General features: G+C 40.6%; 3 protein-coding genes across 4 annotated transcripts in view; 2 read left to right on the forward strand and 1 right to left on the reverse strand.

Moving 5' to 3' along the window:
- Positions 1-866, forward strand: part of Sem1 (Suppressor of exocyst mutations 1) — a 7,041-nt gene extending 6,175 nt beyond the window's left edge. The window contains exon 3 of the mRNA XM_076194343.1: positions 671-866. Within this exon, the coding sequence (XP_076050458.1) occupies positions 671-695 (25 nt within the window). The 3' untranslated portion in view covers positions 696-866. The remainder of the gene's footprint in view (positions 1-670) is intronic.
- Positions 867-24,316: 23,450 nt separating this feature from the next.
- On the forward strand, positions 24,317-60,368 carry LOC143031007 (calpain-7-like). 2 transcript variants are annotated; one of them, XM_076194345.1, is made up of 16 exons: positions 24,317-24,430; positions 26,174-26,248; positions 29,510-29,672; positions 29,776-29,936; positions 31,078-31,171; positions 41,181-41,264; positions 41,481-41,755; positions 46,581-46,787; positions 46,974-47,084; positions 48,107-48,364; positions 49,098-49,354; positions 51,305-51,516; positions 52,182-52,387; positions 55,029-55,172; positions 57,260-57,342; positions 58,484-60,368. In XM_076194345.1, the coding sequence occupies exons 2-16, from the start codon at positions 26,198-26,200 to the stop codon at positions 58,626-58,628; spliced, it is 2,451 nt and encodes an 816-aa protein (XP_076050460.1). In that variant the 5' UTR covers positions 24,317-24,430; positions 26,174-26,197; the 3' UTR covers positions 58,629-60,368. The 2 variants fall into 2 exon arrangements, with proteins under 2 accessions (XP_076050460.1, XP_076050459.1); XM_076194344.1 differs by having other exon boundaries at positions 24,353-24,402.
- Positions 60,369-61,472: 1,104 nt separating this feature from the next.
- mRpL48 (mitochondrial ribosomal protein L48) lies at positions 61,473-70,601 on the reverse strand. The gene is made up of 6 exons (XM_076194347.1): positions 70,472-70,601; positions 69,917-70,009; positions 68,673-68,806; positions 67,854-67,956; positions 64,322-64,432; positions 61,473-63,288 (listed from the first exon to the last, which is right to left on the reverse strand). The coding sequence occupies exons 1-6, from the start codon at positions 70,562-70,564 to the stop codon at positions 63,196-63,198; spliced, it is 627 nt and encodes a 208-aa protein (XP_076050462.1). The 5' UTR covers positions 70,565-70,601; the 3' UTR covers positions 61,473-63,195.
- Positions 70,602-72,089: the final 1,488 nt, after the last annotated feature.

Raw genomic sequence — 72,089 nt, forward strand, 5'->3', positions numbered from 1 at the left:
ACAAGTCCAACACGTAATCCAAAGACCATGGTGAGTCACATACCCACTCCCTGTACTTTACTTTGATGCTAGGGATGACAGTTTGGAGAGTAGAAGGCAGAACCCAGCGGCCGTTGCTTCTTTCCTGAATACTGCAGTTAGGCAAATGAAGGTGCATGCAAAATTCCTTGCCCACCAAACCCAGAGCACCAGCTTGCAGTGTTTATTTATTTTTTATTTATTTTTATTTATTTATTTATTTATTTATTATTATTTTTTTCTCTCCCCTCTCTCCTCTCTCCCTCTCTCTCAGCCCTAGGGAGTATATTTATGTATTTGTGTTATAAAGGAAATGAGCCATGCTCGTTAGGTGCTGTCTCCTTTTTCTTCAAGTGCATGGGGGGGACAGAGATGGGGTGGTAGCTGATTTAATGAAGTGGCCTTGCTGTGGATGTGCCATGTCTTGCTGCACTGCTTCTGACCCAGGGCATTGGACAAGATGCAGGAATGACCCATCATCCAGGAGGTGCCAAGATAAGAGGGAGGGAAGGAGAGGGGTGGATGGGAGTGGATTATGTGGGGATGGAATGGGAGGGAGTGTATTCTGTGCCTCTTTTTTTATGCTTGAAATGCATTTTGATAAATATTTGAATGTCTACCTTTAAACATGTATGACCATTTCTTGTCGCAGAGCTGAGCTTCGAATGCAGCAGTGATGGTTTTGGCAGGACTTCCCGGCAGTGATGCAGTGCAGGGTCATTGATGTTCCTGGTGATCTCTGCGATCTGGCAATGTGTCTGGGCGTCCCTGGCTGCCATTGATGTTGTCCGATTTTTCTTGGTTCATGTAGTTTTGATCTTTTCTTTACAATAAAGATATTTATACATTATTTTGTCTGCTTAACCTTCATCTAAGGGCTCTTACACATTTGTGGACATGCAGAAGCAGGGTTGGAATGTCCATTCTGTCCCTAGTGTTTATTTTTAATTCATTTATTTATTTTTTATTTATTTCTTCTTCTTACAAGAGAGGTAGCCAAAGTCAAGGACATAAATCCGCCTCTACCCATTTCATCCCCAACATGCACCACCCCTCCCTCCCTCTCATCTTGGCTCCTCCTGGATGATGGGTCATCCTCTGCATCTCGGAAGCATGGCTGCTCCATTTAATTGGACCCCCTCTGTCCCATTCACACAGTAGTAGTGAAGACGGGGAGATATCCCTTCAGGCTGCGTCAAAATATCATTCACAACACTCCCTCACCTCCCTCCCATGCATCACAGTATCATCTATACACAGGCATTCTCCACTCGCTCCTATATCCTGCTTTTTCCCGTGCCCAACAGACATTCCCCTCTTTCTCAACGCCCCTTTTACCCCGTCCATTGATCTCATGTTCACGCCATCCACCTCTGCCCTCCATTTTTTAGAAAGGATCAACAGCATTGGGAAACAATTGACTACATAACAAAGAATTTAAAAGGCCTGAATTACTCAAGATAAAATTAACATTGGGCAGCCAAAAAAATAAAAATTAACTCTAAAAGTGGTGATAAGATGAATAATGAAAGGTCATAAAAGTAATATTGAAATTGATTGAATAATATTGAAAGGGAATATTTCTTGCACAAAGAGTGATTGAGGAGTGGAATAAACTGCCAGCAAAGGTAGTTTCAGCCAAAACTATAAACATGTTCAAGGTAAAGCTGATTGAATAATATTGAAAGGGAATATTTCTTGCACAAAGAGTGATTGAGGAGTGGAATAAACTGCCAGCAAAGGTAGTTTCAGCCAAAACTATAAACATGTTCAAGGTAAAGCTGGAGCCACTATTGAAGTAATTAGGGGGACCACTGAATGAGCCAAGCGAGGCTTCCTAACCCAGTAGGGTATCACTGGTAAGAGTACTAAGAGATCCCAACATAAGCAAATGCCGCAAAAAAAATTCATCACTGCCCCTTCGACCCACCATATTTAAAATTAATACTAATAAAACAATTGTCCTGTTATTAAAAATATTAATTATAAAATTTAAGATGATTGACTAATAATATGCACAGTACTTGAATATAACATCTGAAAATATGAATGCCAATTTAAGCCTACGAACTAATTCACTAATGTATTTGTAAATTTTAAACAATTGAACTATTATTTGAAATAACCATATGGAATTAGAAGTAAGTAGATCAAATCAAAACTACTGGATTCGTTCAAATTATCTCGCAAAAAACTCGTTATCAAGATATTTGAACATCAAGTTCTCTGAATATAAAATTTAAAAAGTTGAATATATAATGCTGATAGTTAAATGTGGTTTGGAATATATTTTTCTGTACTGTGGATATACTAGTTAATGAAAAGATAGGTAAATGTGTAGTGGAGTGGAAGGAGGTTTCTTCAAGGATAATGTGGATGGAGATGTGGGATTTTGTAAGTGCATATGGGCCTGGTAGTGAGAAGAGTGTAGAAGAAAGGGAGGCTTTTTGGATAGATTTGAATGAGTGCATAGAGAGATTAGGGAGGAATGTCAATGTAGTAGTATTGGGAGACCTACAAAAGATTACAAAGGCAGAACATGCCAACAGGAAACCTTTTGGCCCATATCTAGGTCAGATGTGAAAAAAATCATAATAATAATGAATTAATAAATAAAAACTATGATGTAGTTTTAGTTCGGAACAATGGCAGGACAAATGAAAATCAACACAAAATATCTAATTTCTTTTGGTAATTTAGCCACAAGGTGCGACACTAGAAGTGTCACATGAGAAATATAGGTGAAGCTCGGACTAAGGCCACAGCTTAGTGGAGCTTATGGTTGTAGCTGGTCGTGGAGTCTAACGCCAGAGAGGCGGTAGCAGAATTATGACGGCGAGGCTCGATGAGACAGCTAGAAGACTGGACGAGGAGATGTAGTTTGTGTGCTGGTCGGTACTATTCTGCCCATCTCGGCGAAACGCCGACCTTTTAAGGGAGGCTGGCGGGAACGTGAGGAGCTTTTAAAGTTCCTGATTGGCTGACCGCTGGCTGGCAGGGGCACCCTTGCGAACTACGCTTGCCAACTACAGGAACTTGGAAAGGCTAGTTCCGAAGATTTCTTTGATCAGTGTGTGACGGGTCATAGGATGCATCACGTCACTACAATGTAAATAACAAATACAATAAATAAATGCATAGGTATAGTTAAATAATAAACAAACAGGTAAATCATAAATATAAATTAGCATATAACTAATAATAAATGAAAATCAGACAGACAAATGATGACAAAACAAAAACAAATAATATAAGATAAATTATAGTCATTACAGCATTTTGCTTAGGTGTTTATCTAAATGATTCTTAAAGCTTCGAACTGAACTACATTGCACTACCTGTGCAGGAAGTTTATTCCATTCATTAACTTCACGGTTGGCAAAGTTGTTTCTACCTACTTCCAAATTGAATCTATTTCCGGACAGTTTGAGACCATTGTTTCTTGTTTGATTCTCATTCAATGTGAAAAAAATTTCACTTTTGATGTCAATTCCCTTTAAAATCTTAAAGACCTGTATCAAGTCACCTCTGAGTCTACACTTTTTTGGGAAAACAGATTCATATGTTTTAGTCGATTTTCCTATGATCTCTTTTTGATATTTGCAATCGGTCTTGTGGCTCGCCGTTGTACTTTTTCCAGTCTGTCAATGTCTTTAATGAGATTTGGTGACCATACGGAAACAGCATATCCCAAATGTGGACGAACTAACGATTTATATAGCTTGTTAATGAGTGATGGACTTTTGAAATCAAAAGATCGCGCAATCAGTCCTAGAATCTTATTTGCTTTCTCAGAGGCTGAAATACACTGCTTGGTTGATTTGAGATTGTTACTGATAATTACGCCGAGATCTTTTTCACTCTCCACTTTTGTTAACGAATTTCCAAATAACTTGTAATCGTACTTACTGTTATTTTTACCTATGTGCATTACCTTGCTTTTACTTGCGTTAAATTTCATTAGCCATTTTTCAGCCCATTGCTGTAATTTATCTAAATCTTGAATATCTAATTGGTTTAAGTGATCATTTGCCATTCCGTACAGTTTTGCATCATCAGCAAATTTGGAAACAGTAGATTTTAGTCCATGGTCTATATCATTTATATATATACTATGAATAGAAGTGGCCCAAGAACGGAACCCTGAGGAACTCCACTTGTAACATTTTTCCATCTAGAATTTTTTCCATTTAAAACAACTCTGTTTTCGAGCATTTAACCAATTACTAGTCCAACTTAATAGGCTACCACTTATTCCGTGCGAAGCTAATTTAGTAAGTAGTCTTTTGTGTGGGACGGTATCAAAAGCTTTTGCAAAGTCTAGATATATTAAATCTATATTGTTTCTTTTGTCATAATTCGAGATAACTGTGTTGTAGAATTCGAGTAAGTTAGTCACGCAAGAACGTTTCCGTCTGAAACCATGCTGGCTATCATTTATCAAACGGTTACTTTCTAAATGATGTTCGATAGCATCTCTGATGATAGTTTCCATTATTTTTCCTACGATTGAAGTCAAACTTATAAGCCTATAGTTATTTGGTTTCTTTTTGTCAACTTTTTTGAATATAGGAGTAACGTTAGCTAGCTTCCATTCTCTTGGGACATCTCCGGATATGATGGATTTCTTGAAAATAATTTCTAATGGAACAACAATCTCATTTTTCATTGCCTTCAAGATTCTTGGATGCCAACCGTCAGGCCCTGGTGTTTTATTAAATTTGAGTTTATCTCGTGATTATTTCTTTTTGACACATTTTGAGTTTCAATATCATGTCTTACTTTATCATTTTGTTTTTTATTTATACCTTGCTCTATATTATTATTAATAATATTAGGGTAGGAAATGAACCAATTAACGGAGTGGCTGGGAAATGTCGAGTTCCAGGAAAGAATCGTAGTGGAGAGTTGATGGTGGAGATGTGTCTAGGAGTTGATAGCAAATACATTGTTTTGGAAGAAAGTCAAGCATAAGTACACATGGGAGAGGGTGGTGGATGGAAGGGTGGTAGATAGAGCATTAATGGACTATGTACATGTGCTAAGGGGAGAGAGTGGGAGAATATCAGATCATTTTTTGGTGGAAGGTAAGTTGAAAGTGGAGAAAGAGGAAAAGGACAAAAGGTAGGGAGGTGCTTAGAGTGAACTCTTTAAATTAAAAGGTGAAGGAGTACAAGAAGAAAGTGGGAGGGAGTGAAGGATAGAGTAGAACTAGGAGTGGAGGAGGAATGGGGATGGTTCAAGGAGGGAGTCACAAAGTGTGTAAAGATGGTGTGTGGAACAAGAAGAAGGGGCAGTGAATGGTGGGATGAGGAAACAAAGAAGGTTGTAGAAAAGAAGAAGCAAGCTTTAACATATTGGTTACAAAATAGGACGAGGGAATCATGGGAGAAGTACAAATAAAAGAAAAGAGAAGTATAGCATAAGGTAAAGGAGGCAAAGAGGAGAGCAGATGTGAAATGGGGTAAGAGTATGTCAGAAAATTTTGAAAGTAATAAAAAGATGTTTTGGAAAGAAATTAAGAGAAGAAGAGGAGGCGAATCAAGTAGAGAAGAAATGGTAAAAGGTGCAGATGGATAGATGATAATGGAAGAGAAGGCAGTAAGGGGAAGATAAGCAGAGTATTTTAGGGAGTTGCTAAATGTGAAGGGGAATAGGGAGGCAAAGATAGTTGCAGTGGGAAGTGCTAAGAAAATTATCGTGATAAGTGGGGAAAATGGAGGAGAAATAAGGAAGGATGAAGTGAAGGCAGTTGTTGGATGATGAGAGCAGGTAAGGCACCTGGTCTGGATGGATGCCATGCGGAATGTATATAAGAAAAAAAGGAGGTACAGTGATGGTGGACTGGCTGGTGAGGTTATTTAATGTGTGCTGGAGAGAGGGTAGAGTGCCGGAGGAGAGCCTGTATACTTCCACTTTACAAGGGAAAAGGGGACAAGTGTGAGTGTAGTAGTTTCAGAGGGATCAGCTTAAGTGTAGTTGGAAAGGCTTATGGGAGGATTATGAGAGGAACAGAGGGAGGAATTGGTGAGGAACAGTGTGGATTTAGGACAGGTAGAGATTGCGTAGATCAGATTTTTGTGGTAGGCTAAAACAGGTATGTGAGAAAGCTATAGGAAAAGGAAATTATATTTTTTGGGGCTTTTATGGATTTGGAAAAGGCTTATGACAGGGTGGACAGGAGGGTACTGTGGGAGGTTTTGTAGATATACGGTATAGGAGGAAAGCTTCTAGGAGCTGTCAAGAGTTTTTACGAGAGTAGTAGAGCGTGTGTCAGGATTAGAAATGAAGAGAATGAGTGGTTCGAGGTAAAGGTGGGACTTCGTCAGGGATGTGTTATGTCGCCCTGGCTGTTCAACTTATACATGTATGGGGTGGTGCGAGAGGTAAATGCAAGGGTAGTGGGTCAGGGATTGGAGATGTTTAAAGAAAATGGAGAAAAGTGGGAGGTGAACCAACTGTTGTTTCCGGACGACACTGCGCTTGTGGCAGGATCAGAGGAGGGATTGAGGAAGTTGGTGAGAGTTTGGGAGAGTGTGTGATAGAAGAAAGTTGAAGATAAATGTAGGTAAAAGTAAGGTGATGAGATGTACAAGGGGTGGAAGTGAGCATTAAGGGAGAGCGACTGGAGGAGTGGATAGTTTTAGATACTTGGGTGCGAATGTGGCAGGAAAAAGGGGGGAGTGGAAGTGGAGGTAGAATGCAGAATGAGAGACGCGAGTAAATGCCTTGGTGGATTAAAAAGTGTAATGAGGAATAGACATTTGGGAAGGTATGCTAAGAGGAGACAGTATGAAGGAGTGATTGTGCCAACAGAACTGTATGGGGCAGAAACATGGAACATAAGAGAGGAAGAGAGAAGGAGTTTGAATGTGTTTGAGATGAGGTGTCTGAGAAGTATGATGGGGGTTACTAGGCTAGATAGAGTGAGAAATGAGGAGGTGAGGAGGAGAACAGGGGTAGTAAGGGAGTTGGGAGATAGGGTTGATGAAAGAGTATTAGGATGGTTTGGACACATGGAAAGAATGAGTGAAGAAAGACTAGTAAAAGGTGTGGAAGGCAAATGTGCGGGGAGTGAACATGAGGGGGCGACCTAAGATGAGATGGATGGATGGTGTGAAAAGGGCTTTGGGGAAGAGGGGGGGAATGTCTGTTGAGGAAGGACGGGAGAGGACAGAAGACAGGGGTGAATGGAAAATGGTTGTATATGGATGATGTTGTGATGCATGAGGTGGAATGGACGGGGGGATGGGGGGTGAGGTTAGTATGTGTGAGAAAAATTGACGCAGCCCGAAGGGATTTCTACCCGTCTTCTCCTTTTCTGCATGAGGGGACGGAGAGGGGGGGTCGCCGATTTAATGAAGCGGCCTTGCTGTGGATGTGCTGTGTCTTGCGACACTGCCTCTGACCTAGGGCAGTGGACAGGATGCAGGGATGACCCGTCATCCAGGAGGTGCCAAGATTAAAGGGATGGTAAAGGGTGGAGGAGAGTGGAGTTTATTTAGGGATGGAATGGATGTGAATGGTTTTTATGCCCTTTTTCTTTTTCGCTACCTCCCTTGTAAGGGGGGAAAAGCCTTGGTATATGTATGTATGCCTTTTTTGTAAGCTCAGCTCGGGGCATTGGTGACGTATTTGATGTAATTGTTCTAGCTTTGCTAAGTCTGTTCCTAGAGGTATTTCACCCTTTTCTACTTGATATCCGTTACAAATATCGCCATGCAGGCTGTTCGTTATATAATCGATATGAACAAAATTTAATCATTGAGGGAAGTGTACAGCTAGGCTGTTAGATGCAGCAGTGAAGCCACTTAAGGTTAGCATGTCTTTTATTGCGCTGTGGTGTCATGTCGTCATTAAAGGCCCCGTTACACTACGCAGTTCTACTGGCGTCGTGAGGACGCAATTCAATTGATAGAAGAGCGTATAAAGGATAACATGTGCCTATGGCAAAGGAAATTTCCCCCTGTACAAAGACAGAAATCCCAGCGTGCGTCCCACGCCAATGAGTCGCCGTTTGAACCACAAGACGGGCAGAAAGCACCCAGCCACCCTGACGTGTCCTTTACAGTCATATGGAACAACTTGAACACTGGCATCGTCAGTCGTCACCATGAAATCAGTCAACGACTAAAAAAATATAGGCCAACCACTCCAGACTATTTTAAATCGCTGTTTTGAGTATGTTGCTCATGTAACCAGTTTATCTACTGGACTCATCTACATTAGATTTTATGCGGTCTAGTTGCTTTGTAGGGTATTAACCGACCAATCGCAATTTTATAAGTTATATATGAACATAGGCGTTTATGGGGAGTGTGGTGACGCGCCGCTGGTCAGCCAATCAGGAACTTGGAAAGCTCCCCACGTTCCAGACTGTAGTCATCGCCGCTGCCGCCACTGCAGCCGCAGCCACCTCCGCTGTCGCCATTGCAGCCTCAGCCACCTCCGCTGTCGCCACTGCAGCCGCAGCCACCTCCGCTGTCGCCATTGCAGCCGCAGCCACCTCCGCTGTCGCCATTGCAGCCGCAGCCACCTCCGCTCTCGCCATTGCAGCCGTAGCCACCGCCGCTGTCGCCATTGCAGCCGATTCTGCCACATTACTTGCGCCTCGCCCTACCTCCGCGGCGCTCGCTCCCAAAAGGGGGGGAGGGAAATATTGTGGTGACGCGCCGTTGGTCAGCCAATCAGGAACTTGGAAAGCTCCCCTCGTTCCCGCCAGCCTCCTTTAAAAGGTCGGTGTTTCGCCGAGAATCAACACAGTCTGGGGATAAACAGACAACGCTCGCCCCACCTGTGGCTCATCAGGTTCGCCCTCGCCAGCGGTGGCGGCGGAGAGTTATCTCCTTGCCGCTCCCGTTCTGGTCACTGATCTCTCGTTGACGTCGGCAGGCAGGTGTACACCACCCGTCTGCCCCCCTCGCACCGCCCCTTGATCAGATCTAAAAGGACTTCAAACCCAAAACCTGGGGATAATCAGGGGACGCTCGCCCCACCTGTGGCTTATCAGGTTCGCCCTCTACACGCGGAAAGTGAAATCAACTCACTTCTCGCAAGATACACACATACACCTCTCACGAACAGAGCCACAAATCACGCACAAACATATACACTTACTTTTTCTTCGACTAAAATTCGCTTCCTTTCTAACTTTCTCTTCTACTACATCTTCTCATTTCAGTTTACCTCCCACTAAAGATTTTTCCGTTTTTCCACCTTTCTCTACTACTACGCCTCCTACCATTTTCCAAACTTTCGTTGGTGATCCTAACCCCGTTAGTAATCCTAACCTCCTAACCTCCGGCGTCAGGCGCTTCCCTCCAAGCTCCTGGTCAAGTCCTCCTATGCCATGACAACAATCTAGCCCCTAATTGCTCGCGATTCGCCCGGTGGCAATAGCCCTCTTTTATACACTACTATCTTTTCATTTTCTAACAGACGTTCTTCCCCTCCCACAAAACCCGATCCCGCGCAGGCGAGGTGGTCTTTTCTTGAATTCCAGAATTCCAGACACGTCGGCAGGCGGGTGTACACCGCCCGTCTGCCCCCCCTCGCACCGCCCCTTGATCAGCTCTAAAAGGACTTCAAACCCAAAACCTGGGGATAATCAGGGTACGCTCGCCCCACCTGTGGCTTATCAGGTTCGCCCTCTACACGCGGAAAGTGAAATCAACTCACTTCTCGTAAGATACACACATACACCTCTCACGAACAGAGCCACAAATCACGCACAAACATATACACTTACTTTTTCTTCGACTAAAATTCGCTTCCTTTCTAACTTTCTCTCCTACTACATCTTCTCATCTCAGTTTACCTCCCACTAAAGATTTTTCCGTTTTTCCACCTTTCTCTACTACTACGCCTCCTACCATTTTCTAAACTTTCGTTGGTGATCCTAGCCCCGTTGATAATCCCAACCCCGTTGGTAATCCTAACCTCCGGCGTCAAGCGCTGCCCTCCAAGCCCCTGGTCCAGTTCTCCTAAGCCACGACAACAAACTAGCCCCTAATCGCTCGCAATTCGCCCGGTGGCAATAGCCCTCTTTTATACACTACTATCTTTTCATTTTCTAACAGACATTCTTCCCCTCCCACAAAACCCGATCCCGCGCAAGCGAGGTGGTCTTTTCTTGGAATCCAGAATCCAGACTCGGCGCTACTAGAGGTCGGACGTCTCTCCACTCCAGCTCTCTCGACAAACGCCCACAAGATATGGAAACTTACTCGATCTTTTGATCACTAGCCGCGAAAGCATGGTAACTGATGTAAAAGTCGGTGAATCTGTTGCAAATAGCGATCACAACCCAGTTAGATTCAAACTCCTAAAACATTTTAGAATAGATACTTGTGTTTCTAAAATACCCGATTTCAGTAAAGCTCAGTTCATAGAACTACGTCAGGAGCTTCAGCTTACAGATTGGGAGGCAAAATTAAACGAAAGACCTGTAGATCAGATGTGGGAAATATTTCAAAATACGCTCACTAAGATGATTCATACTTACATTTCTTATATGAACAGACGTCCCCCCAAATCAGGCTCGCCCAAAGTGGCTCGACAAAGAAACTGAAAAAAGTATTGCTAAAAAGAGACAGGCTTATAAGAAATATAAGTGCTTGGGTGCATCTAATGACTATGAAAGTTATGTATCAATACAGAGAGATTTAAAAAAGACAATAAGAAAAAGAAAACGACAATACGAAATGAACATCGCTGATAAATCCAAAGAGAATCCCAAAGAATTCTATAGTTACATTAGAGATAAAAAGGTTGTTAGGAATCGCATTGGTCCACTATTATCTGCTGACGGTCAACTTGAATATTCAAATGAAGGAATGTGTAATATCTTAAACAATTATTTTAGCTCGGTATTCGTAAACGAAACACCTCAAAGTGAACTCCAAACTGAAACCTGTGAAAAGTCTAGGGTAAACATACTCACTACGGTAAATATAACAAAAGAAAAAATTAAAAGGTGTATAGATAAACTCAAAGTTAATAAAACACCAGGGCCTGACGGTTGGCATCCAAGAATCTTTAAGGAAATGAAAAATGAGATTGTTGTTCCATTAGAAATTATTTTCAAGAAATCCATCATATCCGGAGATGTCCCAAGAGAATGGAAGCTAGCCAACGTTACTCCCATATTCAAAAAAGGTGACAAAAAGAAACCAAATAACTATAGGCCTATAAGTTTGACTTCAATCGTAGGAAAAATAATGGAAACTATCATCAGAGATGCTATCGAACATCATTTAGAAAGTAACCGTTTGATAAATGATAGCCAGCATGGTTTCAGACGGAAACGTTCTTGCGTGACTAACTCGAATTCTACAACACAGTTATCTCGAATTATGACAAAATAAACAATATAGATTTAGTATATCTAGACTTTGCAAAAGCTTTTGATACCGTCCCACACGAAAGACTACTTACTAAATTAGCTTTGCATGGAATAAGTGGTAGCCTATTAGGTTGGACTAGTAATTGGTTGAATGGTCGAAAACAGAGTTGTTTTAAATGAAAAACTTCTAGATGGAAAATGTTACAAGTGGACTTCCTCAGGGTTCCGTTCTTGGGTCACTCCTATTCATAGTATATATAAATGATATAGACCATGGACTAAAATCTACTGTTTCCAAATTTGCTGATGATACAAAACTGTGCGGAGTGGCAAATGATCACTCAAACCAATTAGATATTCAAGAAGATTTAGATAAATTACAGCAATGGTCTGAAAAGTGGCTAATGAAATTTAATACAAGTAAATGCAAGGTAATGCACATAGGAAAAAATAACCAAGTACGATTACAAGCTATTTGGAAATTCGTTAACAAAAGTGGAGAGTGAAAAAGATCTCGGCGTAATTATCAGTAACGACCTCAAATCATCCAAGCAGTGTATCATCCAAGCAGCCTCTGAGGAAGCAAATAAGATTCTAGGACTGATTGCGCGATCTTTTGATTTCAAAAGTACATCACTCATTAACAAGCTATATAAATCGTTAGTTCGTCCACATTTGGAATATGCTGTTTCCGTATGGTCACCGAATCTCATTAAAGACATTGACAGACTGGAAAAAGTACAACGGCGAGTCACAAAACTGATTCCAAATATCAAAAATAAATCATACGAAAATCGACTAAAACATATGAATCTGTTTTCCCTAAAAAAGCGTAGACTCAGAGGTGACTTGATACAGGTCTTTAAAATTCTAAAGGGAATTGACAACATCAAAAGTGACAAAATTTTTACAATGAATGAGAATCAGACAAGAAACAATGGTCTCAAACTGTCCGGAAATAGATTCAATTTGGAAGTAGGTAGAAACAACTTTGCCATCCGTGTAGTTAATGAATGGAATAAACTTCCTGCACAGGTAGTGCAATGTAGTTCAGTTCGAAGCTTTAAGAATCATTTAGATAAATACCTAAGTAAGATGCTGTAATGATTATAATTTATCTTATATTATTTGTTTTTGTTTTTTTATCATTTGTCTGTCTGATTTTCATTTATTATTAGTTATATGTCAATTTATTATTATTTACTATTTACCTGTTTGTTTATTATTTAAGTATACCTATGCATTTATTGATGTATTTATTTATTATTTACATTATCATAGTTTTTATTTATTATTTTATTATTAATATGATTTTTTTTCGCATCCGACCTAGATATGGATCAAAAGGTCTCCTGTCGGCATGCTCCGCCTTTGTAATCCTTTGTAATCTTCGCCGGCCGGTGGTGGCGAGGAGGTATATCTCCTTTGCTGCTGCCGGTCTGGCACGGGCCGACCTCTTCGTTGACGTCGGCAGGCGGGTTTACACCAAGACAAATACACACATTTCATAATTCACGCAATTCTATGTTTTCAGAGTAGTGCTTGGAAGAAAAAAGGCACACGCACACTTGTTCACTGGCTTAGCAGAGGCCCAACCCAACTCTCACTCAGAACCCTCACCTGATCGCGGGCTGGTCGACGGAAAGGAATGGGGACGCCTCTCTGTCCAACTGGCCCGCAACCTAACGCTGGCCTCTTCGCTGACGCTGGCGAGCGAGTTTACACTTCTGACATTTACACACAATTCCCAATCACGTGATTCTCTGCTTTTAGAGTTGTGATTGGAAGGAGAGAGATAATACAACACCCGCCCGCCTGCCTCCCCCCCTCGCACCGCCACTGGATCAACTCTACAGAATCTCAAACCCAACCTGGGGAAAAGCAGGCAACTCAGGCCTTACCTGGGGCTAATCAGGAACGCGCTCTACACGCGGGAAGTGAACTCTACTCACTTCTCGTAAAATACATACACACACCTCTCACGAACATAGCCACGACCCACGCACAAACATCTACACTTACTTTTTATTCGGCTAAAATTTGCTTCCTTTCTAACTTTCTCTTCTACTACATCTTCTCATTTCAGTTTACCTCCCACTAAAGATTTTTCCGTTTTTCCACCTTTCTCTACTACTACGCCTCCTACCATTTTCTGAACTTTTGGTGATTTTTTATTCCGGCGTCGGCGCCGCCGTCCGAGATCCCTGACCATTTCTCCCGAGCCACGACCACCAGCAGCCCCTGAACGCTCGCTTAATCGCCCGGTGGCAATAGCCCGCTTTTATACACTACTATCTTTTCATTTTCTTACAGACATTCTTCCCTTTCCACAAAAACCGATCCCGCGCAAGCGAGTGGTCTTTCCTATGGATTCAGAATTCAGAATTCAGATCTCTCCCGACTTCTCTACTGAGTTCTCTACCGACTTCTCTCCCGGGCTCAACTCCAAGCAGCAGTTCTCTCCAGCATGAGGCCTCGGGACCAGTCCTCCTCTCCAGCAAGCTGCCTCGGGACCAGTTCGCTCCAGCAAGCCGCCGCCAGCAAGTCTTTTCATTCCCTCCTGTGTGTGGCTCTTCGCCCACAGCCACCTAGGTTCTTCATGAGGCCCTCGATCACTCCGGACCTTCTCCCAACGAGACTACGTCCGTTCCCTCCGAGCCTATTAATATGTTGGAATTCTAGGTTCTAATCCAGATAAGAAAAAAAAAAATAAACGAAAAACATAAAAATGCATTTGGGATTCAACGCAAAGCTAAATTTAGGAACTGCTTATGCATCATCCAGCATACTTGAACTATTGTCAAACATTTTTCTAATCAGGGCAGTTATCTCCATGGCATAGCCACGTATTGAATAAGGCTGAAACACATAAAAAAGTAAAATGTGTACCAGTATTATTATTACTAATCTATTATTATTATTATTATTATTATTATTATCATCATTATCATCATCATCATCATTATTATTAAAAGTAAAAGTGTACCAGTATTATTATTAAAAGTAAAATGTGTACCAGTATTATCATTACTATTTTATTATTATCATCATCATCATCATCATCATCGTCATCATCATTATCATTATTATTATTATTACTATTATTATTATTATTATTATTATTATCATTATTACTATTATTATTATTATCATCATCATTATTATTAAAAATAAAAGTGTACCAGTATTATTATTAAAAGTAAAATATGTACCAGTATTATCATTACTATTCTATTATTATTATTATTATTATCATCATCGTCATCATCATTATCATTATTATTATTATTATTATCATTATTACTATTATTATTATTATTATTATTATCATCATCTTTATCATTAAAAGTAAAAGTGTACCGGTATTATTATTAAAAGTAAAATGTGTACCAGTATTATCATTACTATTCTATTATTATTATCATCATCATCATCAAGAGTTTTTATGTGAGTAGTAGAGCATGTGTTAGGATTGGAAATGGAGAGAGTGAGTGGTTTGAAGTAAAGGTGGGACTTCGTCAAGGATGCGTTATGTCGCCCTGGCTGTTCAACTTATACATGGATGGGGTGGTGCGAGAGGTGAATGCTAGGGTAGTGAGTCAGGGATTGGAGATGGTTAAAGAAAATGGAGAAAAGTGGGAGGTGAGCCAGCTGTTGTTTGCGGACGACACTGCGCTTGTGGCAGGGTCAGAGGAGGGATTGAGGAAGCTGGTGGCAGAGTATGTGATAGAAGAAAGCTAAAGATAAATGTGGGTAAAAGTAAGGTGATGAGATGTACAAGGGGTGAAAGTGGCAGTAGACTGGAAGTGAACATTAAGGGAGAGCGACTGGAGGAAGTGGATAGTTTTAGATATTTGGGTGCAAGTGTAGCAGGAAAAGGTGGAGTGAAGGTGGAGGTAGAATGTAGATTGAGAGAAGCGAGTAAATGCCTTGGTGGTTTAAAGAGTGTAATGAGGAATAGACATTTGGGAATGGATGTGAAGAGGAGACTGTATGAAGGAGTGATTGTGCCAACAGCACTGTATGGGGCAGAAACGTGGAACATAAGAGAAGAAGAGAGAAGGAGTTTGAATGTGTTTGAGATGAGGTGTCTGAGAAGTATGGTGGGGGTTACTAGGCTAGATAGAGTGAGAAATGAGGAGGTGAGGAGGAGAACAGGGGTGAAAAAGGATTTGGGAGATAGGGTTGATGAAAGAATATTAGGATGGTTTGGACACATGGAAAGAATGAGTGAAGAAAGGCTAGTAAAAGAGGTATGGAAGGCAGATGTGGAAGGAGTGAACATGAGGGGACGTCCTAGGATGAGGTGGATGGATGGGGTGAAGGGGGCTTTGGGGAAGAGGGGAATGTCTGTTGAGGAAGGAAGGGAGAGGACGGAAGACAGAGGTAAGTGGAGAATGGTTGTATATGGATGATGTTGTGACTGCATGAGGAGGAATGGGCGGGGAAGTGGGGGGTGGGGTAGTATGTGTGAGTAAATTTTGACGCAGCCCGAAGGGATTTCTCCCCGTCCTCGCCTTATATGCAAAGGGGGACGGAGAGGGGGGGTCGCCGATTAAATGAAGCGGCCTCGCTGTGGATGTACTGTGTCTTGCGACACTGCTTCTGACCCAGGGCGGTGGGCAGGGTGCAGGGATGACCCGTCATCCAGGAGGTGCTCAGATGAGAGGAAGGGTGGGAGGGGTGTGGAGTGTATTTAGGGATGAAATGGGTGGGAGTGTTTTTATGCCTTTCCCTTTTTGGCTACCTCCCTTGGAAGGGGGAAAAAGCCTTGGTATATGTATGTATCATCATCATCATCATCATCATCATCATCATCATCATCATCATCATCATCATCATTATTATTATTATTATTATTATTAATATTATTATTATCATTATTATTATTATTATCGTTATTATTATTATTGTTATTATTATTATTATTTCTTTACTGTTATGTCTAAAGCCACCTGATTCTTAGAATTTTTTCAAGAGGCTAGAATCTAGATGCTTGTGATGGCGATTTCGGTAGTTTGTGTACACGATTGTTTATATCCAGCGGTCTCAGATGAGTAAAATGTTTTGGTTGGAAGTAGAGGACGTTTAAGAGGAGCGGCGCGCCCCAGAGGATGGAGGAGGTGAGCTACCAAACACATCCTCGAAGTAAGTATTGAGAACCTACTTCCTCGTATTCTATAAAAATTAATTGCTGCTAGATTTACGCAGTCCGTGTAACAAGATTTGATATCGTTTGTCATATCCCCATTTACTGAATAGTGGGTTCTGGTAATATATTTCCTGACGAAACAGGGAACACCACCCGTATGTACCGACATCGATGTAAACAAAGCTGTGCGTAGATAGGTAAGTGTTACTGGGCAAAAATAGATAAATGATTCTCTATTACTAAACTATTATCACTAGTGTAGATGAATGTATACATAGTTTACTATGCAATAATGGCAGTCCCTGGTCCCTTGGAAATTTGATAATTTTGTTCGACCTCCGTGATGATACCAGGGATTTCCCTCCCTTTAGTTTAGAGCAGTGGTTCTTAACCTTTTTTGGCAGCGACCCAAAATTTTGCACAAATCAAGCATCGCGACCCAAGCCTACATAGATATACATTGAAATTTCAAAACACTTCAAATGAATTTTCTGCTTTGGAGTTTTTATTTAATCATGGTCTGCTTAGAATCCTAAAACTAGGCATTATGTATTTTAATTATTACAGTATATAATTATAATATATTTGTAGTAGGAAAATAATTATTTTCTGCAAACCCTTAGCGACCCAATAAAATGGCTTGGCGACCCAAATTTGGGTCGCGACCCAGGGGTTAAGAACCACTGCTTTAGAGTGATGATTATTTAAGAGAAATTGTTTGATTCCTTGAAATAAATCACCAATTTTTGGGGGGTGTAAAGTTTTAATAGGACATTGACAGGTCAGGGGTACTGAAATGATTAAATTGTGTATTTATTTCTGCCGAGATAACTGCCCAAGATACAGTCATGACAGCAGATTGATTTACATTTCTTTCTTTCACACCTTGCCCTGCCATTCTTGTGTTCTCATAAGAGAGACATGGAATGAGTTATTTTGGACTGTAAAAGTAAATGTTAGATTTTGTAATATTGCATGGGGTCCCTAAGGAAATTTGATAGTTAAAAAAATTATGATGATTATGTGGAAAAGATGTTATTTTTTGGATAGGACCTAATGAAAATGCGGAGGAACCTAGCCTAAGTTAGTTTTAGCCTTGAGTCCATTGCAAAACCCTAGACTTGGCACCGTTTAATTTGCACAACGTATTTGAAAATTAACGAAATATACTGTATTATATGTGACATTGAATAAAGTATAAATTGTCTGATATATTATAATGCGTGGCATAGAACATTTTGATTTTGTATATAGTGGTACATTAGAAAATCAGCAAAGAACATTTTGTAGAGATTTTGGAGATGGGCGATTCAGTTTGTTTACATTTATTTGTAATTACGAAGGACCGCCATAAACCCCATAATAGCCTGTCAAGTCGTAATTATCTAATGTTTGGGAAGTTGTTATCAGTAGGAATTGAAATACAATACGTGCAGTTGTGGACACTAGCGGCCAAAGGGTCTAGAATAAGGATCAATGTAATCGAAACATTAGATATTTATGATGCATGAGTAGATTAAGTTGGCTGCGGATAGATCTACGCAGGATAATGAAAAGGTTCCGAATTTTCTGATGTGGAATTGCTACAATTGATGTCATTACTTTTGTTCTAGTACCTTAACTCATCATAAAGAATTATACTGAATGATAAATTTGATGTTACTGAATTTCAGACACCAAAGAAAATGGTTGCCGTTAGCGATCTGGTTCGAGTGAATTAAAAAGAAGAGGACATCCCTGCAACCTAATGGAGGACACCGTATCCACGTATCCACGAAACGGAACCCAGCAGCAAGGCTCTTGTCTTGGCAAAGATTACAGTGATCAATTTTCGTGTTTATCAAACCTGAAAAAACAAATTACGATGCATTTAAGGCCAAAAACTCACGGATGTACCTTTAGTGGGCCGGAATTTTCGTGCGCATGGAAACTGGCTGTTCACACGAGGCGAGAAGCCGTTATAAAGTGCAAATGTTGTGATTCTGCGTTTTCGCGTTCATCTAATTTAGCGGAGCACATTGGAACCCACACGGGCAAAAGGCCGTTTAACCCATTCATCTCCGGTGACAAGATTCTTGTGGTCATTTGGTCAAATAAAACAAAAAATCATAATAAAACACCAAAATGTTTGATCAAACAGCACCAGAAAAGTATGACGTCATTCCTCGCTTCGCGCGAAGCGAGGAATGACGTCATACTTTTCTGGTGCTGTTTGATCAAACATTTTGTTGTTTTATTATGATTTTTTGTTTTATTTGACCAAATGACCACAAGAATCTTGTCACCAGGGTTGAATGGGTTTAGTGTTCGTTTTGTGTTTCCGCATTTTCCAGTAAAGTTCACATTCGATCACATACGGACGAAATACCTTTCAAATGCGAATATTGTGTCTTTGCTTTTACTCAACGATGTGATCTAAACTCTCACCTGCTGACGCACACGGGCCGTTTACTTGTTCGCTCTGTGATACGTCATTTGCGAAAATGTCGGCTCTCCGAAGACACGTTAAGACACATACGGGCGAAAAAACTCATATATGCAACTTTTGTGCTCGTGTTTTCGCAACTCTGTCGAGTATGAGGAGGCACGTAGTTCAGAAAAATTGCTTTCATGCTCGTAATGTAATTCTTGATGGGCGTAACCAACAAGAAAGTGTGGAGGCACAATTGGAGCGACAAAATGTGAATGATTTCTACGATCCAACGGTTGCAGGTCAAGAAACGGAAGTAACTCGTGTAAGGTGTCCAAATGATGGATCTCGTCAAAGTATTTATGACATTTCAACCGTATCTCACGTTCGCAAACCAGAGGTCTTTGATAAACAAATGTCTCGCGGAATTTGTCTCAGATGGGAGTCGCATAATAGTGCCTTAGAGTCATGTGACTGACCCTCCCAAACAAGTTGTACGTGATGAAAAACAAACGACTCATGAGATGCGCCAACACGGAGGTTACTCGAGATAAACGTCGATCACCGCTTGAACCCTATTTTAATCAAAAGAGAAGTGGAGGTTGGAACGGAAGATGAGGAAATAGTGCATCCGTATTGCATGGTTGGATTATGGAATGGTGAGACAATGTGATCGGTGTTGTAAAAATCGATCTCTAAGAAACCTGTAATGTACCCGTCAAATTTTGTGCATTTTACCAAAGTATGCATTCTTTTCATGTTAATTTTGTGCAACCTGCATGCGTCCCTCAAAGGCTTTCATTGCGGCCCTTTCTCCTAAAAAAAAAAAAAAAAAAAAAAAAAAAAAAAAAACTATAATGCAGCCCTCAGAGAGAGGGTAGCAGCCTTTCATTTGCTAATTAATGGTCAGGAAAATGTCTGTTTAATTATTCTTATGATAATGAACCCAGTTGACCAATATTAAGTAATTATTTATGTTTGTACATTATAGTAATAAGGTACGGTAGCCCTTCATTTGCTCATTTATAGTAAGGAAAATACATTTGTTTCGGACAATTCTTATTTTTGTGATCCCAATTTAAATAACATCAGTAACAAACTACGTATCTATCTTGATCAGTATAAACTCACATAATATGTCATCGATCGTAGTAAATAACATGAAATAGTAAGGTTATGTGGCCCTACATACCAACAGAGTAGTGACTAGTGGCCCTTTGGGAAAAAAAGGTTGCACACCCCTGATCTAGACAATGGGGCCTTTAGAACGCAATGAAAATATACTACATGTCAGTTTAGTAGAATGAGTATATAATAATGAATATGATGATAGTTATCCCATTAAACTCCGATGACAAGATGTCTTGTCATTTGGTCAAATAAAACAAAAAATCATAAAACACCAAAATGTTTGATCAAACAGCACCAGAAAAATATGACGTCAGTCCTCGCTTCGCTGCGAGCGAAGCGAGGACTGAGCGTCATATTTTTCTGGTGTTTGATCAAACATTTTGGTGTTTTATGATTTTTTGTTTTATTTGACCAAATGACAAGACATCTTGTCATCGGAGTTGAATGGGTTATAGAAAGTAAGGATTGTATCAGTTTATCTATATAAACGAAATGCAGACATGGTAATATCAGAATATCAACATTTTGGAAAGCGTGATTGGAAATGAATAAATCTAGAACTTAGACAATTAATTTTGGCTCAAATTGCAAAATATATGCCAAACAGTTGACTTTTACGTGTAACATTATTGAACGAAGCTGAACTGAAAAGGTTTGAGATGTTCGGCCGAGCAGTCCTGTCTCCATGAGAAATGCCACAAATCTCCCCACAAATCCTTTATAGAGTGTCTATTGTATTGTTGGCGTGTGTGATTGTGTATAATGCAGTCTTCCGTAGTGTGTTGTATGGTATGGGGGTGAAATGTTGCATCCTGGATGGTTATTTGCGATGCTGCGGTCATCCAGTCTCTTCTGGTAACTTAGAAGGGCTGCTGGATGTTGGCCCCACCCCAGTGGCACTGGTCACGAGGAATAACAATTCGGGAATGTGGTACATGGGGATGTTGTCAGTAGAGAGAGAGAGAGCAAGGGAAGGAAGGAGTGGATCTGTTGGCTATATATGATATGTATTTATTTACTAAACTGTAGTATACGGGAAAGGGGCAGCACTCACTGTGTCCCATCTCCTGCTCTCCAATTTATCCTGCCGAGCCTCAAATTGATGTACAGTTCCAACTTGGTCTATGTCCCTCATTCCCAAAGATCTAGAAGTGTCAATTAGGACGATGAGAGTAACTTGGGAGGCATTACATGGGTTTGTCAGTGCACGAAGCCCTGGTAATGAGGAAAGTGATGAGAAAGAAAAGTTTTAGATCGAGTGGGGTACGTAAGGGGTGGAATGGGTGGGAGTGGTTTCTTTGCCTTTGTATTTTGGCTACCTCCCATGTAAGGGGGAAAAGGCCTTTGGTATATGTATGTATGTATGCAATGAATGTAGGAGGGAGTGGTTGCATGTGGATGATATTTTGACTGCCTGAAGGGTTGTCTTCCCGTCTTCTCGAACGTCTGCGTGAGGGAATGGAGAGGGAAGGGTTGCTGAGTGAAACAGCCCTACTGTGGATGTGCTGTGTCTTGCTGCATTGCTTCTGACCCGGGGCAGTGGGCAGAAGACAAGGATGACCCTTCATCCAAGGGGAGCTAAGATTAGAAGGAAACAAGGGGGTGGTGGATGGGAGTGGAACCCCTTGTAAGGGAAAGCAGCCCTTGATACGTAGATAGCAATGAATGTGTCGTGAGTTGTGGGAAGACTGTGAATGCAGCGGTGCATGAGGCTCTAAAGGTTAGAGTAGGAGATGACTCGGTGAATGTTAAAAATGAAGGCAGTATGGTGTGCCAGGAAGAAACGAAAGCCGAAAGGAAATGTCGGAGATGTGTATTGAAGGGGATAGGGTGGTAGTGAACACAGTGTTCAATGGAGATGTATGTAAGTATACATGGGTGAGGGTGGTTGATGGGAAGTGTTCAAGAAGGAAGATGTAAGTATACATGGGTGAGGGTGGTTGGTGGGAGGGTGATCAAGAAAGCATTATTGGATTATGAGGTGGTGTTGTAAAGAATGATAGGAAGATATGAGGATGTGACTATTTTAGGCAAGAGAGTGGTGGAATCTGGTGGGAGGTTTTTGAGTGGGTGTAAAGTGAAGCGAAAGAAGGGAAGGAAAGAGAAGGGCAGAGTAGGAACACAATAATGAATAGAGTTTTTTTTTTTAAGGGGAATTGATTGAAATTTGCAAAAAATATATATATATATATATGTGTGTGTTAAGGATGGGTGGGAGGAGGGAGAACTAGTGAGTAGTGGAATGAAGAGGTGAATGCAGCATTTGCAGAAAAGAGATGTTCATACGAAGAAGCCTATCAATACTCCTCGGCAGCACAAATATTCCATTTATTTTAATACAACTCAACTAATAACCCTGGCTGCAAAGGCAGAACCGACAAAGCAAATCATTAAAAAGTCATAATGCAATACGATATATAATATGCTTAGGAATACATTGAAAATCATATGCATCGAAAAGTAATACACTGAAACGTAAGATAAATTATGTATACAGTCATGCTGTCTACTGAGCATTTTACTCGACCTACAACTTAACGTGTGAATGGTTTTTGTAAAACCGTATCACACATTTCGAAAGGCCACACAACAATGCAACTTGATGTCACCCTTGAACCTCATCGTCCACCTTTACGAGCTGTGTCGCCATTTCACACGAATCGAATGATGACCAAGAAAAGAATGTTATCCTGCAATTTTGATTTCTCAAGCCAAAGCAAATAAATATTTAAAAAAGGAGCAAAAGTATTTTTATATTCCTCAGTTTAGTTGGTTGTGTTTCCTTATCAGTCTCAGGAAGTAGAAATTATAATTGGAATTTGATAAGTCAAAGGGGGGGGGTTGTCCATCAACACACTACTACCAGCTGGTGGCATGAAAACAAACCAACATGAGAAATAGCCCAATGTCTCGTTCCCAGAGATATTTATGGTAGGATCATTATACCCGTTGCACTGAGATCTGGCCGTTAGGGCGGAGCACTGGGAGTTCCCCTGTGGTGCCACATATAATTATTCTATAATTTCATTTTATTTTATCATTCTATTTTATAATTTTATAATGTTGCCTCATATGATTATATTATGATTTTTTGTCACACACCACCACTGAGGTAAAAATCAAAGCAATGTTTTCTATACGAAGGTTTCGTTTCTTTAAGTCTAGATATGGCATATGTGCATGAGAGAGCGACGTTGCCGCTACATCTAATCTCTGGCCCCGCCCCCCTCACACTGCATTCAGAAAACATTGCATCCACATGCACGTTCTCGCCATGGATGCCCACATGTGGCAACACCGGGAAATCTCCTAGCCCCGCCTTATCGGTCATTTCTCCTTGCGCTGACTATAGTTGATGATGTGAAACTGTAAGTGCCCCAGTTCAGTCAGTGAAAAGGCCGAAATAGGTCTGCACATCGTGTGCATTAAAATGAAGTCTGAAAGTCGTCGAAAAATGAATTCGTGTAGGCCCTCTTCCTCTTTTGGACACATTTCAATATCTTCAGAATTACTTTTAAAAAATATATCTGTCCCTTCTCTTGTATATGTTTGAGATCTGTCAACGAATTTTAACACCTTGGGTACAAGCATAACAAGCCTCGATGTCTTGGACAGAACACTTATGAAGACTGAAGGCATACATTCAACATTGGGCTCAGTACATTACCCATGGGGAGGTTCGAGAACGAAATCGGTATCCATCTACATCCTACTTTGTTACAAAAAGATGAACCCGTCGGGTTTGTCATACTCTATGCCTCCCCTTCCCCCTCCAGAACATCCGACACGCTTATACGCACCCTCCCCCCCAGCAAGCAGTTTTTAGGCGTCATAGCGGTGGCCCTCGCACCCGCTTCAGAAAATGAAAGTGTACCCAGATGCTGTGCAACAGAAAAAAAAAAAAAAAAAAATGACCGCTTGAGTTGTGAAAATCTCCACCGGAAATGATTGAGCCAATGCGCTTTGTACAAGTGGATGAAAAGTATAAGAGCGAGCCAATCATCCAACTTCTTTGTGAACTGTACCAAAGTGTAATTGTAGTATATAAAGAGTGTGTATATAATTGTATTTTTTCATAAAACCTCTTTTAGATTGGACCTCAACTACTGAAGGTGATATTTCCATGTATCTATCCATCAATTTAGTAAATACAAAGCATTGATATATTTATTTCCTGAAATTAAACAAATATATATATATATATCAAAATGGCTAATTTTATTTACTAAGGCTAAAGCCAGTAACACTGTGTATACGACAGTTTTCGTATTACTGCGCTCAAAGTTGCTTTTACCATGTAAACATCAGACTTGATTGCCAGCTGGTGGGATGTCAATTTCTAATACGGTACTTTAAACTACACAATTATAAATTGGTACGTGGCTTATTTCGCAATGTCGTTGTGGGTAATTTTACAGTTAACGTGTATAAAAAATTCACGTTAGTTGAAATGAATATGGCCACACTAATCTATCTCTTGTTTTTTATGCAAACAAGGTTACAAGGTAAAGGTTACAAGAAGTGCCAAAATTTACCAGGTCATCAAAATACCCTAAAGTCTAGGGCCTAAGCACATTTTGGCACAATGGGGTATTAGCAGCCTCCCACACGATCACGCAAACACATTTTTTTCATTTCTTTCCATCTTGCATTTCAAAGATTATTAATTTCTATGGAATAGTTACAATACTAGATTCAGTTAGGTTATGTGGTACGTGGCTTATTTCGCAATGTCGCTGTAGGTAATGTTGCAGTGAACGTGTATAAAAAAAAATCACGTTAGTTGAAAAGAATATGGCCACACTAATCTATCTCTTTTTTTATGCAAACAAGGTTACAAGAAGTGCCAAAATTTACCAGGTCATCAAAATACCCTAAAGTTAAAAGTCTAGGGCCTAAGCACATTTTCAATTTTGGCACAATGGGGTATTAGCAGCCTTCCACACGATCACGCAAACACATTTTTTTCATTTCTTTCCATCTTGCATTTCAAAGATTATTAATTTCTATGGAATAGTTACAATACTAGATTCAGTTAGGTTATGTCATATTGGATGTTAAATATACATGATGTTTGTTGTGTATTTACAGTCCAAGTGTCAAGGCATGTAGCAAAACTTATGGGATCCTGTCTCATGATTTCTAGCTATCATTCTTGACTTTAAATTCATGTATGATTCCTGTCTCTTGTATGCTTTTCCTGAGACAATTCCAGGACTAAATATCTGTATGGAAAAATTATTATTATATTTTATTTATTGTTATTATATATATATGTATATATATATATATATATTTGGGGGTGTTTTTCAGAAATGTTGTCTGGTTTAGTTTGTGACCTCTTGATACTTTCCTATCCTGTGTCAAGAGATCTTTGTCACCTTTGACCTTCTCCTTCAGTTCTCTTGAGTATTGCAACCATGTCCTCTCTTTCTCTTCAATACTTTAATGTTGGCATTTCGTCATGTTCTCTTGTTCTTGCATATGTCTTTCACTTTGTGTGGAGACCATGCAACTGCTACATCCTCATCTCTTTATCTGTACACCAAAAAGTAATTTTTATGTTCTGCAATATGTAAGTCTTGCCATTTACACAACATACGAGAACCACTATAAGTTGTAATCATTGAGCTGTTACTAGCTCCTGGCTAGTGCAGTGACAGCTTGGTTGCCTTGTAATTGTGGGTTTGGGACATTGAGCCTTGCCTGGGCCAGTGAACTTGAGATTTTTAGTAGGAAGGTTACTGCCATGTCTGGGCACCACAGCAGAGGGTTTCAGGCTTGCCTTGGCTGACATTATGAGGAGAGTCTTTGAGACTAATTTTGGAATGGAAACTTTTAACTTTACTGCTGTTTCAGATCATAATGTTATTGTTATAGAAATCTCGCTTGTCTTTCTGCATTTCATAATTCCATTCCTTTAGAAATCTGATTTGTCTTTCTGCATATAATAATTTTATTTCTATAGAAATAAAATTTGTCTGTTTACATAATAGTATTCCTAAAGAAAACTAATTTGTTTTTCTGCATATTATAATGTTATTCTTATATAAATATAATTTGTCTTTCTTCATATAAAATGTTAATCCTGTTGAAATCTAATTCTGTCTGTTTGCAGGACATCAGAGGAGGAGGGAGGAACATGGGGGAGGTGGAGGAGCTCATGACCCAAGCTGCGGGTGTTGCCCAGCAGGTGAGGCATGGTGGAAGGTCAAGGGGAGATCTAGCATGTTGTAGTTCATGAGAGAAGCATTTATGTATAAAATCACTGAATGAGATGATGATTGTTACCTTGAGGTTCACCAACTTGAAACCCGCCACCCCACATTAGACAATAGCCGTTCCCGGACCCTTCTATAGATCATTCTGTGAAGAAATCTTGGTATTATTCTAGTTGTGCATGCCTATACGATATAGCATTAGAAATTTAAATATTAATTTTGTAAATCAAAATACATGAACGTAATATGTGATTTTCTTGGCGGAAATAAATAACAAAAAAACTTGCTACAAGCATGTCCACTAACAAACAAAGCCACTGTCTAGTCCAGTCGCTGTCAGCTAGATGATAGCTTTCATGTTGTGGACTGGGTATTCTCGAACTACAGGTGATGTTAATAAGGACCATTACAGAGACAATAGGGCTTCCTTAGGCTTTATGAGAGAACGGGATTTTGCCGTTGTCTGTTATTTGCCCTTGGTATAATAATCAGGCCGTCAGCATCTGCGACGACGACAATGACCCAGATGATCTTTAGAATTTGAGGTACCGAATTACTAAATATAGGTTAGGTTATGTAGGTTAGGTTAGAATAGAATTTATCATCCTTTCGGTTCTTCGACCTCAGCATCTATCAAAACAAACATGGCGTATCATTCAGCCGCCATGGCTTCTTTCATTAGTAAATTGGTTTTAGCAACTTGAGGCAACAGATGAATTATTATTGTCAAAAAAGTATGATAGAACGTTGCTACAGGATGGGATTGTTATTGTTTGTTCGTTTATTATTATCTCATTGGTTTTTATTTATTAGTTATGTAATAAAAAGATGTTTTGGAAGGAAGTTAAAAGAGGAAGAGGAGGCGAATCAAGTAGAGAAGAAAAGGTAAAAGGTGCAGATGGAGAGATGATAATGGAAGAGAAGGCAGTGAGAGGAAGGTGGGCAGAGTATTTTAGGGAGTTGCTAAATGTGAAGGAGGATAGGGAGGGAAAGGTAGTTGCAGTGGGAAGCGCTAAGAAAATGAGAGTGATGAGTGAGGAAAATGGAGGAGAAATAGGGAAGGATGAAGTGAAAGCAGCTGTTAAGATGATGAGAGCAGGTAAGGCACCTGGTCTGGATGGATGCCATGCAGAATGTCTGAAGAAAGGAGGTACAGTTATGGTGGACTGGCTGGTGAGGTTATTTAATGTTTGTTTAAGAGAGGGTAGAGTGCCAGAAGACTGGAGGAGTGCCTGTATAGTTCTGCTTTACAAAGGAAAGGGGGACAAGTGTGAGTGTAGTAGTTACAGAGGGATCAGCTTGTTGAGTGTAGTTGGGAAGGCTTATGGGAGGGTCTTGATTGAGAGGATTAGGAGAGGAACAGAGGGAGTAATTGGTGAGGAACAGTGTGGTTTTAGGACAGGTAGGGGATGTGTAGATCAGATTTTTGTGGTAAGACAGATATGTGAGAAAGCTATAGGAAAAGGTAAGGATGTTTTTTTTGGCTTTTATGGATCTGGAAAAGGCTTACGACAGGGTAGACAGGAAGGCACTGTGGGAGGTACTGCAGATATATGGGATAGGAGGAAAGCTGTTAAGAGCAGTCAAGAGTTTTTATGAGAGTATTAGAGCTTGTGTTAGGATTAGAAATGGAGAGAGTGAATGGTTTGAGGTAAAGGTGGGACTTCATCAGGGGTGTGTTATGTCGCCCTGGCTGTTCAATCTTTACATGGATGGGGTGGTGCGAGAGGTGAATGCAAGAGTAGTGGGTCAGGGGTTGGAGATGATTAAAGAAAATGGAGAAAAGTGGGAGGTGAGCCAGTTGTTGTTTGCCAACGACACTGCGCTTGTAGCAGGATCAGAGGAGGGATTGAGGAAGTTAGTGACAGAGTTTGAGAAGGTGTGTGAAAGAAGGAAACTGAAGATAAATGTGGGTAAAAGTAAGGTGATGAGATGTACAAGGGGAGAGAGTGACAGTAGGCTGGAAGTGGGCATTAAGGGTGAGAAACTGGAGGAAGTGGATAGTTTCAGATACTTGGGTGCGAATGTGACAGGAAAGGGGGGAGTGGGGGTGGAGGTAGAATGTAGATTGAGAGAAGTGAGTAAATGCCTTGGTGGATTAAAAAGTGTAATGAGAAATAGACATCTGGGAATGGATGCTAAGAGGAGGTTATATGAAGGAGTGATTGTGCCAACAGCAATGTACGGGGCAGAAACATGGAACATGAGAGAGGAAGAGAGAAGGAGTTTGAATGTGTTTGAGATGAAATGTCTGAGAAGTATGATGGGGGTTACTAGGCTAGATAGAGTGAGAAATGAGGAGGTGAGGAGGAGAACAGGGGTGGAAAAGGAGCTGGGAGATAGGGTTGATGAAAGAGTATTAGGATGGTTTGGACACATGGAAAGAATGAGTGAAGAAAGATTAGTAAAAGAAGTGTGGAAGGCGGAGGTGGAAGGAGTGAATATGAGGGGGTGTCCTAGGATGAGATGGATGGATGGGGTGAAAGGGGCTTTACAAAAGAGAGGAATGTCTGTAGAGGAAGGACGGGAGAGGACAGAAGATAGGGGTGAATGGAGAAGGTTTGTGTATAGATGAGGCTGTGATGCATGAGGGGGAGTGGGTGGGGGATAGGGGGTGAGGAAGTATGTATGAGAAAAAATTTGACCCAGCCCGAAGGGATTTCTCCCCATCTTCTTTCCTACATGAGGGGTTGGAGAGGGAGGTCGCCAAATTTATGAAGCAGCCTTGCTGTGGATGTGCTGTGTCTTGCGACACTGCTTCTGACCCAGGGCAGTGGACAGGATGCAGGGATGACCCATCATCCAGGAGGTGCCAAGATAGGAGGGAGGGTGGAGGGGAGTGGAATATATGGGAAATGAAATGGGTGGGAGTGATTTCTATGCCTTTTTGTTTTTGGCTACCCCCCATGTAAGGGGGAAAAAGCCTTTGGTATATGTATATGTATGTAGTTATATGTCAATTTACTATTATTTACTATTCATATGTTTATTATTTAAACTATACCTATGCATTTATTTTCTATATTATCATAATTTTTATTTATTTTTCTTAATTTATTTATCATCATTATTTTTTTTTTTTTTTTTTTTTTTTTTTTTTCTTCTTTGCATCCGACCTAGTTATGGACCAAAAGGTCTCCTGTCGGCATGCTCCGCCTTTGCAATCCTTTGTAAAAGAATAGAATTTGTCCTCTAAAGCTTTAGTTATGTACATGATTCTCCCAAATGAGCAGGCAACGCAGCTGGACACTGCGGGGAGTACAGCCGCAGCGGCATATGCATATTACCGAGCGGTGGAGCTGTTGCAGCGAGCTCTTGAGCATGGAGCACCTTCTGCCTCTATCTTGCCCCACGTGCAGCAGTACCAGGCTCGTGCACAACAACTGGAACACGCAGGTCAGCCGCTGCTAGGTACTTTTATCCATAGACTAAAAATATATATACAAAACTAGTGTTATGAATGATTTAATGTGTGCATCTTATAATTTTATTGATTTAGGTACCAGTGGCAGAGTAGATAAAGTGGTTCTAGAAGATGGTCATGGGGCACTCTATCGTGCAAAGTTCCTCTTGAACGAGGCCCTGGAACTCGACGAGTCCGGAATGGAGGACCAAGCACTGGAAGTCTACACAGAAGCAGTCCAGTTGTGTTTAAATGCTGTGAGTACACAAAGGGACTTTGGGGAAGAGGGGAATGTCTGTGGAGGAAGGATGGGAGAGGACAGAAGACGGGTGATTGGAGGATGGTTGTATATGGATGATGTTGTGATCCATAAAGTGGAATGGGTAGGGGATGGGGGTTGAGGGAGTACGAAGCAGTGTCGCAAGACACAGCACATCCACAGCAAGGCCGCTTCATTTAATCGGCGACCCCCCCTCTCCGTCCCCCCTTGCATATAAGGAGAGGACGGGGAGAAATCCCTTCGGGCTGCGTCAAAATTTACTCACACATACTACCCCACCCCCCACCCCCCTGCCCATTCCTCCTCATGCAATCACAACATCATCCATATACAACCATTCTCCACTCACCTCTGTCTTCCGTCCTCTCCCTTCCTTCCTCAACAGACATTCCCCTCTTCCCCAAAGGCCCCTTCACCCCATCCATCCACCTCATCCTAGGACGTCCCCTCATGTTCACTCCCTCCACATCTGCCTTCCATACCTCTTTTACTAGTCTTTCTTCACTCATTCTTTCCATGTGTCCAAACCATCGTAATATTCTTTCATCAACCCTATCTCCCAGCTCCTTTTTCACCCCTGTTCTCCTCCTCACCTCCTCATTTCTCACTCTATCCAGCCTAGTAACCCCCACCATACTTCTCAGACACCTCATCTCAAACACATTCAAACTCCTTCTCTCTTCTTCTCTTATGTTCCACGTTTCTGCCCCATACAGTGCTGTTGGCACAATCACTCCTTCATTTTGGTAATTTTTTTTTTTTTTTTTTTTTTTATGGAATCAGTTTTGTGGCTTGCCGTTGTACTTTTTCATACATCTGTATGTAAAATTATGATTTTACCACAGCTCTCAGACATGTCTGATTGAGATGATGGAAATAATTTTCATTAATTACAGCTAGGCAGATGTCCATTTAAATTCTAGGATCTTTATTCAACTTAACTTTTAGATCATTGCTTCATGTTGTTTTATCATCTAACTTCAACCTAATGTAAGATAGAGCCTATACTTAAAAATCTTAAGAGTCAAGATTTGTTTCAGGATTTCTGGTTTAAAGAGAGCTGTTAGTTGTAGTAGATCATAAGGTAACCGGTTCATCATGTCGGACTCTCTTTTTAGAGTAAGGAGGTGGAAAGCGAAACCATGCAGGAACGACTGAAGATGTTGTCACTGCAGGCACTCAACAGAGCTGAGGTCATTAAAGCAGCAAAAGGTGGGTAGTGATATTTAGTTATTTATTTGTCATTATTATATATACAGTAGAAGCCCAATTTAATGAACTAATTCAGCCAAGGTCCAGTCTGCTAAATTGAATTTTCCGTTAAATTGAGCGAGTGAGCGTTGGTGTAACAGTGTTGCCAGAGCGGATTATAAAAATGATATGTACCTAAAAATTCCCTAGTGTACACACACACACATACAGTATATATATTATTGTAAGTGAATTATAGGCAGCACAATCGTGAATTGCAAACGAACAGCAACGTGCAGTAATTTGTTGCAACATGTATTTTTAAATTCATGTATTGTTTTTGCACACACCACTTTCTCATCCAACTTGTTCCAACTGTCTATTACTCTGTGAGAAAAGCTGTTCTTTTTCAGATCTCTTCTGTAGCTGTCTTTCTTGATTTTCTTTCCGTGTCCTCTTGTATTTCTATCATCCCATTTTATCAGATTCTCTCTATCAATAATTTCTATGCCTTTCATGACTCTGTAAATAGCTATCAAATCTCCTCTCTTCTTTGCTCTAGTGTCTGTAGTTCAAGATTTGCTAGTCTCTCTTTATATGATAGTTTTGAGAGTGTTGGTGCCAATTTTGTAATTGCTCTTTGTATTCTTTCAATTTTTTTTATACATTTTTTTGTACTTGGTGACCACATCGTTGCAGCATATTCCAATCTTGGTCTTATCAGAGTGATTAGAATTTTCTTCACCATTTCTTCATCCAGGTATGTAAATGCCACTTTAATTGTTCTTATTGAATTATAAGTTTATAAGTTTTAAGCTTGTAGCTTCTGAAGAAGCTACAAGCGAGAACATTCCTCTGAAGAAGCTACAAGTAAAACCGGTCAGGAATAAACTCAAAACGAGACCTGTGACTCTATTTTTCCACCTTTTTCATATATATATATATATATATATATATATATACATACATATACTAAGGCTTTTTCCCCCTTACTAGGGAGGTAGCCAAAAAGGAAAAGGCGTAAAATCATTCCCACCCATTCCATCCCTGAAAACACTCCACACCCCTCCACCCTCCCTCCCATCTTAGCACCTCCTAGATGACGGGTCACCCCTGCACCCTGTCCACTGCCCTGGGTCAGAAGCAGTGTCGCAAGACACAGCACATCCACAGCAAGGCCGCTTCATTAAATCGGCGACCCCCCCTCTCCGTCCCCCCATATAAAGGAGAGGACGGGGAGAAATCCCTTCAGGCTGCGTCAAAATTTTGCTCACACACATTACCTCACCCCCCATCCCCCCGTCCATTCCACCTCATGCATCACAACATCTTCCATATACAACCATTCTCCATTCACCCCTGTCTTCTGTCCTCTCCCGTCCTTCCTCAACCGACATTCCCCTCTTCCCCAAAGCCCCCTTCACCCCATCCATCCATCTCATCCTAGGACGTCCCCTCATGTTCACTCCCTCCACATCTGCCACTTCAACCTCCACATCTGCCTTCCATACCTCCTTTACTAGTCTTTCTTCACTCATTCTTTCCATGTGTCCAAACCATCCTAATACTCTTTCATCAACCCTATCTCCCAACTCCCTTTTCACCCCTGTTCTCCTCCTCACCTCCTCATTTCTCACTCTATCTAGCCTAGTAACCCCCATCATACTTCTCAGACACTTCATCTCAAACACATTCAAGCTCCTTCTCTCTTCCTCTCTTATGTTCCATGTTTCTGCTCCATACAGTGCTGTTGGCACAATCACTCCTTCATACAGTCTCCTCTTAGCATCCATTCCCAAATTTCTATTCCTCATTACACTTTTTAATCCACCAAGGCATTTACTCGCTTCTCTCAATCTACATTCTACCTCCACCTTTACTCCACCTTTTCCTGCCACATTTGCACCCAAGTATCTAAAACTATCCACTTCCTCCAGTTGCTCTCCCTTAATGCTCACTTCCAGATTACTGCCACTTTCACCCCTTGTACATCTCATCACCTTACTTTTACCCACATCTTCAGCTTTCTTCTATCACACACTCTCCCAAACTCTGTCACCAACTTCCTCAATCCCTCCTCCGATCCTGCCACAAGCGCAGTGTCATCCACAAACAACAGCTGGCTCACCTCCCATTTTTCTCCATTTTCTTTAACCATCTCCAATCCCTGACCCACTACCCTTGCATTGACCTCTCGCACTACCCCATCCATGTATAAGTTGAACAGCCAGGGTGACATAACGCATCCTTGACGAAGTCCCACCTTTACCTCAAACCACTCACTCTCTCCATTTCTAATCCTGACACAAGCTCTACTACTCTCATAAAAACTCTTGACAGCTCCGAAAAGCTTTCCTCCTATCCTGTATATCCGCATAACCTCCCACAGTGCCTTTCCGTCTACCCTGTCATAAGCCTTTTCCAGATCCATATATATATATATATATATTTCTCTCACTTTTTTTTATTCCCTCTCTCTCTCTCTCTCTCTCTCTCTCTCTCTCTCTCTCTCTCTCTCTCTCTCTCTCTCTCTCTCTCTCTCTCTCTCTCTCCGCTCTTTCTCTATCCTACTCACATGCTCTCTCTCTCTCTCTCTCTCTCTCCTCTCTTTCTCTATCCTACTCACATGCTCTCTCTCTCTCTCTCTCTCTCTCTCTCTCTCTTCTTCCTCTCTCTCTCTCTCTCTCTCTCTCTCTCTCTCTCTCTCTCTCTCTCTCTCTCTCTCTCTCTCTCTCTCTCTCTCTCTCTCTCTCTCTCTCTCTCTCTCTCTCTCTCTCTCTCTCTCTCCCCCTACAATCAACTGTCAAGAAATTTCAACACTTCTAGTGTACTTAGGTAAATGAGGAGAAAGTCTCACAGGCCAAGCACATGATCCAAGACATTGGTGAATCACACAAATTTCACATTTCATTTTACCTAGTTATATCTTACGAGAAGGTGAGCTACGCTCGTGGTGTCCCATCTCTGTATTTCACCATATCTAATATCCTTTGAATTTGTGTATTGTTTTTGCACACACTATTGTTTCATCTGGTATGTTCCATACATCCACCACTCTGTGTGGAAAGCTGTTTTTTTTTTTCAGGTCTCTTCTGTAACTGTCCATTTTTGAGTTTCTTTCCATGTCCTCTTGTGTTTCTCATATCCTCGTAAGCTCATGCTGTTCACAGTCCTTTTATTGTGCAAAGGGGCTCTGCTTCTTTCACAGTGGTGACATTGCTTGTATCTGTCCATCTATACACCAACAGCTTCTTCCCCCTCATAAGGGAGGTAGCCAAGTCATAGGTGCACACATACACACACACACACACGAACGACTCGGTGGTGGTTGGTAGAGTCCCAGACTGTCAGTACAGTGGTGCTGGCAGTACCTGGTTCAAATCCTGCCCAGGGCTGCAATTATTTCAGTATCGCTGCGCTTTGAGTCGTTACTCCAACTCTTGTGGGTGGGGAGTTGGGGGTGTGTGTGCGTGTAAGGTCATAGCATTACCCATAGATCAGTCATATGAGCTCTGAGCTCTCTTACGGGAGGGAAATAGCTGTCGATCACAAGTCCAACACGTGATCCAAAGACCAAGGTGAAACCAAGGTGAATCACACACACACACACACACACACACACACACACACACACACACACAGACACTAGAGCAAAGAAGAGAGAGAGGAGATTTGATAACTATTTATAGAATCATGAAAGGCATAGAAACTATTGATAGAGAGGATCTAATAAAATGGGATGATAGAAATACAAGAGGACACGGAAAGAAAATGAAGAAAGAGATCTGAAAAAAAACAGCTTTCCCTGCAGAGTAATAGACATTTGGAACAAGTTAGATGAGAAAGTGGTGTGTGCAAAAACAATACATGAATTTAAAAACAGTTTAGATAAAATGAGATATGAAGACGGGACACCACAAGCATAATTCCCCTTCCCGTAAAATACAACTAGGTAAACACACACACGGGGGTGGGGGGGGGGTGCTATTTCAAGTGGTACCGAAATGTAGAAAAGTGATTTAAGTGTAACAAGAACAGTGAAACGAAGGAAAATGAATGGTAAACACTTATGCAGAGACCACTGAAAGAAGATTGGATATGAGTAAGTACGAAACACCGTTGGGAGTAGTTAGAAAGAAATTATGTAGCATAGATAGCCCTAGATCATATAAAGACGAATCATTTCATGGTTTCAAAGCGGAAAGAGGTTTCGACCTCAAAAATATATTAACCCATTCAACTCCGATGACAAGATGTCTTGTCATTTGGTCAAATAAAACAAAAAATCATAATAAAACAACAAAATGTTTGATGATCAAACAGCACCAGAAAAATATGACGTCATCAGTCCTCCTCGAGGAGGACTGACGACGTCATATTTTTCTGGTGCTGTTTGATCATCAAACATTTTGTTGTTTTATTATGATTTTTTGTTTTATTTGACCAAATGACAAGACATCTTGTCATCGGAGTTGAATGGGTTAATAAGCCAAGAAATATTTGAAATGAAAAAGGATGTTGTAAAATGGAAAAGAGAACATAATCAATTATATAAAGAGATGAGTGAATTGAGGAAGGAAAATGCACTACTAGTTAGGGAATTGGAAGAAATAAAAAAGGAACTGACTGAAGTAAAAAACGATAATGAAAAGATGAAAAATGAAGACACAATTAAAAACGAAACTTGATGAAGGAAGTTAATGAAAAAATATTAATAGAGGCAGGTAAAGTTGGTGAAAATGTAAAAAAAAATCAAACATGATGAAAATTAAAAACCAAATGAATGAAGACAAAGAAAACCAAAAAATAGTATTTAAAGAAATAATCAAAGAACAAATGAATGAAAGTACCAAAGACACAGTAATAGAAGTACATACATACATACATATACCAAGACTTTTTCCCCCTTACAAGGGAGGTAGCCAAAAAGGAAAAGGCATAAAATCATTCCCACCCATTCCATCCCTGAATACACTCCACACCCCTCCACCCTCCCTCTTATCGTAGCACCTCCTGGATGACGGGTCATCCCTGCATCTTGTCCACTGCCCTGGGTCAGAGGCAGTGTCGCAAGAAGTAAGAAAAGAAAAAAGAGATTAGGTAAGAAACACAATAGATAAAAAAAAATGTATTGTAATCCATGGTATCAAAGAAAAGCACAGTCTAATAAGGTTCCAAAGGGAAAAAGAGGAGAATAATATAGTGACAGATATACTAAAAGAAATACAGGAGGAGGGACAAGGACACGATAAGGCAATAGAAGATATCTATAGGATGGAAATATTCTAAAGAGAAGAATAGACCTCTTAAAGTAAAACTTAATTCACAGAGAATAGCAGAAGAAATATAAACAAACGTAGGAAAACTAGCAAAAAGTAAAAACTACAAAAATCTCGTGATAAAAAAGGAATTGAGTGATGAGGAAAAAGAAAAGGAAAAAACACTTAAGGAGGAAGTTAAGGAAAAGAATGAAAAAAGAACAGAAAAAGAAAGGAAGGAGTTTCTTTTGGAGAGTCATAGACTTGAGACTGAGGAAATGGTACATAAGAGAAAAGGAAATGCAGGAGAAAGAAGAAAAGGAAAAAAATTAAGATATATACCAATATAGATGGATTGATATCAGGATTTGATGAATTGAATGACTATCTAGAACAAGGAAAACCAGATGTATAATGGGGATTGTGGAGACAAAATTGAAAGGATCATTACCACCAAATAGTGTAGGACAAGGGATATATAACTGTTGGTACAGAAACAGAGAAACAAAGCAGGGTGGAGGAGTGATGCTATTAACCAGGAAAGGCCTAAATTTGACAAAAATTACAGGAGAGAACAATGTGGAATTGATTATGATAAGAGTTGAGGATAGTGATATGAAAAATAGAAAATATGCAGTGATTTATGTACCACCCAAAACTCACGCATGGAATGAAAGTGAACACTCCAAAAGGCTGGAAGACACAAGGAATACACTAAATTAAATACTAAAGAAAGAAGGGAATCTGGTAATTATGGGTGATTTTAAATTGAAAGAAATATGTTGGGAAGAGATGACTGTGGAAGGTGAAGAAGATCACTGGGGAAACATGTTACTGGAAATGACCATTGATTACACATTGACGCAATGGGTCAAGGAATACACCAGATATAGAAATAACAATGAACCCTCAAAATTGGATTTAATATTCACTTCAGAACCCGAAATTGTTGATAAAATCGAATACAAGACCCCAATTGGAAAAAGTGATCACATTCTAATGGAACTAGAATTAAATGAAGAAATGAATATAGAAATAAACGAAAAACACAGAAAAGGAAAACTAATGTACAACAGAACAGATTTTGAGAAACTTAAAAAATTCTTTCAAGAAGCAAATTGGAATAATTTTAATAATGATGAAACAAAGGTGGAAGAGAAATGGAAAATTTGGAAGGAAATTTATAATGAGGGTGTGAATAATTATGGACGTGCTGTGAATAATTGTGGATGTGCTGTGTCTTGCGACACTGCTTCTGACCCAGGGCGGTGAGCAGGGTGCAGGGATGACCCGTCATCCAGGAGGTGCTCAGATGAGAGGGAGGGTGGGAGGGGTGTGGAGTGTATTTAGGGATGAAATGGGTGGGAGTGTTTTTATGCCTTTCCCTTTTTGGCTACCTCCCTTGGAAGGGGGAAAAAGCCTTGGTATATGTATGTATGTATGTATGTATGTGAATAATTATGTACCTAGACAAAAACATGAAAGGGTATATATAAAAATCCTGGTATAATAAAAAGTGCAGTGAGGCAAAATACAGAAGAGATAAAGTCCAGAAAAGATGGAAGAAAAAAAAAAAAAATTGAGAAATGGAAAATATATACCAAACTAAGAAATGAATATGTAAGATTACATAGAGAAGGAAAAAGAAATTATGAAAAGGATATAATAGATAAATGTAAAGATCAACCCAAACTATTTTATAGATATGTAAACAGCAAGCTAAAAAATAAACCGGAAATGCACAAATTATGTCAAGAGAATGCACAGAAGACATAGAAATGGCAGATATTATGAACAAACATTTCAAGTCTGTATTCACCAAAGAGGAAAAAAATCTACAAAACTGGGATCCAAAAATTGAAATAAGATTTCCTCCAATAAAGAAAAATAAACATTACTCAGAATGAAATAAGGAATTAGATACTAAAGCTCGACGTTAACAGTCACATGGACCAGACGGAGTTGCAAACTGGATACTGAAGGAATGTATAGACGAACTAACAGGAAAAATATTCAAAATAATAGAATGCTCTCTCAAAGAGGGAAAACTACCAGGAGACTGGAAAAATGCCAATATAGTGCCGATATATAAAGGGGGAAATAAGGAAGACCCAACAAATTATAGACCAGTGTCCCTGACAAGTACATACATACATATACCAAGGCTTCCCTCCCCCTTACCAGGGGGGTAGCCAAAAAGGACAAGGCACAAAAACATTCCCACCCATTTCATCCCAGAAAACACTCCACACCCCTCCACCCTCCCTCCCATCTTAGCACCTCCTAGATGACGGGTCATCCCTGCACCCTGTCCACTGCCCTGGGTCAGAAGCAGTGTCGCAGGACACAGCACATCCACAGCAAGGCCACTTCATTAAATCGGCGACCCCCCCTCTCCGTCCCCCCATATAAAGGAGAGGAAGGGAAGAAATCCCCTCGGGCTGCGTCAAAAATTTTTGCTCACACACACTACCTCACCCCCATTCCCCCATCCAATCCACCTCATGCATCACAACATAGATGGACAAAATATCTGGAGGAAAATAATATACTAACCCGAGGCAATTTGGATTCAGACAAGGAAGATCATGTACCACCAATTTAATTTGTTTCTATTCAAGATTGATAGATATATTGCAGGAAAGAGATGGCTGGGCAGACTGTGCATTCCTAGACCTACAAAAGGCATTTGACAAGGTACCACACAGAAAATTACTATATAAACTGGAAACAATAGGAGGCATCCATGGAAAACTATTGAATTGGATGGAGGACTTCCTACATGGAAGAAAAATGAGAATGGTGCTCAGAGACAAATATTCAAAATGGGAAGAAATGAGTAGTGGCATCCCATAGGGGTCAGTAGCTCTGATAACATTTGCTATATATGTAAATCACATGGATGAGGGCATTGATAGTTACATGAACTGCTTTGCAGATGATGCAAAATTATTAAAGAGAATAAACGCTGAAATAGACTGTGATTCATTGCAGAAGGATCTGAACAAAGTCTCAGAGTGGAGCAAGAGATGGGAAGTAGAATTCAACATCAAGAAGTGCAGTATAATTGAATTTGGAAAAGGCAAGAAGAGAATAACAGGACAGTATAAAATTGATGGAAAAGAAGTAAAGAAAGTGAATTCTGAAAGGGACCTAGGAGTAATCATCACCAAAGACATGTCGCCGGATAAACATATAAATAAAATAGTCGGAGAAACATACAATTTGTTGAGATCAATAAAGGTGGCCTTTAAATACCTGGATAAGGAAATGATCAAGAAAATATTACAAACACTGATAAGGCCAAAACTGGAATATGCAGCGCTGATATGGTCACCCAGTACAAAAAAGAATATAAGAAAATTAGAAAGAATACAAAGAGCAACGACAAAGTTGGTCCCAACATTTGCAAACCTAACATACGAACAAAGACTGGCCGAACTGGAATTACCAACCCTGGAACAAAGAAGAGAACGAGGGGACCTAATAACCATCTACAAAATTATGAAAGGAAAAGAATGCCTTGATAGAGAGGATCTATATTAAAATGGGACAGAGGAAAAACAAGAGGACATGCAGTGAAACTCAAAAAGGATAACTACAGAAGAGACCTGAAAAAGAACAGCTTCCCACATAGAGTGATAGATGTATGGAACAATTTGGATGAAATAGTGTGTGCAAACACCACACAACAATTTAAGAACAAACTTGATCTTGTGAGATACAAAAATGGGTCACCAAGAGCATAGCTTCCCTTCACATATAATACAACTAGGTAAATACACACACACACGCCACCCTTGTTTCCTTCTTGTCTTAGCTCCTTGTGGATGATGAATTCAAGACATCACTTCTCCAAAATAAAATTCTCAACCTCTTCAATATGAGTCAAATATTTGTACATACATCAGGTTGCCTGATGTCGATGATGCATCACAATATGCGCATTACAAAATATAAAGTTACTGCTGTTATACTTGTTCTCTTTCATACATATACCAAAGGCCTTTTTTCCCCCTTACACAGGAGGTAGCCAAAAGAAAGAGGCATAAAAACCACTCCCACACATTCCATCCCGTACATACTCCACTCCCCTCTACCCTCTTCCCTCCTTCTTATCATGGCACCTCCTGGATGACGGGTCATCAAAGCATCTCGCCCACTGCCCAGGGTCTCTTTCAGCCTGAATAGATATAACATCACAGAAAATGTTATCAAGCCTGTTCACAGAATATGGGAGTCACTCAGCTACAACTACAAAATAGATTAAATCAGGATCGCATACCCCACTCACAGCTCATGACGCATATGCAGGCATCATCTTATTAACCCCTTCCATATGGTGACGCCTATGTAGGCGTCATGAGGAGCAAGTGGGTACGCGAGGACGCTGACATTGGCGTCTTGATTATATTTATTGTAGTCACACCTGCGTAACCCCCATACTCTGTAAACTGGCTTCATCATATTTTCTATGGTTATCAAAATTCACAGGTGAAAGAGAACGAGCGATAGAGTAGTGACTTTATTTTTTATAATGCGAGTATTATGACACAACATCGCACGTTTGGCAGCTAATGCTGCCAGACGTGCGATGTGGCCCGTATTGAAGGGGTTAAAGAGATTAAAGTATGATATAATGCTAAAAAGTCTCGGCAACACTTTTACCGAATCAAATATCTTGGCATTCGTCAGAGTTCTTCAGAGTACATCAACTTGTCATGGGATTAATTTAATGTGCGTTATTTTTTCGCTTGCCATTTCATTTACAGATGCAGGCTCGTCAAAAGCTGTTCCAGCCACAAAGCCCTCTGGCCCAGCCACCTATCGCGTACCACCACTCGGACTCAGTTTAGGTATGATACTGTGCCCTCGCATTCTAAATTTCTTTCAGTGTGCATCGCAATTTAAAACAATCTGTTGAATCAATTGGTAGCTTTGCAAAAGTAAAATATTAGTTCAGTAACCAAAAAAAAAATCTTAGTGGGTAAATGTCCTTATCTGAATGTTACGCTTGATGTTTTGTTGATTTTATTAATGCAGCCAGTTTACGTAAGGCAGTTCATACTCAGGTGTAGATGCAGAGGAGGGTGCTTCAAGCAGCAAGGAGTCCCAATCGGGGAGCAGCACCTACACCAAGGAGGAGCTGGCAGTGTTACGGGCTACTTCCACCATTAACGGTCGTCAGTACGTGCCTTTCATGGCGGTGGATCTGCGTGAGAAATTCTCCTGTTCCCTGCCCTTCCAGGACCGTGATGGTGAACTAGCTCTTTCACCCAAGCAGCGCAAGAACTTTGTGCGATGGGTCAGACCGGAGGAAATTTCCAGCGAGCCGACGATGATCCAGGTACGTCAGTGTGTAAGGTGACCCCCTCCCAGTGCTTCCTGAAGGGCAAGATGAAAGAAGAATATTGTAGAACTAACCAAATTACCCGCGCGTTGCTGCGAGCTTGTGAATAATCCCTAACCTGACCATACCCCACCTAACTTTAACCCTAACCAATTTCTTTTTTATGGAATATAGTTATCCAAGTACTTGGAGTGGTAGGGTATCAGAATATATATGGTATATATGGTTATGGGGGTCTACCTCCAAAACCCTAGTTCATGAACAAACAATCAGACAGACAAATGAAAGATAGTTATCCAAGTACCTTGGGTTATAAGGTTTCAGCATATATATGGTTATAAGGGTCTATCTGCAAAAACCTAGGAGTAATTCATGAATAATCACTGTCCTAACCATACCCCACCTAACTTTAACCCTTCACCCTATCCACAATATTTTTTTTTTTTTTTAATGAAATATAGTTATCCAAATACCTGGAGGGATAGGGTATCAGAATATATATGGTTATGGGGGTCTATCTCCAAAACCCTAGGAGGAGTTCATGAACAACCAAACAGACAGACAGACAGAGGCTACTACTTTATTATAGTAGAATGTGTGATCTCTACATTGGAATTGGTGGTGAAGAAAACTCAGGCCGAGTTCTTGGTTTTAATTGGTTCTGTTCTGTTTACATTCAATTGTCATTCTTGTTTTAATCTACTACATACACTGCAAGCCCTCAGGAAAACTCGGAGGGTTACCAGAAACATATACAAAATATTTACAAGGGTTGCCAATTTGTGAAAAGGATGTTGTTTCCGTATGAGGCATACCGAGAAGTTGGGTCACTTTGGTTGGTAGCATCGGATGATCGGTTGTAGGTGGCTGATACGAGGACAACGCTGGGCTATTGTTCACGATAGAGGCTTGACCTGAGATGCCAAGAATCCTTTGTTGTTGAAAGGGTGTGGTCAAGAAGGGACGGTTAGCCTGGTCCAGAAGTCCGTAGGGAGAGTCGTAGCTTTCGTCGAAACCACATCTTGTAGTATATGTGTGCGTGCATGTGCACACCAGTCATCAAAGGTGTTGCATACGTTCAATATAACAGCATCAATGGAGAGGAACATCCTCATCCTTATCACTCTTTCCGGCTTAACCCATTCAACTCCGATGACAAGATGTCTTGTCATTTGGTCAAATAAAACAAAAAATCATAATAAAACAACAAAATGTTTGATGATCAAACAGCACCAGAAAAATATGACGTCATCAGTCCTCCTCCTCCTCGAGGAGGAGGAGGACTGACGACGTCATATTTTTCTGGTGCTGTTTGATCATCAAACATTTTGTTGTTTTATTATGATTTTTTGTTTTATTTGACCAAATGACAAGACATCTTGTCATCGGAGTTTAATGGGTTAAGAGAAGGTTAGATAATTTTATGGATAGGGATAATAGTTGATAATGGTCATGGAGCTTCCTAGTGTAGGCCTCATGGTCTCTTGCAGTTTCCCTCATTCTTATGATCTTGTTTTTACCCGTGGTGGCTGTGTCGTAGATAATTGGTGTCCATTGCCAGACTGAGTCTGTGTTGATACGGTTTCAGTGTCGGATGGCGACCTAAACATTGGCACAAAATCAGCCTGACGACAGACACAAAGTGCTCCAGCAGTAATTGCCACATGGAAGACACAGGACGCATTATCCTACACTAACTCGCATCACAAAACTCCACCAGATCCGTTCCTCAGGTGACCCGTTGGTTATCTTAACTGTGGTTTTATTCCTTAGGGTCACAGGTCTCCTGACAAGAGATTCTTTGCTATGGGTTAACCCATATTTACCTAGTTGTAATATACAGGAAGGGAGCTATGCTCGTGGTGACCCGTCTTTGTATCTCTCCGCATCAAGTTTTATCTTAAAATCTTGTATAGTGTTTGCACATACTGTTTTGTTGTCTAATTTGTTCCATGTATTTATCGCTCTGTGTGGGAAACTGTTCCTTTTCAAGTTTTTTCTATAACTGTCCTTTTTTCAGTTTTTTTCCGTGTCTCGTTTTACCGTTGTCCCACACTAACAAGTCGTTCCTGTCTAAAACTTCCATTCCTTTCATTATTCTGTAGATAGTCAGCAAATCTCCTCTTTCTCTTCTTTGTTCCAAAGTTGGTAGATTCAATTTGGACAGTCTTTGCTCATATGTTAGTTCGGCGAGAGTCGGTGCTAGTTTGGTTGTCACTCTTTGTATTCTTTCTAGTTTCTTAATATTCTTTTTGGTACTGGGTGTCCAAAGTGATGCTGTGTACTCAAGTTTTGGTCTTATTAGTGTAGTTAGTATTTTCTTTATCATTTCTTCATCCAAATAAGCAAATGCCACTTTGATTGACCTCAATAAGTTGTAGGTTTCTCCGAATATTTTATTTATATGCTTATCTGGTTTCATGTCCTTTCCAATCATCACTCCAAGATCTTTTTCCGAGTTTGCTTTTTTTTTATTTTTCTTCCCCAATTCTGTAATCTTTTGATATTCTGTTTTTACTCTTTCCAAATTCCATTATACTGCATTTCTTTATATTAAATTTTACTTCCCACTTTTGAGTCCAATTCCAGATCTTGTTGCAATGAGTTGCAGTCCTCTTCCGTTTTTACCTTCTTTAGTAATTTTGCATCATCTGCAAAGAAATTCATATAGCACTCCACACCTTCATTCATGTCATTAATGTATACGGCGAACATGATCGGGGCCAGTACTGATCCTTGCGGGACACCGCTTTTTACTTCTTCCCAGTTGGAGAATTTTTCTCTAATTACAACTCTCATTTTCCTCCCAATCAGGAAGTCTTTCATCCATTCCAATAATTTTCCTCTGATGCCACCTTTTGACTCTATCTTCTTTATTAGTTTCCTATGTGGTACCTTATCGAATGCCTTTTGCAGGTCCAGAAAAGCACAGTCCGCCCACCCATCTCTTTCTTGTATTATGTCTATTAATCTTGAGTAAAAGCAGATCAAATTTGTTGTACATGATCTCCCTTGTCTGAATCCAAATTGATTTGGGTTCAGTATAGATTTTTCTTCCAGGTATTTAACCCATCTGTTTTTGACAACTCTTTCACAAATTTTTGCTATTGTGCTTGTTAGTGAGACCGGTCTGTAGTTAGATGGATCTTCCTTATCACCTCCCTTATAAATTGGTACAATGTTTGCCTTCTTCCAGTCCAATGGCACTTTTCCTTCTTTAAGTGAGAATTTAATTATATATTTTGTCAGTTAATTCTTCCATACATTCTTTCAGTATCCAGTTTGCAATTCCGTCTGGGCCATGTGATTTTCTGACATCAAGGGTTTTAATTTGGTCACTGATTTCTTTTTGTGTTACGATTATTTCTTTCATTGCTGGGGATAATTTTTCCTCTTTTTCTACACAGGCGAGTTTTCTATTGTGAATACTGATCTGAAGTGGTTATTCATAATTTCAGCCATTTCCAGTTCTTCTGTATACAGTAGAAGCCCAATTTAACGAACTAATTCAGCCAAGGTCCAGTCCGCTAAAGTGAATTTTCCGTTAAATTGAACGAGTGAGCGTTGGTGTAACAGTGTTGCCAGAGCGGATTGTAAAAATGATACGTACCTAAAAATTCCCTAGTGTACACACACACACATACAGTATATATATTATTGTAAGTGAATTATAGGCAGCACAATCGTGAATTGCAAACGAACAGCAACGTGCAGTAATTTGTTGCAACGTGTGTGTGTGTGTGTCGTGTAACAATGATATGAGCTGTCTGTGAATTTCGGGGAATATTAGTCATAGCTTCGTGTTTGGTTCGATGTACATAATTCTAGCGATTAATAGGACTGGGCAGTTGGTTTTTGGATAGTGAGCGTTATTGTTGTGTTGTTGCAGAAAACGTAGTTCGTTGTTATAGAAGTGTTTTTCGTGGTGATTACTCTCGCGTACTGATTTTGAATTTTCCCATCAACTTACTGTTTCATTATTTTGTTTTCCTATTATACCATCTATTTCTACTTGAATATATTTCTGCTACAATTATACTTTATACATATACTGAATTATATATTGTATATATATTATAGTACGTATATATATATATATATTTATATACCTCCAAAATACTAAATTATAAATTTTTCCTTGACTCCACCACCACAATCTGGTAACATTGGACTCTGAGACACGCATGTGGCCAGTTGACGGAAAATGCTCAACTAAGCGGATCATTTCCGCTAAGTTGAGCATTTTCGTTATTGCTATTTGCAGTTCGCTAATTTGAGCTTCCTCTAAATTGATATCCATTAAATCGGGCTTCTACTGTATTCCTTTTTTGTCTTGGCGCACTTTTTCTATTTCTTGTTTGTTTTTCAGTTTTCCATTTACATACTTGTAAAATAGTTTGGGTTCTTCCTTACATTTATCTATTATCTTTTTTTTTGTAGTTTCTCTTTTCATCTCTGCGTATTTTTACATATTTGTTTCCTAGTTTGATGTACATTTGCCATTTGCTTGGTTTCTTATCTCTTTTCCATTTTTTCCATTGCTTCTGATCCAGCCTCAAGCGACACTGCATCTGACCCAGGGTAGGGGGACAAGGTCCAGGGATGACCCATCATCCAGGAGGAACCAAGATAAGAGAGAAGGAAGAGGGTGGAGGGGAGTGGAGTGTAATAAGGATGGAATGGGTGGGAGTGGTTTCTATGCCTTTGTTTTTTGGCTACCCCCCATGTAGGGGGAAAAAGCCTTTGGTATATGTATGTATTATTTATTTTGTTTAATGGATACTAATCATGATTTACTAGATTGATTCTTTCATCCTTGCAGGAAATTGATTGTTTCAGCATCAAGCAGACATGCGTTTCAGACTGTTCCTTTGTGGCCTCGCTAGCAGTGAGCGCTTTGTATGAGAAGCGATTCAAGAAACGTCTTATAACAGATATCATCTACCCCAAGACCAGAAGTGGCCAACCAGTGTACAACCCATGCGGCAAGTACATGATCAAGCTCCACATCAACGGTATTCCACGAAAGGTCAGTAGAGAGTGTGATTTTTTTTTTTTTTTTTTAATGTAAATTAGAATAAACTGGTGAAAGCTTACAAGATTATCATCCAAGTCTTTTGGTATATGTATATCTTTAATGTGAGCTGTAACAAAAGATGATCGGCTACTCAGAATTGTGGTAGATTGATCGCCCATGGTTGTGGTGTTCCTGCAGGTTCTGATTGATGACTGTCTACCCCAAGGAGAACACGGACAGCTCCTGTGCTCATACTCCACCAACAAAAGCGAGTTTTGGATTTCCCTCATCGAAAAGGCATATATGAAGGTGAGATAGTGTAATACTCGAGTTAAAGAAAACTAAAATACAACTTAATGAACTTGAAATGTGACTGACAAGAAGAAAAACTGTCTGCATCTATGCAGAAGTTCTCAGTAACATTCTTTACTCCTGACATCCATGAATCTAAGACAACTCGCACACACACACACACACAACCAGTTGCTTATTGCCACAACCAGTTGCATTGTGGCTGACACATCAGTTTCTTTAGAGCCTCTCGCATAAGGCGAGTGATACTGCGGTTGCCTCAGTGTGAGAGGTTCTTAAGAAATCAATGAATCAGTTGCAATGCAACTGGTTGCAGTGTCACAGGCAACTGGTTGCAACATCATAAGCAACTGGTTGTGTTGGTGTGGCAGCATACTAAGAAACACCTGACCAAAATTAAATAAGATTAATAGAATACGCTTTTGATACATGCGTGACCTTCATCCCACAGATGAAAGAGCTGGTGATGTGGGAAAACGATGGTACATTAATTCAGCAGAAACAACAATCCAGTTATTTTTCCTAGAGAAATCTATGGGAGGAACTCCCCCAAAACTAGCCACCATGGGGGTGCAGATTTCTAGTCTGTGAAACTTGAGACAATGATTGTTTTCGTTCTTTACATTTTTCTTTATTGTTGTTATTAATATGTACTTCTGTATGAGGGAACGGAGAGGGGGGGGGTCGGCAATTTAATGAAGTGGCCTTGCTGTGGATGTGCTGTGTTTTGCGACACTGCTTTTGACCCAGGGCATTGGGCGAGATGCAAGGATGACTCGTCATCCAGGAGGAACCAAGATAGGTGGGAGTGGATTTTATGCCTTTGTTTTTTGGCTACCTCCCTTGTAAGGGGGAAAAAGCTGTTGGTATATGTATGTACTACTACTATATAACAATTTTTTTTCCAATTAAGATTTGAATCTAACGTTTCATTTCAGTAGAGATCCTAGGGGTCTTTGGATCCAGTGCTTATTTATTTATTTCTATTTGTTTATTTATTTATTTTCTTTATGACACAGGTAATGGGTGGCTATGACTTTCCTGGCTCAAACAGCAATATTGATCTCTTTGCACTGACGGGCTGGATCCCAGAACGCGTTTCCATCAGCGAGAAGGAATTTAACAAAGAGAAAGTCTTCAACAAGATCCTGGACCGTATGAACAAAGGGGATGTATTGGTCACTGTAGCAACAGGAGAGATGTCGGATGCAGCCGCAGAGAGGGCGGGGCTTGTGCCTACGCATGCATATGCACTCCTCGACATCAGACAAGTCAAGGTGAGGGAGATTTGATTTTATCTTTTGTAGTTTTAACCCCTGGCCAAGCATGCGAGGGTGTCATCCTATGCAGCGAAGGTTGAGGAGATAGTGGTTTGACTCCTATCACTGGGGAAGTTGAACCAAGGGCTTAGTTCCTCAGATTCCATGCTACAAAGTCCTCTGTAAGGGGCATCGTCGTAGCCTCGCAATGAGGGGGCGGGAGTTTGTGACATTAAACCGTATCATCATCATTATCATAATTTTGATCATAGAATGGTCCTAGCTATCAATCTATATACCAAGGGCTTTTTCCTTGACTCCACCACCACTTGTTTCCCTCTCATCTTAGCTCCTCTTGGATGAAGGGTCATCTCTGTCTCCTGCCTAATGCCTGGGTCAGATGCAATGCAGCAAAACACAGCACATCCACAAGAGGGCTGCTTCGCTTACCCCCCCTCCACATCCCCTCGTGCAGAAAATAGAGAAAATGGGGAGAAATCCCTTCAGGCTGCATCAAAAATATCATCCATATATGACCAACCTCCACTTACCCCTGTCCTCTGCCTTCTCCCTACTTTGCTCAACAGACATTCCCCTCATGTTGAATTATCTACTGTTTGATGTGTATTTACATAATAGAATTGAATGATTGGCTAGAACTGTATAGGGGTAAATGTGGCTGGAAGTCCTGAGGACCACACAAGTAATTTAGGTACTAATCGTCACTCCTGTTATTTTGTATGATCGACAGGTCGGAGGTCAGACGAAGCGCCTCTTACTGCTCAAGAACCCGTGGTCACACTTGCGTTGGAAGGGCAACTACTCGGAACTGGACCAGCGTAGTTGGACACCTGAGCTTTGCAAGGCGTTGCAGTACGACCCCAAGAGTGCCAAGGCCTTCGACGACGGTGTCTTCTGGATCGATTACGACAGCCTCTGTCATTTCTTTGATGTCATATACATGAACTGGAATCCGGCTCTTTTTGGACACACGTATTGCACACACAAGTGAGCAAATACTCTATATATATATATATTTTTTTTTTTTCCATCAGTCCGCAGTCCTGGCCCTCAATTACAGGAGAAGAAGTTCTCCTTTCTTTGGTAGCACCAAAACAATAGAGAGAGATTGGCCACCACCAAAGTGTGGATCCTTCAAAGAAAATTAAACGAAAACGGCTCGGAAATCCCTTTTTCTTACTTGAGGTTTTTCCAATTATCTGTTCCATGTACCAAGTTTCCCCCCCCCCCCAAGGGAAGTAGCTAAGTCAAAAGGCACTTACCCACTCCCACCCATTCCACTTCAATCCACCACCCTTTCCACCCTTCCCATCTCAGCTCCTCATGGATGACAGGTCATCCCTGTATCCCACCTACCGCCCTGGGTCAAACGCAATGCAGTAAGACACAGCATATCCATAGCAAGGCCGCTTCACTTACTCGGCGACCCACCCCTCTCCGTCCCCTCATGCCGAAGAAAAATGCCAGAAGTGAAATTCGTAGTCCCTCCACTTAGCATTCCATTATAAATTGAAAATTTTCTGTGCCTCTGGTCCATAGGGGCGCCCCACGAATCCACAAGGTCCTGGAGATCAGATGTGAAGATTAAACGTAGAGTAAAGGAACTATGTCAATATCGAGACGGAATGGAAGGTGTTCTGAAAAATGTGAATCATTTTGTCAGCCTTGTGGGTGGCATGTCCAGACTAGAATTGCTGCCCCCCCCCCTCCTAAATGTGCCGCCCCAGGGCATATACCCCCCCCCCACCCCCCATATGAGGGCCCTGCATGGTACAGCAGAGGCTGAGAATAAAGGGAGGCTGAAATATACAGGACATATACATTCAACTCCGATGACAAGATGTCTTGTCATTTGGTCAAATAAAACAAAAAATCATAAAACACCAAAATGTTTGATCAAACACCAGAAAAATATGACCAATCCTCGCTTCGCTCGCAGCGAAGCGAGGATTGACGTCATATTTTTCTGGTGTTTGATCAAACATTTTGGTGTTTTATGATTTTTTGTTTTATTTGACCAAATGACAAGACATCTTGTCATCGGAGTTGAATGGGTTAATAAAGGGAGGCTGAAATATACAGAGCATAGGCTTAGAATAAAGGGAGGCTGAAATATACGGAGCAGAGACTTGGAATAAAGGGAGGCTGACATATACAGAGCATAGGCTTAGAATAAAGGGAGGCTGAAATATATGAAGCAGAAGCTATAAAGGGAGGTTTAGATATACAGAGCAGAGGCTTGGAATACAGGGAGGCAGAAATATATAGAGCATAAGCTTAAAATAAAGGAAGGCTGAAATATATGGAGCAGAAATCTGATAAATTTTTATGACAGTCGTGTGCAGGATTTGAACCCACTGCTTCTGGCCATCCGTAAGATTACCTTCACAAAGCCTTTACCCACTACACTACAGAGTGGCCGAAAGCAGTGGGTTCGAATCCTACATGCGACTGTCATAAATAAAAATGATCAGATTACTGTTGCTGTCACTAGTGAATTTCTCTCAGATGGAACAGAACTTGAGAATAAAAGGGAGGCTGAAAGGAAGAATCTAAATTCGTTTTGAGATTAAATGGTTCGAGGTTTTGAGACGTATGTTGGGTGTTATCAGAGTGGATAATGAGAGAGATAGAGGTAAGGCAGAGAATGGGGGTGGAAGGAGAACTGGGAGATAGGGTAGATTAAGGAGTTCTGAAGCAATTTGGGAATATGTCTCTCTCTCTCTCTCTTCTTCTTTTTCTCTTTTCTCTTTTGTCTTTTAATTTTTCCTTTTCGTTTTTTCTCTTCTTTTTCTTGTCTTCATTTTTCTTTTTCTCTCACATTCTCTCTTTCTCCACTCAACCTTGGCAATACTGTGTACATTGTACATTTGTTAAAGATAAAAAGAATAATTACAGGTATTTCTCATCTTCGTAATAATCCTCTTATTCCTCCAGGACATGGCTGAAGCAAACAGGACCAGCACGCGACTTGTACAACATTGGCGAGAACCCTCAGTACAAGCTAGAGGTACGCTGCGGCAGCGGAGGGGCAGCCGTATGGGTGCTCCTGACCCGACACATCACGGAGATTCAGGATTTCAAGGAGAACACGGAGTACATAACGCTGGTGATATACAAGAACAATGGCAGGAGAGTCTTCTATCCATGTAAGCCGTTGTGGTGTTCGTACGATCTTTATACGATCTGATTCTGTTCCTTGAAAACTAAGTCACGATTTTATCTGATTATGTTCCTTGAAAACTACGTCACGATTTTATCTGATTATGTTCCTTGAAAACTACGTCACGATTTGATCTGATTCTGTTCCTTGAAAACTACGTCACGATTTGTTACTCTAGCAATTCTCGTAACACTTACCAATCTCAAACGTTTCATCACAAATACATTTAGCTTCTTCCTCTCTGTCTCTGCTCCGTACCATGCAACGGGTACCATCACCCCTTTGAACGACCTCTCAACACTTTTCTTTCCACCTGTTTACCTCCTTCCCGTACTCCATCGTTCGCCTCCACATCCGCTCCACCACTCGCAATGAGTGTTAACCCCTTCCATACGGTGACGCCTATGTAGGCGTCATGAGGAGCAAGTGGGTACACGAGGATGCCAACGTCGGCGTCTTGATTGTATTTATTGTAGTCGTACCTGCGTGACCCCCATACTCTGTAAACTGGCTTCATCATATTTTCTATGGTTATCAAAATTCAAGGGTGAAAGAGAACGAGCGATAGAGCAGTGACTGTATTTTTTATAATGCAAGTATTATGACGCAACATATTGAAGGGGTTAAAAGTACGTTACGCTTCTGTTACAGACGATCCTTCTCCATACTTGGATGGTGTACGTATCAACAGCCCCCACTACCTGTGCCGTATGACGCTTCCAGAAGGCACACACACTTTCACGCTAGTCGTGTCTCAGTACGAGAAGAACACAACCATACACTACTCCCTGCGAGTCTACGCATCCTGTCCGTTCTCGCTGGGCAAGCTGCCAGACTTGCCCAAGAACAAATTCCAGGTCAGTATTATTCATTTATTTATTTACATACTTTTACTTTATAAGAGGGAGGGAAGCGAATGGATGGGAGTGGAGTGTGTCAGGGATGGAATGGGTGGGAGTGGTTTCTATGCCTTTTTCTTTTTGGCTACCTCCTGTGTAAGGGGGAAAAAGCCTTTGGTATATGTATGTATTCATTTATATACATACATACATATACCAAAGGCTTTTTCACCCTTACAAGGGAGGTAGCCAAGAAAAACAAAGGCATAAAATCCACTCCCACTCATTTCATCCCCAAATACTCTACTCCCTCTTCTTATCTTGGCTCCTCTAGGATGACAGGTCACCACTAATAACAACATACATATACCAAAGGCTTTTTTTTTCCCTTACACGGGGGGTAGTCAAAAAGACAAAGGCATAAAAACCATTCCCACCCATTCCATCCCCACATACTCCACTCCTATCCACCCTCTTCCCTCCTTCATATCTTATTTTATTTATTTATTTTTCTTTTAGGAATGTCCCCTGTGGGGCTACAAGGAGAAGGATGCCTAGTCCCAATTCCCATCCCGTTTGAATGTATTTGAGATGAGGTGTCTGAGAAGTATGATGGGGGTTACTAGGCTGGATAGAGTGAGAAATGAGGAGGTGAGGAGGAGAACAGGGGTGGAAAGGGGTTTGGGAGATAGGGTTGATGAAAGAGTATTAGGATGGTTTGGACACATGGAAAGAATGAGTGAAGAAAGACTAGTAAAAGAGGTATGGAAGGCAGATGTGGAGGGAGTGAACATGAAGGGACGTCCTAGGATGAGGTGGATGGATGGGGTGAAGGGGGGCTTTGGGGAAGAGGGGAATGTCTGTTGAGGAAGGACAGGAGAGGACAGAAGACAGGGGTGAATGGAGAATGGTTGTATATGGATGATGTGATGCATGAGGTGGAATGGGTGGGGGGATGGGGGGTGAGGTAGTATGTGTGAGCAAATTTTGACGCAGCCTGAAGGGATTTCTCCCCGTCTTCTCCTTTATGCATGGGGGGATGGAGAGGTGGGGGTCGCTGATTTAATGAAGCGGCCTTGCTGTGGATGTGCTGTGTCTTGCGACACTGCTTCTGACCCAGGGCAGTGGACAAGGTGCAGTGATGACCCATCATCCACGAGGTGCTAAGATGAGAGGGAGGGTGGAGGGGTGTGGAGTGTATTCAGGGATGGAATGGGTGGGAATGATTTTATGCCTTTTCCTTTTTGGCTATCTCCCTTGTAAGGGGGAAAAAGCCTTGGTATATGTATGTATGTATGTATTTATTTATTTAGTGGGGAGGGTCACCATGTGAATGAAGTAGCAGGGTCTTACTGTGGATGTGCTGTGCCTTGCTGCATTGCTTTTGACCCAGGCAATGGGCAAGAGACATTGATACTGTGCGCTCTCTACCAACTAAGAACGCCATTAGAGATTTTTCATCATTGTTGCGGATGTCTGTTTATTTTATTTTTTATTTTATATATATATGTGTGTATGTATGCATGCAAGTAACCAATAGGAAAATGAGAACTTGGTAACCAAATGTTTTGTCTATTTAAGACATCTTCAGTTACCAAGTTCTCATTTTCCTAGTGGTTACTCGCATGTTTTGTGAATCATGTGTTGTTTGTTGTTTGTGATTTCTTTGCATGTGTGTGTATATATATATGTGTATATATATATATATATATAATCACGCCCTGCGTGACGGATCGTCCTGTTCTAGCTCTGCGTGTTACCCTTCTACTCACATCTCAATTGTACTTATGTCTCTGCAAATTCTTGTAATCTGTACTTTCCTGAAGAGGGCTATAGCTATTAGCCGAAATATAGAAGTTACACTTTCTTCTAAAGTTTCCTTTTATTCCGACTGTGGGTTCTTCGTGATTATATTTACAAATGTGCTACAACATTTTGTCTAAGTGATATATGTATTTATATATATATATATATATATTTTTTTTTTTTTTTTTTTTTTTCTATCTAATACCACTTACTGCTCCTATGGTACTTTCTTATTAAATCTCCTGGTAGCTGTTGATTTGGTAAGGTGTGCTGCCACTTGCAAAGTCATTCCATTAGTTTGAATATGGTAAATAGCATTATCACCAGATATGCAAAATAATATAAAAAAATTAATTCAAGCTTCTTTCAGAATATATACATAATCTGAAAATTAGAAATTAGTAAAAAATATACGTAAGGCTACATTCAAAGTGCATGTATAGCCGTTGCTGTAAACGGATCTGTTCTGAAGATGACCCTATTTGATCCAACAAAATCCACAAATATTTCAGAATCTAATTCTGAAATGTGACTTCAGTTCCTTGCATTTCAGACAAAGGATTTGCAACCTTTTTTATGTACAGCCACAAGCAAAAGTTTTGATCCACAAGAGTTTTTAATGAAACAAAATTTTAATTCTTTATCCGACAACTTTTTTTATGTATTCAAAAGGATTACCTAACTGTGAGCCAAATACATAGGAAAAGATATTGTGTACTTAGAAAAAAAAATAATCGTATTGATGCTGCGAGAACTGTGGATTAGGTCAAACCTTGCTGATGGCTGTACAAATAAGTATATGTTTTAATAATCTTTATTTCTATTTTTTTTTTTTTTTTTTTTTCTTATCTAGGTTGAGGGGCGATGGGCTGGGGAAACTGCTGGTGGATGCCCCAACCATCCGGCTACGTACAAGAACAACCCCGTATATCAGCTTCGCATTGAGAAAGATATGCCGTCAGTCTGCTTCCAGCTGAAAGCCCCAAAGGAAGTCCAGGTAGGCAGGAAGTCGTACCTGTGTTGCTTTTCTTCGATATTTACTTAATTTTGTATATGTTCGATTTTATTTATTTACATATATATAGTTGGCAGGATACAGGGATGACCCATCATCCATGAGGAGCTAAGATGTGAGGGAGGAAAGGGTGGTGGATGGGAGTGGAATGAGTGGAAGTAGGTATGCACCTTTTGATTTGGCTACCTCCCTTGTAAGGGGGAAAAAACACTTGTTATATAAATAGATACATAGACATGTAGAGAGGAAGAACTAAACTGGGACAAGAGAAACACAAGTGGATATGGAAAAAACTCAAAAAGGATAGTTATAGAAGAGTTATGAAAAAAAAAAAATTCACACAGACTGGTGGACACTTGAAAAGATGGACAAAACAGATAGTGTGTGCAAAAATCATACACAAATTTAACCTCTTCACTCCGGGGCACATTGCACGTCGGGCAGCATTAGCTGCCCGACGTGCGATGTTGCGTCATAATAATCGCATTATAAAAAATAAAGTCAGTGCTCAATCGTTCGTTCTCTTTCACCCGTGAATTTTGATAACCATGAAAAATATGATGAAGCCAGTTTAGAGAGAATGGAGGTTATGTAGGTACGACTACAATAAATATAATCAAGATGCCGACATCGGCATCATCACGTACACACTTGCTCCTCATGACGCCTACGTAGGCGTCACCGTATGGAAGTGGTTAAGATTAACTAGACACTGCGAGTTACAAAGGCAGGACACCATGAGCGTAACTCCCCTTCCTGTAAGATACAACTAGGTAAATACATCCAGACAGTAACTATGAATATGGCCCCAACACTATCAAAAAAGTCATATGAAGATAGATTGTCAAAACTAGAATTACCGACTCTGGAACAGAGAAGAGAAAGAAGTGACTTGTTTACCATCTACAGAATTATGAGAGTTATAGAAGTCCTTTATAGAGAAGGCTTACTAAATTGGGATAAGAGAAACGCAAGAGGACATGGAAGGAAGCTCAAAAAGGACGGTTATAGAAGAAACCTGAAAAGACAGCTTTCCCCACAAAGTGGTGGATGTATGGAATAAATTGGAAGAAACAATAGTGTGTGCAAAAAACAATACACAAACTTGAGAGCACTTTAGATATGGTGAGATACAGAGACGGGACACCACGAGTGTAGCTCCCCTTCCCGTAAGATACAACTATGTAAATACACACCATATAGATGCATAAATATGTGTAATAACTTAGAAGGTGATATAGCCCAAGCTCAAACAGTGCATGAATTCAAATTTAAATATGATAATTGGGAATCAATGATATAGATTAAGTTACATATACCAAAGGCTTTTTCCCCCATACATGGGAGGTAGCCAAAAAAAACAAAGGCATAAAATCCATTCCCACCCATTCCATCCCCACATACTCCACTCCCATCCATCCACCTTCCTCCCACTTATCTTGGCTCCTCCTGGATGTCAGGTCATCCTTGCATCTTGTCCACTGCCATGGGTCAGAACCCAGTGTAGCAAGACGTAGCATATCCACAGTAAGGCTGCTTCATTTAATCAGCCATTATTATTATAATTTTAACAATTTTTTTTTTTTTTTTTTTTCTATTAAAAAAATATGACATGTACACAGGTTCCTGGGAAAGGAAAAAGAAAAGAAAAAAAATAATAATAAATGAATAGAAAATAAAAGAAATAGTCATATTCCATTTGAAAAGTCCCAGCATAAAACATCACCCACATAGATGTGGATGAATATATTAAAAGTTGAATTTCTTTTAATTTCTCCTTTATATGGGGGGGACGGAGAGTGGGGGTCGCCGATTTAATGAAACGGTCTTGCTGTGGATGTGCTGTGTCTTGTGACACTGCCTCTGACCCAGGCAGTGGACAGGGTGTAGGGATGACCCGTCATCTAGGAGGTGCTAAGATGGGAGGGAGGGTGGAGGGGTGTGGAGTGTTTTCGGGGATGAAATGGGTGGGAATGATTTTATGCCTTTTCCTTTTTGGCTACCTCCCTAGTAAGGGGGAAAAAGCCTTGGTATATGAATGTATGTATGTAATTTCTTTGTGTTTACAGATCGGACTGGAACTTGTGTGCATCGAGGCCCGCAACACGGAAGCCAAGGGATATTTTACCAAGAAACAGTCTGGTGCTTACAGGTAATGAAGTTTTATGAGGGCCCTCCCATTGTGGGGGGGGGGGGGGAGGCATGTGCCCAGGGGTGGCATTTCTAGTCTGGACATGCCGCCCATAAGGCTGACAAAATAATCATAATAAAAAAAAGGTCAAAGGAGCCCTGAATATATTAGAATATATTACCACAATATACGAATTTTGTGTTAGAATCAACAGAATATGAAATATTTTTCTCATATCCTTTCTGCAATAGGGGCATTAAATACAGTTTTTTAAAATTCGTGTTATTATTTTGCAAGCCAGTAGCTATAATAGGCTGAAATTGATGGTGCCCCGGGGCAGCACTAAGGCATGCAAAGGCTCCAAGTCTCTCCGATACTTTGTTGGAGTGGTTCTGAGGAAAGCAAAACTTGCTATTACTGCAACAGAGCTCTTGCTGTATGAGCATCTTGTATTTCTTAGAACTAAAGCAGTGTAGATTTGTACATAATTCCTACCATGTTTCATGAACACGAGCATAGTCGTGTTTCCACAAATAGAGCGAGTCTAAGATGTCTTTTGTGATAGGCTTGGGAAGACCGAGAATGGGATGGGTGGGGCAAATGGGCTGTTGGGTACAAGGGGAATGTCTGTTGAGCAAGGGAGGAAGATGGCTAGAGAGAGATGGGGTGTGGTTGTGAGTAAATGGTAAATTATGGTAATTTTTTTTTTTTTGCAACACTGCTTCTGACCGAGGGCAGTTGGTGAGATGCATGGATGTCCTGTCATCCAGGAGGAGCCAAGATAAGAGGGAGGGAATGGGGTGAGTGGGAGTGGTGTATGTGGGGGATGGAACGGATGGGAGTGGTTTATATGCCTTTTTTCTTTTTTTTTTTTTTTTTTTGGCTACTTCCCCTGTAAGAGGGAAAAAGCCTTTGGTATATGTATATTCTTTGTTATGTAAATTCAGGTGTGGGTAATGGGGGAAAGGGTCACATGTTTTAATTAAAATGCAAGGGGGTAAAAAAATTTTGTCAGTCCGGCTCTGTTGCGAACAAGATCGAGAGAATACAAAGCGCAGTGACCGAATGGGTCCCCGTCCGGCACTAAAACAACACCGACACAAAATTAGCACGGCAGCAGTGCATGTGGTCGATTCACATGCAGAATTTTTTGAATTTTCAGGTCCGGTTTTGTGGTTCTCGAGGTGGATCGCCTGGTGGCAGGTGTGTACAACATCATCCCTTCCACCTTCATGCCCAACACGGAGGCTCCGTACTTCCTCGTCACTTTGGCGAGTACCACCATCAAGATGAATCGCCTGAGATGAACCAGAATACCCGTGTTCATCGAGGAGTGGAGCAAAGAAAACCGAGAGGGAGGAAGCGAGCTAAAAGGAACGACAGGAAGAGTGACAGCGAGAGGAAGGATGAGAGAGGAAAATACCGTCTGTCGACACCAGGATCTTTGCCTGGTGGAGAGGGATGTGCGTGTGCACGCAAGGCGGATTCATGCAAAAGACGAATGTCGTGGAGACCGGTGACGGAGGCCTGCGTGATGACATTCGTCCTCTGAGATAGGCATCGGAACTGTCTGTTTAACCCATTAAACTCCGATGACAAGATGTCTTGTCATTTGGTCAAATAAAACAAAAAATCATAAAACACCAAAATGTTTGATCAAACACCAGAAAAATATGACGTCAATCCTCGCTTCGCTCGCAGCGAAGCGAGGACTGACGTCATATTTTTCTGGTGTTTTATGATTTTTTGTTTTATTTGACCAAATGACAAGACATCTTGTCATCGGAGTTTAATGGGTTAAGTCCCATTAACATACACACCAAAGGCCCTTTTTTCCCCCTTATTAAGGGGGCAGCCGACACACCTCATATACATCACAATTCACCTTGTGCACATCCCGTCCCCTGCCATGTCCATCAACACCTTCTCGTTCTTCAGGGATTGCAGCCCTGTAGGGTTGACACTCCGTCACTGGACCAGGCTTCTGCCAACTTCATTTTTTTTTTTTTTTTTACCTCTCTTTGTCTTTCTCTTAGTACTTAGGACAGTTCCCGGGGGACTGTACAGTTCCAGCAGGGCCCTCATATTGGGGGGGAGGGAGGGGGGGTGCATATGCCCTTGGGGGAGGCGGCAATTCTAGTCTGGACATGCCCCCCACAAGGCTGACAAAATAATTATAAAAAAAAAAAAGAGCCCTGAATATTTTACCGTAATATATGAATTTTCCGTTAGAATCATACAGAATATCAAATATTTTCCCCTTATCCTTCCTGCAATGGGGACATTAAATACAAATTTTAAAATCAGTTTAATTATTTCGCAAGCCAGTAGCTGAAATCGGCAGTGGATGGTGGAGGTGGGAAGGGGTGATTGGAGGGGGTATCAATAAGGACTTTGCTCCGGGGCGGCTATTATTAGCTCCTTGTTTGTATAAAGATCACCCATTCACAGCAGTAATAAAAATTTTCTGTTGAGAACACCCAAGAGGAACAATATTTGGCAAAAATTAAGTGACAATCAACATGTTTATCATCATCATTCCTGGTAACTAATCAGTCAGCGAGAAAATTAACCCCCCCCCCCCAAATACCAGCAACAGGTATAAACCCACAGGGCATCAAGCAAAGAGACCTTGCCGAGTCGCGTACAGTAAGCAAATACATCAGGTATCACTGCCGAAAGGCTACCTGGCATTGTAGTAGTTGCCCCATGTTGCCATATTTTTCACCATAAATAAATAAACCAACATGACAAAGATCACTCTATGGCCGTCCCTACACACAATGATGATAATAATACAACGGTACCTTGTTATTTTACCCCATTTCCCAGCACTTTTTTGCCGAGCTTGTGCATACAACTTGGTGAATAAGGTCTGATAAAATGCATTTACAGTCTTATCACCGAGTTTGACTTGACACATTTACTGTCTTGTCGCTGGGAACAACACCTGGTTACGCCTGATTTACGTGCTCCTCAAACTCTTAAAAATGTTGTTTAATATTGTATTTGGAATTTTATGCAATAACAAATGTTATCAATAACAAGTTGTGTATAATGTCAAACCTTCTGACCTAACACATGGTGCTGGTGATTCACCATGGTCTTGGATCACATGCTGGATTTGCAATCAACAGCCAGTAACCTCCTGGATGAGAGCTCAGAGCTCGTATGTCCGATCTATGGGTAATACTGTGACTTTACACGCACACACACACCCAACTCCCTGCCCACGAGAGTTGGAGTAACGACTTGCAGTGCAGTGATACTCAAATTATTTCAGCCTTGGGCTTGTGATTGCTACCACTGCACCATCAAGCCATGGTGCAAGTTAATAAGTGCTTATGGAAGATATAAATAGATATTAGTTTCTCTCTTTAGAAAGAATGAGTGAAGAGAAACTAGCAAAAGAGGTGGAGTAAATTTGAGGGGACAACCGAGGATAAGATGGACGAGATGAAAGGGGCTTTGAGCAAGGAAGGGGATAGGGGCAAGTGGAGATTGCTAGTGCATGGACGATATTTTGATGCAGCCCAAAGGGATTTTCTCCCAGTCTTCTCCCATTTCTATAGTAAGGGAGTGGTCATGTGCGGACATTTTGACACAGCTCGAGGGGATTTCTCCCTATCTCCTCTGTTTTTGGCATGAGAGGCCAGAGAGAGAGGGGGGTCACCAATTAGGTATAGTAGCCTTGCTGTCGATGTACTATGTCTTGCTGCATTGCTTCTGACCCAGGGCAGTGGGCGGGATACAGGGATGACCCTTCATCCAAGAGGAGCTAAGACGAGAGGGAAGGAAGGGTGACGGATGGGAGTGAAGGAATGGGTGCCTGCCTTTGACTAGGCTACCTCCCTTATAAGGGGGGAAAAACCCTTGGTATATGTGTATATATATATGTACAATGAACGGATCCCATTGAACATATTTATATTTATCAACCACAATTCACTTTAATTCTACGCCATCAACATTGAGGAACTCGAGGAGGCATACATGCAGAAATTGAAATGTGGTACAGCCAAGGACCTCTCAATGTTAATGGCTTAGGATCAAAGTGAATTGTGGTTGATAAATGTATATATATATATATACACACACACATATATATTTACATTGTTTACCCTTTCAAGATTAGGAAATCAAACTAAAAATTGAGAAAAGAGTAACAGAATCATTTATTGAGCTTAAGATATTTACAAAATGCGGAGGTTGAGGAACTGCGGCTTTTTCAAATCCATAATTTTCCGACACATAGTGCACATTTCATTGATGACATGGATTTCACACAAAGAAGACCTCTGGCAGTCAGTGGAGAAAGATCACAAGAAAATGTGTTTAAGGTTTTGAGTGTTTAGATAATAAACATGACACAAACCAGGTTAGCACATTTTTGAAAAGGTACACCTCTTCAATACGAGTCAAATATTTGCACACGTATTGGGTTGGCTGATGTACGATGATGCCTCACAATACGCACATTACGAAATATAAAGTTACAGTTGCTATAATCATTCTCTTGCCCCCAGAATGTTTATAACCACAGAAAACGTGATCAAACCTAGATACATAGATAGATAGACTTTATTTGGCAATGAATCAATGTACATGAAGTGCAAATAATGACAAGAACACATAGTTTGGAATAATAAATGCAAATTGCCGAGGATAACACAAAAAGCATGTACGCTTATTACCTATTCACAGAAGACAGGTTACTCGCCGAGAACTACAAAATGAATATAATCAGGATGCCAATACTGGCATCCTCATATGCTCACTCATGCCTAAGTAGACGTCACCGTAATTTAATGGTTAACCCCTTCCATACGGTGCCGCACATGTAGGCGTCATAGACTTAGATCTCGGTGGCAGCAGCCAATGCCAGCCGTACGACGTGTCGTAATAATACTCGCATCATAAAATATAGTCACCGCTTATATCGATCATTCTCTCTTCACCCGTGAATTTTGATAACCATAGAAAATGCGATTACAAAAGAATTAGAAAGAATGTCATTATGGAGGGGCGACTACAATAAATATAATCAAGACGCCGATATGGCAGCCTCGCGAATACACTCGCTCCCCATGACGCCTACGTGTGCGGCACCGTATGGAAGGGGTTAATGGACAAAAGGAGAGAGAAACTTCAATCCAATAAGTTTAATATATTCACTGTAATTTAATATAAGAATTACCTATGACTGTGTAGATGGGTTTATGATATGATACGATTGTATATTGGGAAGACTCCGAAGTGGTGCACAGGTGACATGTCCAACATCCGAGATGTAAACAAATAATAATGTCGAGAATCTTGACCCCATGGTCCATACACTGCAGAACAGACACAAACGGACATCAGAGTGTAACAAGGCTTTTATTCCGGCTGAGAACCAGTTGTGAAATTGCTGGCTGAGCGGATTAGGGCGTCATTACTTACGGCGAAGGTCGAGGGGATGGCAGTTCGAATCCTGCCACCAGCAAAGTTGAACCTAGGGCCTAGTTCGTTAAATTCCACGCTACAAAATCCTCTGTGAGGGGCACCGTCCTAGCCCTCCGGTAAGGGGGAATTTGCAACATTAAACCACATCAAGTTGTGCAGATAAAATTTAATCAGATTCTAATAATTAAAAAATATATATATATTTTCTTTAACTGCAAACCCACAAGTGTAATACTTGTATTTTGTCGTGGATATTTAACATTCTAATCCTCTCACACAATTTTTGTACAACTTCCAGAAAGTCAACGAATCCATATTCCATTACCACATATGTTCCTCTCACTCGCTCTAAGTATTCCCACATCCCATTTTCTACGGTAAGTTCATTCCCATACAACCCCCCACCCCGCCCCGCCCTCCCCCAATAGTCTACCTCCCCCTCTTGGCTGTGGTCGAAGGACCACCTAAAGCATCCAGCTGTTTTCGAAGCTCCTTCAACTGCAGGTCTGGGATGTAGCGATCCTGTAAAGAAAAAAAATAAAGAAAAAAGAAAAGGAATTATGGTCTCAAATTGTCGTTTCATCTTTAACATGGTGAAGCACCTGGTACACTTGTGTGTTGGCTGTTGGAGAGAAGTGAGACGTGACCCAACTCACTTATCTATTCGTTTATTAATTTATTCATCCATTTGTTTATGTATCTTTAGTAAAAGAGGTGTGGAAGGCAGAGGTGGATGGAGTGAACATGATGGGGCGACCAAGGATGAGATGGATGGATGGGGTAAAAGGGGCATTAGGAAAGAGGGGAATGTCTCTTGAGGAAGGAAGGGAGAAGGCAGAAGATAGGGGTGAATGGAGAATGGTTGTGTACGGATGATGTTGTGATGCATGGAAGGGAGTATGTGTGAAAACTAAATTGACACAGCATAAAGGCATTTCTCCCCATCTCCATTTCTGCATGAGGGGATAGAGGGGGGGGGTCGCCAATTTAATAAAGTGGCCTTGCTGTGAATGTGTTGTGTCTTGTGACACTGCTTGTGACCCAGGGCAGTGGGCAAGATGCAGGGATGACCCATCATCCAGGAGGTGCTAAGATATGAGGGAGTGGAGCATGTGGGGATGGAATGGGTGGGAGTATTTTTTATGCTTTTGTTTTTTTGGCTACCTCCCTTGTAAGGGGGAAAAAGCCTTTGGTATATATATTATTATTATTATTGTTATTATTTTTTTTATAGTTAAGTAACGGTTTGAAGGGAAAGAGACAACAGGAGGGGAGGTACAATGATAATACATAAGAACTCTTGTTCCCATCATGCGCATCCATTTTACGCCTTTCCACTCTAACCACACAAAGATTGCGCTTCATTGTCTTTCTCGTGGAATACAATGATGCCTCAGTTCCATTCTTCTCCAACTCTCCTTTGCCGCCCATCCACAAAATTACATATTTACACAGGAGAGGGAGAGCTACTTGTTCCACAGTTTCGTGTTTTCCAAGACAACAAAGGAGACTTTGTAGTAATATCATGTCGGAGCACAGCAGCGTACATACGTACCTCAAAATGCTCTGGCAAGTGATCTTGAACGCACAACTCTACGCCCTCGGGAAGACCCGCCGTGATAACCCGCAAGAACACGGGAGTTTCTACGGATGTCATACCAATCACCTGGAACAAGCATAAAAATTCAGCATTAAAGGATTACAAAGGTGGAGCATGCTGACAGGAGACTTTTTGGTCCATAACTAGGTCAGATGCAGAAAAAATAATAATAATGATAAATACATAAAATGAAAATAAAAATTATAATAATATAAATAATAATAATAAATAAAATAAATAAAAGCATAGGTAAAGTTAAATAATAAACAAACTGGTAAATAGTAAATCATAATAAATTGACAGATAACTAATAATAAATGAAAAGCAAATAATAATAAACAAACAATAATTTAGTGGGAGGAGTGGACAGAAGATAGGGGTGAATGGAGGATGGTGGTGTATGGATGATGCTGTGATGCATGAGGGGGATGGGGGGTGAGGAAGTATGTATGAGAAATAAATTGACACAGTCCGAAGGGATTTCTCCCTGTCTTCTTTATGCATGAGGGGAGGGGGGGTCGCCGAAATAATGAACTGGCCTTGCCGTGGATGTGCCGTGTCTTGCGACACTGCTTCTGACCCAGGGCAGTGGACAAGATGCAGGGATGACCCATCACTCAGGAGATGCCAAGACAAGATGGGAGTGGAGTATGTAGGGGATGGAATGGGTGGGAGAGATTTTTATGCCTTTGTTTTTTGGCTACCTCCCTTGTAAGGGGGAAAAAGTCTTTGGTATACATATTTATTTAGTGGGATGATGCCCCCATTAATGCAACAATGAGATCATCTTGAAACGAATTAAAGTATATGTGATATGCTACCATCAATTCCTCGTGGTGGGTCGTGTGTAAAGTAAACGACGGACATGTGCAGGGCGAGGCAATACCAACACTGTACATGCTGATGCTGTTAACCCATTAAACTCCGATGACAAGATGTCTTGTCATTTGGTCAAATAAAACAAAAAATCATAAAACACCAAAATGTTTGATCAAACACCAGAAAAATATGACGTCAGTCCTCCTCACTTCGCTCGCTCGCTCGCGAAGCGAGGAGGACTGACGTCATATTTTTCTGGTGTTTGATCAAACATTTTGGTGTTTTATGATTTTTTGTTTTATTTGACCAAATGACAAGACATCTTGTCATCGGAGTTTAATGGGTTAATTGCAATAATAATAATAATGGTTGCCTCAGCCCCACAGGAATCGGTAATGTTCCTCAAACCCTCTCAATGACCTCCCCTGGCAGACGCACTCTGTTGTACAGGTCGAAGCTTCCTTTGTAAAGTTGTAGGGAAAGGAGTACAGTTGCTCATTTTCAGCTCTCCGTCTGCGAAAAATTATAAAAAATACGGATGAAGTCGACAAAGAGCTTGGACCGAGTCCAGAAACGGTGTGTCTGCACGTCCTAATGGCAGTGAGAAGATTAATGGGTTTAGAAAATGGGAAGACTCGCTGTCCGCCTTGCGGGACCACCACGTTCGGGTACCCGTCATTGCTCCCCCGTGGTATCAGTTGTCAAAAACAACAACAACAATTACCCATTGTCGGTCCCTTCAAAGCGCCTTCGGTTAATAAATTTGGCCCTCAACTCAGACACAATAAGTCTCTGGAAACCGAGAGTTAAACGAGTGTTGGGACATTGTGACTAGTTGATGAAGGTGCAAAAAGAAGTCACGGGTCTAGTTCCGAGTTTCTGGGTTTATTCCTGACTGGTTTTGCTCGATGCTTCTTCAGAGGAATGTGAGGAAGCATAGAGCGAAGCCGGTCAGAAATAAACCAAAAAACTCGGAACCAGACCTGTGACTTCTTTTTCCACCTTCAACAAACAGTTAAATGAGTACAGGGATTTCTCAATTTATACACATTTAGAATAAGGAATTTTGGAATAATGCAAAGTAAAAGGAACTGTGGGAGGTTATGCAGATATATGGGATAGGAGGAAAGCTTCTAGGAGCTGTCAAGAGTTCTTATGAGAGTAGTAGAGCTTGTGTCAGGATTAGAAATGGAGAGAGTGAGTGGTTCGAGGTAAACGTGGGACTTCGTCAAGGATGCGTTATGTTGCCCTGGCTGTTCAACTTATACATGGATGGGGTAGTGCGAGAGGAAAATGCAAGGGTAGTGGGTCAGGGATTGGAGATGGTTAAAGAAAATGGAGAAAAGTGGGAGATGAGTCAGCTGTTGTTTGCGGACGACACTGCGCTTGTGGCAGGATCGGAGGAGGGATTGAGGAGGTTGGTGACAGAGTTTGGGAGAGTGTGTGATAGAAGAAAGCTAAAGATAAATGTGGGTAAAAGTAAGGTGATGAGATGTACAAGGGGTGAAAGTGGCAGTAGACTGGAAGTGAGCATTAAGGGAGAGCGACTGGAGGAAGTAGATAGTTTTAGATACTTGGGTGCAAATGTGGCAGGAAAAGGTGGAGGTAGAATGTAGATTGAGAGAAGCGAGTAAATGCCTTGGTGGACTGAAGAGTGTAATGAGGAATGGATGCTAAGAGGAGACTGTATGAAGGAGTGATTGTGCCAACAGCACTGTATGGGGCTGAAACATGGAACATAAGAGAGGAAGAGAGAAGGAGTTTGAATGTGTTTGAGATGAGGTGTCTGAGAAGTATGATGGGGGTTACTAGGCTAGAGAGAGTGAGAAATGAGGAGGTGAGGAGGAGAATGGGGGTGGAAAGGGAGTTGGGAGATAAGGTTGATGAAAGAGTATTAGGATGGTTTGGACACATGGAAAGAATGAGTGAAGAAAGACTAGTAAAAGAGGTATGGAAGGCAGATGTGGAGGGAGTGAACATGAGGGGACATCCTAGGATGGGGTGAAGGGGGCTTTGGGTAAGAGGGGAATGTCTGTTGAGGAAGGACGGGAGAGGATAGAAGACGGGTGAATGGAGAATGGTTGTATATGGATGATGTTGTGATGCATGAGGTGGAATGGGCGGGGAGATGGGGGGTGAGGCAGTATGTGTGAGCAAAATTTGACGCAGCCTGAAGGGATTTCTCCCCGTCTTCTCCTTTTATGCATGGGGGGACGGAGAGGGGGGGGGTCACCGATTTAATGAAGCGGCCTTGCTGTGGGTGTGCTGTGTCTTGCGACACTGCTTCTGACCCAGGGCAGTGGACAAGGTGCAGGGATGACCCGTCATCTGGGAGGTGCTAAGATAAGAGGGAGGGTGGAGGGGTGTGGAGTGTATTCAGGGATGGAATGGGTGGGAATGATTTTATGCCTTTTCCTTTTTGGCTACCTCCCTTGTAAGGGGGAAAAAGCCTTGGTATACATATGTATGTAAAAGACCTGGTCGTTTTTTTCAAATTACAAGGATTATTTAGAGTAACATGATGTAAAGAATCAAGTAACCAATAGCAAAATGTAAAACTGTTCACTTTATGCAATTCTTACATCGCGCGATCCCTTCGGGAACGTATCCGTCACATAACTCGAGAAATCCCTGTATTTCTAAACCTACGCTGTTCGTCTGGACTGACCTGAACGTTACGCTGATACACATTCAAGTGGTGTTGGTGGAGCACCTTGTTGGACTGCGACTTAAAAACTTGCACGTTCATCTTCTTGGCTGGGGTGGCCCAGCTGTGGGAAAAAAAAACAAAAAACAATTATTTGTTTGTTATCATTTGTCTGTTTATTATTATTTGCTTGATTCTCATTTATTATTAGTTATCTGTCAATTCATTATTATTTACTATTTACCTGTTTATTTAACTATACCTATACATTTATTTATGTATTTAATTTAATATTTACATTATTACAGTTTTTATTTATTCATTTCTTTATCATTATTGTTTTTTTTGTATCCGACCTAGATATGGACCAAAAGGTCTCCTGTCGGCATGATCCGCCTTTGTAATCTTTGTAAAATACCTGGATTTACATTATTATTTTAGTCATTTTAACTTAACCTGTGAGTGGAGCAAGTGGGGATGGAATGGGTGGGAATTGATTTTATCCTTTTTTTTTTTCTTTGGGGGGGGGGGCTACCTCCCTTGTAAGGGGGAAAAAGCTTTTCATGTGTATGTATGTGTGTATTACCTGGCCACCTTATATTGGGCAAAGCACCTTTTGTGTATTTATGTATTACAAAGGATTACATGGGAGGAGCATGCTGACAGGAGACCTTTTGGTCCATATCTAGGTTGGATCCGAAAAAAATATAATAATGATAAATAAATTAATTAATAAATGCATGCATGTATTTTAATAGAATATGTAGGTATATTTATGCATATTAATAGAACATGCGAATTACTGGGCATAAGCATATTTTAGAGCTTTCGTCGACTTACCTTTCCGTGACTTCAATATCCATGGCAATGGCCGTATTATGCACCCACTTGGCATAGTGTTCGAGTACGGTGTAGTCCATCCCTTTCGCACATATGTTGACTAATCCGTACGTTCCTGGTTGTGGACCGCCTTCCTGTGCGGAGGTGACAAATAGCGAAATTAACACAGTCGCACCATTCTTTACGAACACATGGTCATCACAAAATTTCTTTGTCTTTATTGTCTAAAGACTGACAATGAGGACAAATTTTCTTTATGGTATACATCATACAGGTAGTCACTGACTTATGAACAAAATATGTCATTACCATCTATTCGTATCTTGGTTATATACATGGGTAAAAATCTTTAAATTATTTATCGTACCTCATATATATTTACATCATTTTGAAATCATACATACTAAGAGTATCATGTGGGTTATAAAGAAAAATAAATATGTAGAAAGTATCTTACACTTATATTACACCTAATTTCATAGTTTCTAAAGAATTGAGACATGCTGCCTGTGCGTTTTCAGTGAGAGAAATTTTGGACGGCAATTATTACCATTAAAATAAAGAGTACATACATATACCAAGGCTTTTTTCCCCCTTACCAGGGGGGTAGCCAAAAAGGACAAGGCACAAAAACATTCCCACCCATTTCATCCCCGAAAACACTTCACACCCCTCCACCCTCCCTCCCATCTTAGCACCTCCTAGATGACAGGTCATCCCTGCACCCTGTCCACTGCCCTGGGTCAGAAGCAGTGTCGCAGGACACAGCACATCCACAGCAAGGCTGCTTCATTAAATCGGCGACCCCCCCTCTCCGTCCCCCCATATAAAGGAGAGGACGGGGAGAAATCCCTTCGGGCTGCATCAAAAATTTTTGCTCACACACACACACTACCTCACCCCCATTCCCCCGTCCAATCCACCTCATGCATCACAACATTTTCCATATACAACCATTCTCCATTCACCCCTGTCTTCCCGTCCTTCCTCAATCGACATTCCCCTCTTCCCCAAAGCCCCCTTCACCCCATCCATCCATCTCATCCTAGGATGTCCCCTCATGTTCACACCCTCCACATCTGCCTTCCATACCTCCTTTACTAGTCTTTCTTCACTCATTCTTTCCATGTGTCCAAACCATTCTAATACTCTTTCATCCACCCTATCTCCCAGCTCCCTTTCCACCCCTGTTCTCCTCCTCACTTATTAAAGAGTAATAATTATATAAAATGTGGAACACTTACATCCAAGTACTCGGGTTCCTTTATGGTTTTCAGAGTAGTAGCAGACGTGGCCAGGTGCCGAGCTACAGCACATATAGGCCGCGCCCTAACCAGCTGCAACCAAAGAGCAGAATACAAGTACACTTAATTCTTATTTTACTATTTCTTACAGTCTGAAAACAAGATATTCTATACTGAACCCATGTATTATCATAATAACAATTATCAAATATACATAATAATTATGTATTTTTGATCATTTCTACAATTTCATTGTGAAAAATTAAAGCTTGGAGTTCAGTTTTGAACAAAGTTAGGTTATTGGTATTTGCAGCAAGGATTAAGGTTATTTCCCTTCCTACATGAGATACAAAAATAAATATAACTGACATATGATAAATATATATATAAGAAAATATGCGAATTGTAACAAAATCCTAAATACTCGGACTGACAACTATTATACTATATTCATCGAACGTTATTTTTTGTATAATGACGGTAATATCGCCATCTTATGTGGCTGTATTGTCAATTTAATCTACCAAAACGTTAGAATGTCAAGTGTCTTTTTACCCTGGTTAATCCGTTCATTACTTCTTGTCTGCTGAGAATTAACCTCAGCTGTACGATGTTTACATACAAAGTAAACTGTGCATGATCGATCATCGTATGATTGAAGCGCGTTTGTATGAGTCAAAAAATCATGACATTTATCAAACTTCATAATGATATTTTACTTTGGGCAAGTAATTTTTTACAATTCTAAAATATAGAAAAACAAAAAAAATACGATTTTAAAATATAGAAAAACCAAATAAACAAACAAATAAAAGATTCTCCCTAGTAGGTTTCTTGATGCTTCACTTCCCCACCGGAAAAAAAAAAAAAAAGCACAGTAACTCAGCGAATAACATTTTCTTAACAGAAGCATTCTACAAACTTAACATGAGTAATATGCTTATGCAGCATAGGAATATTGAACGTGATATAAAAAGGAATTTTATTGATAAATTATTTACGTTTTCCCTGATCCACGGCGCTCGATGTTTTGGATAGTCCTATAATTTTAGCACGCCATAGAGAAATCACATATCACAAAATAGAATTGGTTATAATTACCCATTCGAAAAGACTTAAGTTTGTTTGTATAAATCACTGCCATATCATATTTACAGTTAAAGTTTATAGAATAAAGTAGCCAATCGTTTTTAGCGCAGTATTTTGGTGATTTTTACTTGATTTATCTATTCTTATTCTGACCTGCATTTTCATGGAAAAACATAGACCATCACTAATATATATATATATATATATATATATATATATAATATATATATATATATATATATATATGTACTAATAAGAACACGGGTACGTGTGTTCACTTATCTTATGCAAAGTAGACCACTTGGTGACTTGGAAAAAATAAACTAACGAAGCAGAGCGCTTTCATATATTACATCTTCAGTGCAACAAGTACATAGTAATAGAAATGCATAGATAATATATACATGAAAAAAGGAACAAGGACAGTTTGAATAAGGGTAGCGGACAATTACTCCCTGGAGGGCGGAAGGTTAATGTCAATGATGGTGGGGCGACATCAGGTCACAGTCGCCAGGGTCAATGCTTCCACTAATGATTGTCGGGCGACATTAGGTCATAGTCACTGGGTTACATTTTACCTGATATTATCTTACTAATTTCTTGACAAATGAAATGATCAAGTTTGTATAACCCCCTGTGTAGCTTGGTATGTTGATCACTGGTGGTATGAATCAAACTACACTCTATTAAGTTTCTTGCTGTTATGTTGTTGGTATGATAATTCTATTTGTCAAGAAATTAGTAAGATAATATCAGGTAAAATGTAACCCAGCGACTATGACCTAATGTCGCCCGACAATCATTAGTGGAAGCATCGACCCTGGCGACTGTGACCTGATGTCGCCCCACCATCATTGACATTGACCTTCCGCCCTCCAGGGGGTAATTTTCCGCTACCCTTATTCAAACTGTCCTTGTTCCTTTTTTCATGTATATATTATCTATGCATTTCTATTACTATGTACTTGTTGCACTGAAGATGTAATATACGAAAGCGCTCTGCTTCGTTAGTTTCTTTTTTCCAAGTAGTCTACTTTGCATATATATATATATATATACATATATATATATATATATATATGTG

Source organism: Oratosquilla oratoria, chromosome 12 (assembly GCF_046742065.1).
Source record: "Oratosquilla oratoria isolate Oo_2021 chromosome 12, ASM4674206v1, whole genome shotgun sequence".
In the NCBI taxonomy this organism is placed as follows: Eukaryota; Metazoa; Arthropoda; class Malacostraca; order Stomatopoda; family Squillidae; genus Oratosquilla; species Oratosquilla oratoria.

What these genes read in the sequence shown, in the direction of transcription:
- LOC143031007 (XM_076194344.1), top strand. An exon ending in ACAACAACTGGAACACGCAG is followed by an intron (nt 29,673 to 29,775) that starts GTCAGCCGCTGC and finishes TTATTGATTTAG; the next exon opens with GTACCAGTGGCAGAGTAGAT. An exon ending in TCCAGTTGTGTTTAAATGCT is followed by an intron (nt 29,937 to 31,077) that starts GTGAGTACACAA and finishes CTCTCTTTTTAG; the next exon opens with AGTAAGGAGGTGGAAAGCGA.
- mRpL48 (XM_076194347.1), bottom strand. Translation starts at nt 70,564, where the DNA reads ATGATCGATCATGCACAGTTTACTTTGTATGTAAACATCGTACAGCTG. An exon ending in TGTATCAGCGTAACGTTCAG is followed by an intron (nt 64,433 to 67,853) that starts GTCAGTCCAGAC and finishes TGCTTGTTCCAG; the next exon opens with GTGATTGGTATGACATCCGT. An exon ending in ACTTGCCAGAGCATTTTGAG is followed by an intron (nt 63,289 to 64,321) that starts GTACGTATGTAC and finishes TTTTCTTTACAG; the next exon opens with GATCGCTACATCCCAGACCT.